This window comes from Amaranthus tricolor, chromosome 6, assembly GCF_026212465.1.
Source record: "Amaranthus tricolor cultivar Red isolate AtriRed21 chromosome 6, ASM2621246v1, whole genome shotgun sequence".
In the NCBI taxonomy this organism is placed as follows: domain Eukaryota; kingdom Viridiplantae; phylum Streptophyta; class Magnoliopsida; order Caryophyllales; family Amaranthaceae; genus Amaranthus; species Amaranthus tricolor.
This window is the reverse complement of record NC_080052.1, coordinates 22,005,376-22,074,549: the sequence shown is the minus strand read 5'-3', so window position 1 is coordinate 22,074,549 and position 69,174 is coordinate 22,005,376. Positions and strand designations below refer to the sequence as shown.

At 32.7% G+C, this 69,174-nt stretch overlaps 7 protein-coding genes across 7 annotated transcripts; 3 read left to right on the top strand and 4 right to left on the bottom strand.

Moving 5' to 3' along the window:
- Positions 1-8,715: 8,715 nt before the first annotated feature.
- On the bottom strand, positions 8,716-12,512 carry LOC130815348 (pollen receptor-like kinase 3). Its single transcript, XM_057681790.1, has 2 exons — positions 10,014-12,512; positions 8,716-9,494 (listed from the first exon to the last, which is right to left on the bottom strand). Exons 1-2 carry the CDS (start codon positions 11,344-11,346, stop codon positions 8,926-8,928), a joined length of 1,902 nt encoding a protein of 633 aa, XP_057537773.1. The 5' UTR covers positions 11,347-12,512; the 3' UTR covers positions 8,716-8,925.
- Positions 12,513-12,661: 149 nt separating this feature from the next.
- On the bottom strand, positions 12,662-15,271 carry LOC130815349 (photosystem I chlorophyll a/b-binding protein 6, chloroplastic). The gene is made up of 5 exons (XM_057681791.1): positions 15,068-15,271; positions 14,805-14,978; positions 14,462-14,499; positions 13,236-13,750; positions 12,662-12,940 (listed from the first exon to the last, which is right to left on the bottom strand). The coding sequence occupies exons 1-5, from the start codon at positions 15,115-15,117 to the stop codon at positions 12,923-12,925; spliced, it is 795 nt and encodes a 264-aa protein (XP_057537774.1). The 5' UTR covers positions 15,118-15,271; the 3' UTR covers positions 12,662-12,922.
- A 2,292-nt stretch (positions 15,272-17,563) lies between these two features.
- Positions 17,564-26,317, top strand: LOC130815208 (probable polygalacturonase). The gene is made up of 5 exons (XM_057681593.1): positions 17,564-18,391; positions 19,679-19,799; positions 23,487-23,735; positions 24,006-24,159; positions 25,299-26,317. Exons 1-5 carry the CDS (start codon positions 17,990-17,992, stop codon positions 25,822-25,824), a joined length of 1,452 nt encoding a protein of 483 aa, XP_057537576.1. The 5' UTR covers positions 17,564-17,989; the 3' UTR covers positions 25,825-26,317.
- A 9,316-nt stretch (positions 26,318-35,633) lies between these two features.
- LOC130815443 (protein TIFY 10b-like) lies at positions 35,634-38,401 on the top strand. The gene is made up of 5 exons (XM_057681921.1): positions 35,634-35,951; positions 36,027-36,141; positions 37,458-37,786; positions 37,895-37,952; positions 38,062-38,401. Exons 1-5 carry the CDS (start codon positions 35,813-35,815, stop codon positions 38,183-38,185), a joined length of 765 nt encoding a protein of 254 aa, XP_057537904.1. The 5' UTR covers positions 35,634-35,812; the 3' UTR covers positions 38,186-38,401.
- A 4,534-nt stretch (positions 38,402-42,935) lies between these two features.
- Positions 42,936-43,577, bottom strand: LOC130815263 (putative invertase inhibitor). Its single transcript, XM_057681673.1, has one exon. The coding sequence runs from the start codon at positions 43,569-43,571 to the stop codon at positions 43,005-43,007; it is 567 nt and encodes a 188-aa protein (XP_057537656.1). The 5' UTR covers positions 43,572-43,577; the 3' UTR covers positions 42,936-43,004.
- A 3,130-nt stretch (positions 43,578-46,707) lies between these two features.
- LOC130815680 (putative invertase inhibitor) lies at positions 46,708-47,244 on the bottom strand. Its single transcript, XM_057682168.1, has one exon. The coding sequence runs from the start codon at positions 47,242-47,244 to the stop codon at positions 46,708-46,710; it is 537 nt and encodes a 178-aa protein (XP_057538151.1).
- Positions 47,245-51,958: 4,714 nt separating this feature from the next.
- LOC130815361 (oligouridylate-binding protein 1-like) lies at positions 51,959-62,111 on the top strand. Its single transcript, XM_057681807.1, is given in 14 exon segments — positions 51,959-52,267; positions 53,072-53,129; positions 53,480-53,582; positions 53,692-53,768; positions 53,850-53,931; positions 53,933-54,027; positions 54,128-54,203; positions 54,306-54,336; positions 54,455-54,514; positions 54,517-54,573; positions 55,634-55,710; positions 55,712-55,723; positions 56,518-56,691; positions 61,073-62,111. Coding segments are annotated over 14 exon segments (1,278 nt in total). The 5' UTR covers positions 51,959-52,161; the 3' UTR covers positions 61,343-62,111.
- The last annotated feature ends 7,063 nt before the right edge of the window (positions 62,112-69,174 follow it).

Below are 69,174 nucleotides of genomic sequence, written 5' to 3'. Positions count from 1 at the left end.
TTTCATTAATTACTCTAGCTAGTATTTGAGTCTTCACACCTATCTCGAATGTAAATTAAGTATTGTTTTTGAAAAATTGTATGAATAATATTAACTATTGATTATTTCTAAATAATTCAACTTTAATATGTTTTTTTTGTTGACAGTATCTAATGTTATATTTTAATCGGCTATTATATGTACCTATAACCAAAGAAAAGTAAGGTTAGACCAACGAAGAAACATAAATGAGGAAGAAAAAGTGAGTGCAACGGCTAATAGGTGCCTACAGTAACCTTTTAAAATCTGTAAAAGGTGTTGTCAGCAAAAAATATACAATAAGATTGGATTATTTAGAAATAACAATAGTATGGACTATTTACAAGAATTTTTGCTATTGTTAATCCTCATTTTCATCTTCTTCCTTTTGTTATAATTAAATATAAATATTAAATATTTGATTTAAGTTGATTTAATTTAAATTAGTTTTTTCTTAATATGGTATTAAACTTTTTAAGTTTTTTATTGAATATAAATTATTGTTTTAAGATGAGGATAGCAAAATCCACATCATCTCCCTAATTTTTTTAATACTTTGATATGATTACTAAATTTTTTTGTTACTCAAATTTTTTAAAAGTACAAAGGAATTAAACGAATATTCATCCGTTTAATTCTTATAACAATTTAATTGTTATAATACTATTTACAAGTATTGATTTGGCATTTTATAGTAAATTTTCTTTGATGAAAAAGATGTGTGAGATTTTATTAAATTTGTTTTAATATATAATTTCGATTAATTAACTTATTCTAATTATTTTTACTTATATATATAAATAGATATATATTAATAATAATAACTCGTAACTCCCCCGAATCTATATCATTATACTTTTCTTCAAATTTATGTTGCGATTTAAATTTCAATATTGGGTTCACATTTCAATAATTTTAATACAACATAGTCATTTCTTTTAATTTAAAAATTGACTAGAAAATCTCAATATACAAAGAAGAGAAAAAATTAATTATTTTATATATCAACCACTAGATTAACCCAAAATTTTTTTTAAAACAATTGTCTCAATTCTAGAACATGTAGCATATCTGCTTAGAATCCAACAAAACATTGTTGATTATGTTTTTGTAGTGTAGTAAATTGACCAAATTTAATATAAATTGATCAAACTTATACAAAAATTGCGCCGATTATTCCAATCAGCTTGATAATTGGTGGAAGATGAAATGAATCTGATCTCGACATTTTAATTAAACATGTTCCTTAATTATTCTTGAATTTATATAATTATGATTGTAATTATGATTAGGAACACAGAAAAACTTGATTATCAAATCAAATTTAATATAAAAAGATATATATACACTTTTTTTTTTTTTGAAGTGAAATATATATAAAACTTAGGATAAATATGATTCCATTAAATCTTTTGTGGCACATGCCAGTCATTTTCAGTATCAATATTTAAATGCAATAAAAACAAATAAGTAAACAAAAGGGTTGGCGGGTGGGGGAGAGGATTAAGGCATGCTGCATGCACTAAAATCCCAAGGATTCGAGTAATCACCATATTTTTCTTTATAAATTCTGGATTTTTGTTTCTCATAAATTTTTACATACTTTGTTATCGTTACTCCTGAGAAAAAATAAGAAAGTGTTTATAAGTATTTCAAATTATTATTCAACTTCAAATTAGTATGATTGAGATTTTTGTGAAAGGTGTCAAAAATAAATTTATGTAGCTCGGCTGAAAATAGACAATGTACACCTCTTGTTTTCTCAATTATTTGCTTACATTAATAATAAGTCCAGTCTAATGTAATATGGTATTAGAGCCAATGATTTGATAAAAATTAAAAATAGTGGCTTTGAAATAAAAAGATGGCATTCGAACCTACCCTAATTGATTGCTTCCACATGCGAACTTGACGTGGGTTCGCATGTCACTTTAACAAATCTAACTTTTCACGATATTAGATTTAGTGGCATCAAAAAAATGCCACTGATTTATATTTTTAGTGTAATGATTGTTAGTTTTTATTTTATTAAGTTCCACTATGAAGCGATTTAGTAACTCTTTATTTGGTCTTTAGTGGCATATGTAATTGTTACTATAGTCTATAGTGACATTTATGAGAAAAGTCGCTAAATGCTATGTCGCGAAAAACTTTAGTATGATTTTTTATTATGTCGCTTAAGAGTCTAATAATTATCACTAAATCCACTATATATGCTATTAGAAATTTGAAGTAATGACATTTAAATTAAATGTCGCTAAATATATCCCACTAAAAGCAAATTATGTTGTAGTGTGTGGGGAGTTGGAATGGTTTAATTTATCGCACATCGACAAATTAAAAATAGCGTACATACTTTATCAGTTATTGGAGATCTTCTTCACATTGTCATATGGTTTTGGGATAGTATATATATTTATGGCTTATGTAGTATGTGCACATCATGTTTTTCCGATTATTAGTTGGCATGGACACAATAAGTCAGTCAAATTTAACAAATATCATACTAATAGAAATCATTGGGTCAAATAGTAAAAATAGCTGCAATTGCTAAGAAAATGAGGCTGATATTAAAATTCTTAAGATTAGAATTAAGAGAAAATAACTAAAAGAAAGGGATTAAAATATAAATTTAAAATTGATAACTGAACTTGGTAGAAAGAAATAAAAAATGGTAGCTGGGGGAGAATACAAAAAAGTATGTCTATGATTATTATATTGGGGTTTTTAGAAGAAATAAATAGCTCGTGATTTATTTTTTATTTAAAAAAATTCAGGCTGCATTTTTTCATCTTATATTGTAGACACGTATAAGAAACAAATGTAATATAATTATCTAGGCATTATTTCAAAATTGTGAAGAACATAACTTCATTTTTTGAAAACTTAGATGAAACATTTTCATTTAATTATTTAAATAGAAAAAGAGGAACCTTGTGACGAGTTTCTTTAGTTAAACACCTCTATGATAATGATGTTTATGTAATGTTCTTAAAGTGGTAAAGATGTCTATAAAGGAAATAATATACAATTGCTGAGATCATTAACAGGGGTTGATGGATCAAAAGGTACAATTGCTAGAGAGATAAATAATGGTAGAGGATTGAATAAAATGAGCTATTAGTAGACTAGACAATTTTAATTTAAAACAATAACTCAAATAATTATAAAAAAATAAAATATATAATATTAAAATAATAAATAAGAAAAAGATAAAATAAAATCTCAAAAGTCCTCCTATAAAATAGGATTCATAAGGATGATTTACTTTTTTTTCTTAAATAATCGTTATTTACCTATATATCCTCTTATTAGACCTCTTAAAACGGTCATATCGAGTGTGTTTTATTTCCAGTCACTTTTAATCTGGTTAATTTAAAATTGGGCCAACTTCAAATCGAGTCTTATCGAGTGTGAGGTATGTCGCGTCAGGATAAATTTATTTGTCATTAGTTTTTTCCAAAAACATATACTTCTATATAATAAGTTTTTATTTTAAAAGATAATATATAATCTTATTAAAATATTAAGTCAAAAGGCAAAAGATGAGTTGATATAGTGGCTCACAACTAATTATGGTGATGTGGAATTAAAAAAATTAACAAAATTAAATAAATGGGTCAAAATAATTGGATTTGATCCAATTTTCATACCGAGTCATTTTCAGATTAACAGGTAAAAATTTTTAAATTAGATCTAATTTAGATAGGTTTAAGTATTACTAGCTCAATTAAAACCAAATTAATTACATATATCATTTGAAAGAAATATCGCGTAGTCATATTGTGGTAAGTTTTTATGTGTCATTTAACAAGAAGTAGGTGAGCTCATATGAAAGTTACAATTAATGATAGTAATATTCATTATTCAACATCAACTATTAAACATTGTTTACACTATTACACTTCCTTTCTTCGGACCACACAAAAAAACCAGAAAATTTTTTTTTTTAAAAAAAGAAGGAATTATCATGGTGAAAACACATACTAGCTAAACGATAAGATGTTAGGACAAACATACCTTATACCACCACATGGGCATCCCAAAAACAAATTTATGATATTAATTCACAACATATAAAACAACAATCAATTCCCAATGGCGGCTCCAACATTTCAAAATGAATATGAATAATATAACAAAATTATTAATTATTAGAATACTAATATACAAACTAGTGTAATGCATAAAGTTTGTTAGTATAGAAATACATATAATTAGATCATGCATCGCTATGTAAAGTTGTAAACTCACCTTTCAAAATAAGTGCATTGAATCATACATCGTTATGTAAAGTTTTCAAAAAAAATAATTAATTAGTTATACATATTTTATCTAATAATTTTTTTTTTTGAAAACTACCTTTAAAACTTAAAATCGTAATTAATGTAATAAAATCTTTTTGATGGTCAAACAATCACATTTTAACTTGTGAAAATGCTCCATTTGACAAAGCTCTATCAAATCGACATTTGAAACTTTTCTATTCTTTTATAATATTATATGATAAATATGATATGATATGATGATTCAACTTATATTATCACAATAAAAAGAGTGAAAGGGAAAATAATAGAAAGGGGATAAAACGAAAAGAAATTTTCTATAAGTCTACACATCTATAAATAAATAGATATAACTAAAATAAAAAACGTTGATATTAAATTTTTTTTTCCTTATATATTATCTTCTTATTAAATATCAGATATTGATTCAAACGAGTTTTTTATTATTTATGTTAGATTATTCTTTAAATTTTTTAAAAGTTAAAGATAATTGCTAATAATATTTTTTTATTTTTATTTTTGTAAGTATTAAGAAAGAATTTAGCTTCACTATATGTCAAATGGGTACTAATTGACGTAGTAAAAAAAAAAGGCAATTGAAAGATAAACACTATATAGTCCTATAATACATAGCACGTTTTAAGGGCACTCTCAAGTAAAATGCTCCATACCTTCCCATGTGGGACTTTTAATGCAAGGAGTTTTCAAGCTGATCTCTCATGTTTGGATTTATTGCAACCGAGTAGTTGTTACTTCCATTGCTAGATGCAATGTAAGTTTATTAATTATTTGACCAAACATTCAACTTATAGCATTGCTAGAAATAGGATTTGTGTCTGTTGAAGATTAAATATCACTTTTTAAATAAAGGTATGTTAGAATAATATTTATATTTATGCAAATTAATTAAAAAACCCAGATGCAAGTATTGAATATAGAAGAAGATCAAAGTTGTTCTGAGCATGTGATGCATGTAAGGTGTTCGACTGTATAAGGCCGGCCTTATAAATTTAAATGCCTTAAATTTTCGTTACATTAATTCATGTTGTTTTTGTTTTGGTTTAATTATTTGTTTTTAGGCCCAAAAAAAATATAATAAATAAGGCATTAAATTTTATGGTGTATTTATGCTCCGTCTTATAAAAAGACATTCCGTATGTATCACATTAGCAACATTACAACATAATATACTTTTAGTAGGGATATATTTACTGATTTTTAATTTAAATATCGCTATTTTATCCATATACCTATTTATTTTAGTTTTTTTACGAGCATTTCTTAAACCAATTATCATGTACAAATACAACTATTTTTTGTCTCAAAAATTTCATAAATTTTTCTTTACAAATTCTTATCTGGATAAGAAAAATATAGCAATTTCTTTTAAAAAGAGTACATGTCATGTGGTGCGTTTAAAAAAATTTTTTAGAAGATATTTCTTAAACATGGGCATTAAACTTGCTGGAGATATTCCTATTAAAAATATATTCACTCCAATTCATAACTGATATTCCATTTGCTTTTTGGACACTATTCATCTCTTATTTTTAATTTGTATTTTATTATTAATCTATAAGTTAAAACATAATTAGGTGAGATCTTATTTGATTCGTCTTAATGTAAGAATTATTTATATCAACTTTTCATAATTTTTAATTATACACAATTAGAAATATAAAGAATTAAATAAATATATTGGATAAAATATTAATTTTTTATTATTATTTCCACCATTTAATATGAATGGCCTTTGCTTTGGTGTGTGATAGAATAGCCCGTGTGCGTGATCCTTAACATTCTCGTAGGTTAGTACAGTGAAAAGTAAGAAGTGGGCGCAGTAAAATTAGTAATGCACTGTACTAATTCTTAATAGGTCTGATACGTCTCTGTTGAATATAGTTTTACAGATGCAGTAGCATAGCACAGAAGGTTTGATAAGATTGCTAGCCACATAACATACAACCACTCCGAAAGTACTCCTTACCGAAACATTACAGATTTCTAACTTCGAAAGCCCATGTGCGGATGTGCCATCACTGAACAAGTGACAACTACTTTCTTTGTTTCATTTAATTTGCATTATTTGTTATTTTATTTCGTTTTAATTAATTTGTATTATTTTTATTTTTAGACAATGACCTATCATTTTCTTTTAATCTCATCTATACATTTTAACTCTTTTAAATTTATCCATACAATTTAATCTCTCTCTTTATTTATTACCATTATCCACCTTTTTCTTAAAAAACACTAGCTTTCTCTTTGCATCAGAGAATATCTCACAACATTGCCAGTTTTCTTCAAATAGCCAAACCAATCATACACCAAATCTCCCTAACAACAGCAGCCTTGTGACAAAATCACTGTATCCCTGTACCTGACCTGCTCACACTAGATACATCCACACAAGCAACCTGCAGCACCAGTCCTACGCAAGCCAATTGCATCCCCACCCAATCAAAGGCCGTAAAGCAGATTGAAAATTCTTGAAATCAGTTGAAAGTTAAAAAAATAAGAAAAAATTAGTAGAATAATTCAATCTTTTTAAGATATTTCACCTATTGATTAATATTATAAATAATCTCAATTATAAGGTAATTTACTAAAAAAATAAATTGAAAATTAGTTTAAAACTAGAGAAAAATTTTGAAAATTTACATAAAAAGTTCTGAATAATAAAACAAAATCATAAATTTTTTTAACAATTTTTTCAATTTTGTCGCTATTTTGTTTTAGTTTATCTTTTTTTTTAAATAACACTTACTATAGCAAGTCATTGGGTTACTAGGTTTGTTCTAGCAAAATATTTTCTAAAGTTAGGATTATTCATGGTTAATCAATAGGTAGAATTATTATATGAAAATCATAAAAAATTTGTATTATTCTAAGTAATTTTTCAAAAAATAATTATGTTATCACTTATCAAGATCTATGCAAACATATACCCTATTGATAGTTTTTATTGTTAACAATGGACAAATCTTTTCAAGACCGAAGGAGCATTTTCTAACACAATTTAGACCCCTGTCGTTGACTGATTTCATAAATTATGCCATTAGTTCATGAATACAAACATATTGGGGATCATCTTTTAGTTAGTTTGATAAATGACAAATACACAAACAGAAACCCTAAAACAAGAACTTTTCTAAATTGGTTCTACTACTGTTCTTGTGTAGCTTCTGACCGGTGTACATGTGATACAATCAATAATATGTCTAAAGAAATATAAAAACGATCATAAAGGACAAAACAATAAACAAGGCATAAGTGACATAGGTGTAGGCGTAGGTGACTATCCAAGGTCTAGGACATAATACGACATCTCCAACTAATTTCATCCGTCATCAACCAATTAGAGAGGTACAACTTGCTCATCTCATTCCTAATTTTCTCCTCCCATATTTTCCTTAGGCTTACCGTGACTTCTTTTTCCATCAAACCTAATGCTTTCAACCCTTCTCATAGGTGCATTGGTGGCTTCCTTTGCACATGCCCGAACCATCTCAATCTACTTTCACACATCTTTGCAAAAATTGATGGCCACAAGACAAACTAGATTGAGGGTAGGAAATAATGCTACGAGGAAACTACCAAAATCCATTCGTATCGAAGGCCATGAGGGAAAGAATATTGAACAAAAATTGCTATGTACGGGTCCCTAAAATTTTATGTGAGTGTATGAAATTAGGAAATAGTGGAAAAAAGAAGAAATTTATGGTTCTAAGTGGCCTTATGAACAAAGAAGATTTTTGTTTGTAAACAGCTCACCAGTATAACCCTGCCTACCCCGGTTGCATACAACTCTTCCATTGAAGTCCAATATGACACTCCTATCGCAAAAAGATATCTTTCCAACTCTTGGCAACGTTCATTGGAGGGCATGGTTGAATTGTTAACAACGAGCCTTTTACAATCAAATGACAAAGAGGGATAGAAATCGAATGAGCATAGCTCATTAGAGCTTGACATAAAGGGGTGGCCCACCTGTGACCTGTCCTTAAAAAGCTAGTTTGGTCATTGCTAAGCTGGTATTGGGTGTGGTTTTGGTCTTTTGCTTGTTGCTGCCGGCTTTCATTTTGGTGCTTCTGGTATGTTCTGTTAAGGCAGCCCATGTCTCCTATACTTGGGGCTTTGTGAGGCTGCCTCATGGATTAGTTGTGGTTGGTGGCTTGGCATTTTCTCTGTAGATACTGTGTCCAAGGCGTCCTCTGTTAGACTATGCGCATGTGTTATGTGCAGCAGGCTTTTTCTTCTAGTTCCTGTGTTCGTGGTTTTGCGCGTGTTGATGTGTAACCTAAGCTGGTTGTCTGTCCCTTCTTATTTGGCCTCCAATTCATCTGGCTTCTATGCCCTCAATAATCAATTCATATAGTCAAGATAACCATGAAATATTTGACAATTAAAATTTGTTTCCTACAAAAATACAATTATACGAACAAACTTACATTGTTCTATATTGCCACAATTTTCTTTCCTAACTTAAAAAGTACCCAAAAACCTAGTAAAGAAGTATGAGGAACTGATCATGAAATGTTGTAGCTGTCAGTTGCAAACAAATTCTATAGACCCAAAACCAAAAAACAAAAACTCGTTAAGCAAGTCATGGGATTGTCCTCTACGCCTGCATTTCCTCTATCTTGTTGGTCACGTCCTCCATGGTAGGCCGTTTGCTGGGGTCAGTCTCGGTACAACTAGACCCTAAACGCAGGAGTTCTACCATTGCCTTGACTGAATTTGTTGAGGATGCTATGTCCGGGTCTAAGAACTCTGACTCTTTCTTGTCCTCAATGGCTGATCGAACCCATTGAATCACATTGGTGCCTCCCTTTCCTGCATTCAGATACTGAGAAGGGAACTTCCCGGTAAGTAATTCTAGGATGACAATTCCTAGGCAATATATGTCTCCTTTCGAAGACACTTGCAGGGTATGAACTGATTCAGGTGCTCTATAAGCAAACATTCCATGTGCTGCTTGTGTAGGTGCAACCATTTTGAAGAATCCGTAATCAGCTAAGAGAGGTTCATAGTTGCTGCTCAGAAAAATGTTGCTCGCTTTTAGGTTCCCGTGTGGAAGGTCATAGTCAGAGAGCTCTGCATATAGGTATTTCATCCCACTCGCAATGCCTTTTATAATTTTAAGTCGAGTAGGCCAGTTGAGCTCTGCGTGACTTAGCCCTCGATCCCCTAATAAGAAAAGAAAATTTTCAGGATCGGTTATTGTATTCTTGTTTGCATTGGTCACAAACACTTATATCATAGAGCATATAACATATTTTGAGCCTCTAACCATTAGCTTAAGCATTTGGTTATACGTTATCAATACTTGCATAGTTATATATATTCATCTGTAGGTAACTAAAGTATACAACCAGATCATTCATCGTCATCATCATACCCATCATCATCATACCCAGTATATTCCACTCACAGAGGGTTATAAGACGGAAAACCATACCCTCAACATCTCATTCATAATTTACTACTATATATATGACAAGAAATTCTTTGTGCCATAATGATCACTGCCTTCCTGCTGTTTTTGTGCAAGAAAACTAAATTACTTATCTGTTTCATTGATATTACTACATTACGCATTTCTATGTGCGAGGGTTTAGAGAGAAATGTAGCAATGCCAATGGGACCGAACGAGTACATATCATGACAATGGTTTCGAGAAATTTTGAACGGATTAAGGGATCATACCATGTAAGATATACAACAAGCTGCCCTTGGGAACATACTCGGAAACCACAAGCTTCTCCTCTTTTCGATAATGATAAGCTAAAGGTGTCAAGATATTCTTATGTCGAAATTTACCAATCTTCCTAATCTCAGCATCAAACTCATCCTTCCCTAACTGATTCATATCCCTAATTCTCTTAACTACAACAGACACCCCATTAGACATGACAGCCTTATAGGCCGATCCAAGCGCACCGTTCCCTAGCACTTCAGCTGAAGCCTTCATCAAATCTGCCAAACCAAACACACCCTTTTCATTATTGATCACAGTAAGATCACCCATCCCTGCATTTTTCCCTTGCTGAGACCCTTTTCGACTCCCTTGTTCCCCACCCTTTTTGTGCGATGCATCAGTCGATTTCCTCGAGCTACCACCAGCAGTACTACCTCCACCAGCACCACCACCACTACTGCTACGATTGCTCCTAGAGCTCCCTTGCACACGTACCTCCACAACATCTTCTGTCGGCTCCTTATTGATCGCATTAAACTCTTCATTCTCATCATCCTTCGACTTCATTACAGCCGATAGAACAACAAACGATGCCATTACAACTACAATTCCAACCATTATCCCAATCGTTACCTTCACATTACCACCTTTTTTTCTTGTATCAGCACATTTTGTTCCAACAAATTTGCCACAAACACCCGAATTGTCTTTAAACGAACCCACCCCAAACCTCTCCATACTCACAGGGATTTCGCCTTCCAATTCATTTCCCGAAACATCAAACTCAGTTAAAGATGGTTGCGAAATTTCAGGTATTCGACCAGTAAATTTGTTCCTTTCCAAATGAACTGCACTTAACCCTACCAATTTCCCTAAAGATTCAGGAACATTACCAGAAAATTCATTATCAGACAACCAAATTCTCCTTAAAGTAGTACCCATAAAATAATCCCCAGGAATTTCCCCTGAAAATTTGTTAGAACTAAGATAAAGTGCCTTCAAATCTTTCAACAAATTAAAAGGGGGTAAAGGACCTTCAAATGAATTGTTGGATAGACTAAGACTTATCAAATGTTTAATCTCAATCAAGGATTTCACATCTATTTTTCCTGAAAGATTCATTTTCGTTAAATGTAATCGACGAATTTCAGATTTTCCTTTATCACAAAATACACCTTCCCATTTACAGTGATCTGTTTCAGGTTTCCATGTATCCAATGATTCCGAATTCGACAATGAATTCTTGAATGCCATTAAAGCTTCTGCCTCGGTTATGGATTGCAAACCCGGAGGTGATAATGAAAGACAAAGAAGGAGAAGAAGAAATCTCACAGCAGACATTTATACTTTGATCAAAAAAATAAATCAAATGGAAAATTCTATGTTTTTTATTTAATTTTATTTTTTTTGGGTAGAGGGAGAAATTTGAATTTTGGTTGATTTTGATTAAGGTTATTGAATAATGTAATTAGTGTCATAATTTTTTGTTTGTTGACGCATTTCTGAGAATATTCAGCTTGTAGTTTACAGACATTATAGGGTGATTTGCTAATAATAGGATTACTAAAAATGAAAAGTGTTTGATTTGGTGGGAACCAAATTGATTTTCTCCTTAAAATTTTGAACAATTTAGAGAGAATTTAGGGATTATTTTTGTTATTATTGTCTATCTTAATTAAAATATATTTATGGAGATTGGTGAGTAACTTTTAGCGGGAAATTTATGTAAATAGTTTAAAACGGGAAATTTTGAACAACCAATGAGAGATGGTCATAATAAAGTTTACAAGTCATTTTCAGATATAATTGAGGGTAAAGAAGAAAGATTTCGTGAGATTTTACTTGGTAAACGGGTCGATTATTCCAGTCGTTCCGTCATTGTCATAGGCCCTTCACTTTCATTACATCGATGTGGATTGCCTCATGAAATTGCAATAGAGCTATTGTAGACATTTGTAATTCGTGGTCTAATTAGGAAACATCTTGCTTCGAACATAGGAGTTGCTAAGCGTAAAATTCGGAAAAAAGAGCCGATTGTATATAATAATATGAATTGATTTTAGAAACATGCTCATGTTAATTTTAACATAAAACACTTTAATAGGATAATAATAAATCTATTTAATATTATGATTTTTAAAATGTAATTTTTAAAAAAATTTTTAGAAAATAAAAGGGATATTTGATCATTGTTATAAAATGGTGGTAATTAAAATTTATTTTTGTTTGAAGTCCTTTTGGATTCAAGTATTTTAATTCTAGAGAGGTTGATTAAGTAGGTTGAATCTATTTGTAGGTCATTCTTATGGTTGTATACTTGTATTAGGTTTTTCTTATGGTCAAATTTATAACCAATTCTATGACATGTATTGTTGATGAATAAAATGGGATGAAAAGGGAATCGAATATGCATTGTGATGAAGTATTGAAAAAAGCCAAATAGTAACCTTCTTATGCATTTTTTTCATTTTCTAATAAGGTATTGGAAATATGTAATCTCCTTTTATCAAATTCTCTTTACTTATTTTATGGGCTATGGGCTATGGTCTATGGGCTATATAAAGGGCCTAAAAAATATGAAGGTTTTGTAGTAATCTCAATCTCATTTTTTTGTTAATTTTGTTTGCCATGAAAAGAGATTATTCATCATAGATTGTATCTAAAAAAAATCAAGTAAATTATACATTATATGTAATATTTCACAATTTAAGTATCAGTAATATACTTCAATTTTTAACATGAATTGATCAAATATTTAAAACTTGCAACTAGAAATACTAATATCAATAGATGATATAAATTCATCAATATAATGAACAATTAGTAACCTTTGAACAACAGTCATTTTCTTGTTAATGTGCATATTTCTCTTTCATACTCATATTACTGGGCATGTTCCGTTGGTCAATTGCATATATCAATGTGATGAGAATGCCTACACCCAAAAACATCAAACATACATTAATATATGAAGTAGTAAATATATACACGCTTATATCACCTACCAATACGAGACCTAAAAATGAAGGTAAAGTCTCCATCATTAAATAAACTAAGTTCTAAAGTTTTGTTCGTCTTATTCCGATACTTTTAACAAGATTTTAAAAATGTTATTTGTTAAAATTTATGCACCGTCTCAATTTGTTTGTCACAATTTGAACAAAAAGAGCTCACAATTTTAGTCAAAATATATAAAACAAACTGAAATGAAGGGAGTATAATGTACGTACCGTAAAAATGTTGTAATGACCAGGATCAGCAATATGTTTGCTAAGATTCTCAAGAGGGCCTTCTCCTGTATAAACTGCTTGAAAACATAACCCAACAAATGCCAACATAGCAAGCCTCCCATTCTTGATTTCTTTAGTCCTTAAAACCATAACGGGCTCAGGAGACCCTCTGCCCCACATCATTGGATCAAACCATAGCCCACCGGGGTAGCCCACATCCGGTTTCGGTCTCTTCTTATTGGGAACCTTAGGCTCAATATCGACACTTCCAGGGTTCACATAGTCTGCCCATCTTCTACCCTCGACCCAACCCATTAAAGCTAGTTGCACTACAAATAGTGTAATTGGGTCTGCAAAATACTCCTGTGATCCAGCATTGAACCAATCAAAGTTTTCCATTAGGCCGATGGATTCCAGCCATTCTGGGATCAGGATGCCTGCTACTGCTAGCATTGCCCATCTGCTGTGCATTAGCTCGGCTTGTGCGAACCATTTTAGTGTCTCTGGGTCTGACCCTGCATTTTGTTTGTGCATCTTTGGTTTCAATTACAGATTTTAACAAAACTTGGTACATATGTAACTACTTGCAGGGCCGGCCCTACAAGCGGGCAAGAGGGGCATGTTCCCTAGGCCCTAAAAAGTGTATATATTAGTTCATGGCTCATACCCAGCCCCTAAAATCTCAGGGTTGAAACTGACTGCTTGTATTAAAAGTTTCAATTTTAACCTTAAAGCAACACATTTTTTGACAATTACTGTTTATCTTCTCTAATCTCGAGTATTAATTTGGGGTTTCAGTTCAAATACTCATCAATGTTAAATGTTACTATTGTCAATAAATCAATTCAACCAAAAGCTCTAACAGTTTAGACTCAATATATGTCATCTACAATATATTCTATCACACTACTTTGAACGAAAATCCTTTGGGTTAGAAGTGTAAAAGAACACAAGTATCCTTCGTACTTGGCGCTAATAAGAGGGGTGTATGAGATTCAAAATCATGTCATGGGCTTCTGATATCATGTGAACGTACAACTCAAGCAAAAGCTCATGCTATAGTTGAGGCATAAATACATTTGTTAACTATGAAACAAATGGTGTCACTTTTTCATTATGATTAAAGTCACATTGAGCAAGGAAATCATAAATCAAACAGGCAAATCTATAAGCTATTCCATATGATTTGTGATCATCCAAAGAACATATAATATCACAATACATACCTAATCCTAGTGGGTCAAAGCCAAAATCACCAGGAAGACTGCAAGCAAAAGAAAAACAAATTAGACTTAGTAAACACTTAAATTTTCAACAATAGTGTTAGAATATATAAGATATGCTGGGACCTTAATCATCAATTTAACCTTTTGATTAAGTTGGTTTCTTAACAGAATTAACAAACGAAGTTAGACCAATTTCACGTGATTCACTGATCTTCTTGCAAACCGGGATTTGAAAAAAAAAAAAGCAAAATGTAGTCGGTTATACTATTTTGGGTATTTTAAGCGGATTGTGAATTCAGAATATGAATTAGCCAGTAAATTATATTACACAAGGAAAACGAACCTGCCATCTAACCATGGAGGAGGAGAAGTACCAGGGAACCACAAAGGCCTATCAGGAGGAAGTGGTTCACATACACTGGAAACTCCACCTTTTGCTGCCCTCAACTTTGTACTATTAGGATAAGGATTACATTTCTTGACTTGACACCCAAATAGAAGTTTTCCTGGAACTTCTCTGTTATTCCAGAAACCCAATAAGCATAAGTTACACAACTACTGAATATGTATAGAAGCTATGTAGGAAGATTCGGAATCATTAATTACCTTATTATTGGAAGGTTTGACAATGCAGTAGAAGCAACAACTAGTGCCATTTTTGTTATCAACCCACACAATTGAATCAGAACACTTTCTTGTTTATGGGCCACATTTTGTTACTAAGATGTTATCTGCATAGTTGGCGGTTGAGATGAAAAGTAGCAACTAGCCATTTATGTTTTGACATGTGGAATTGATCCTCTGGTTGGGCTATTGGAATTTTTTTTTAGTTTGTTGAATTTCTAAAAAAAGATATAGTGATTTTAATTATTTAATAATTTTAATGAAAAATTCATATACATTTTATTGCTCTATTTATTTATTCCTATTGTCATATGCTCCAACAAATCTTTCTAATTTATTTATTGGATTCGATCTACCATATATATTGGGTTTTAAATCTCTTATGGTGAAAATTTAGAGTCTTATTATCAATTCAATAGTAAAAAGATATATGACGTCATCATGGATGCCAGTTCTGCTAATAAACTCTATAGTATCAAACTTATCTTTATTTCAAAGTCACGATCTAAAGACCCCTCAGGGGAGCATGTATCAAACATCGATGTAATAGAGGGAAGACTTCAGTGTATTCAATATAGAAATTTGTTTGATTAAAATTGTTATATATTTGTTCGATTGTTACTTTGTTGTAGATACCGAATGACAGATAAATTATGAGGTTCTTTTCAAAAAAAAGTTCTAACAAATCTTTTTTTTAATTTCATTTTTCACTACTATTGTCTTGGTTGCTCTTCAATGTTTCTTAAGTTTCAAATATTTCATCTTTTTAACTAGTGCATGTTTTAATTTGTATATGATCAGGTTGTCTTAAAAGATTATTTTTCTCATTTTCACTTTTATATATTCATGACTCCAACATTTAATATATGTCTTCTTTTTTGAAATATATCTTTTACGGCGTATTCATATATATTAATATGTGCATTCAGCTACGTATCTCAATCATTAAAAAACGATCACTTTGAAATGTTCATAGCTCTAGTCTAATAGTAATATAGTAAAATTTTCTTCAAAATCTTGATGGCACATTTTGGTTATATAATATTATTATTGCAGCTTTCCATTTGAATTGTGTTTTTAACAACTTGATTATTATTTCCTCTAGTGAAAAATTAAGTCATAATATCAGCTTTACTCACTTAAACATATATTCTAAATATCCTACTATACAACGCATGTATAATGCTTGTCCGTGCTAAAACTGACATGTTGTATACTATATCTTAATTTGATTATGATTAAAAGGAGAACAACATTGATCAAGATCATCAATCATGATTGGAAAATCTCCGATATGTCCTTATTGAATTATACTTCCTCACACATATTTCACAGATAAATAATATACGTGAAAACTCATCAATCTTTGTAATACAGATTTATATGTCGTATATTAATAATTTTCATGGATGATCGTGATCATGACATAAAACTTAATTAGTTTCAAAAGTGCTTGTGCATCGTCTTATTTGATGTTCAATTATCTTCTATTATTTCATGGTGCAACTCGTAAGCATAATTTTGGATTAGATAAGAGTAGTCTTTCACAACTTCTTTGTGTTTGCATATTGCTAATAAAATGGTTAATCTTCGGTCTATTTGCATCGTGTTTGCTCTCCATGACTTGTACGCTTGATTATCTTTAAACCACCATCCACTTGTACTTGTTTATTTCATTATTATTTTGTATCATAATTTATCTTTTCTCTTTCACTAGTGTAAATGAAAATATTTTATTTATCCCTATTAAAGATGTAAGTCGACTGAGTTATAATAAGTTGTCCCCCAATACTACTATAGATTTATAGTTTAAAATGCTATATTTTTGTTATGCATCTATGAAAATGATTTTTCAATAAATTTAATTGGAATTTGATCAACTCCACTAAAATGCTCTTAAACATGTTATTGATTTAGAAAAATCTATTTAAATGAAAAAAAAAAAATCAAAATTAGGATAATATTTTTTTTAAAAAAATATTAACTATTGGGCCAGCTCATATTAAGCCGTCTCACGATAAGACGATCTTAATAAAAAAAAATTTCTTATTAATTTAATGACTAAAAATGTAAGTGATCTGTACATAGGCCAAGCCAATGGAGTTATCTCACTATAAGACCTTCTTATTTAAGGATTTGTGTAACAGCTAGTCTCTTGAGAGACCGTCTTTTTGAGAGATGTATTTCAAACCCAGCCCATTAAAGCTTAATGTCGACTTACCGTATTCTTAATGCCTACTTACATTATTCTTAATGCTAATTTACCGTATCCTTAATGCTACTTTCAATATCTTAAAAGTCTACTCACATCATTTTTAATGCCTACTTACAATATTTTAAAAAATATAAAATAAGCCAACCCAACTAGAAATAATCTCTCAAAAAACCGACTTTCAAAATAATTTATGTTTGTGTAATTAGAATAGAGGAGGTGCACTACTTAAAATAAAACTACATTTAAAATACTTCCGTTAAGAATTAAGATAGATCAAAGTAAATCGAATCTACACATAGTGATCTACCACCACTTTCCAATTTCTCTCTTCAATTCAGTTTTGCCAAACCTAAAATAATGGAGTACCAATTTACCAACTCTATAAACCAAACCCTTAATCTGATCTTGTATTGAAAGAAACAAACCTCCTAATTCATAGTATTCTATACTTTCCACACCATACTTACTCAAGATTCTATTCCATCAACATACATACCTTCCTGATTACTCCAAATTTCCCACCTGTTTTTGATTTATGACCTTTCTCCTTAAACTCCCAACCCAATCTAAATCTTCATCAATTCATCAATGGCAGATCATTTTCCATCCTCAAACTCACTATAAACCACTTTAAATACCTAAAAATCACAAAAAGCTGCAATCTTTTTTGTGGGTTTGTAAATTCTACCATGTTTCAACAACATAGGGCTGAATTAAAGAGATGGGTAGCTACAATTCTGACAAATCACAAAACCCTTTTCACAGTTTTATGGATCGTGGGGTTTACATCGGTTTTTTTATGGCAACGCAATATTATTGATGGTTTGTTAACGTTTAGGCGACTTCCGGGGAGGCCAATACCGATGCTTAGACCTGTTGCTTTCAATATTTCCGATTTTGGGGCGGTTGGTGATGGTGTAACGGATAATACTGCTGCCTTTGAGAGGGCTATTTCCACCATTGCTAAGTTGGGTAAGAGAGGTGGAGCTCAGTTGAATGTGTTTCCTGGAGTTTGGCTTACTTGCCCTTTTAATTTGACTAGTCACATGACTTTGTACCTTGCTGAAGATGCTGTTATTCTTGGAGTGGATGTGAGTTTTATTTAGTTTATTTCTCTATTTTAGCTTTATACAATGGTTTTTGATTCTACTTTTATGATTCTGTGTCTTGAGTTTGTTGTGCTTGAGTCATTTAGTGAAGGAAAGAATGTGGACTATTTCACAAAAATTTAGCTAAGATCAGTGTAATATAGGAGTAAGAATTTGGTTTTAATTTTATGATAGTTGTTTTCTGGCTAATTACACCTGTAAATTGAGCTTTTGATCAATTTTGGGAATGGGTGAATTAAAATTTTTTGAGGCACTATGATCCTAGAAAGTGAATGCTAGTCACTCATTGCAGGTCAAGGCCCGGTGAAGAAGGAGGGTGAGGCGTAGTTTGTGGCTAACAAATTAGTAGAACACAATCACATCTCATGTTGATTAGCCGATTCCAATCTTTTGGGAATTTAGGTTTTGGCGTTATTGTTGTATGATTATAGAAAGTGAATCTGTTGCATTTTGATTTAGAAGAGTAATACAAAGGAACCAAAATTTTACCTTTTATTTGTTTTAGGAGTGTTTTAATATGAATAGAAGTTGAATCTAAGGTGATGGTGTTGGGCATATATTCTGGAACTAAGGAGTGTGTGCTATGGGTTGGGTGTAATTGAGTGGACAATGGACCAATGAGGGGAAAAAGGGGAAGCATTGTGAAAGAGTTATGAAATAGGCACTGAAGATTTGGGGGATTAAATTGATGGTCTGTTTCAGACTGTTATAGAATTAGCAAGGTCTAGAGTGTTATTGGTTGAGAAGTAAAGAGGAAAGGTCCGCATTGAATCTTGAATGATTATGGAGTTTATAGATCTAAAAGTTTAGGTCACATCTTTTTAGCATGTTTTATGCCAAAACTATTTGTAGTGCAACTGTGCAAGTCATGCTTCATAAGCTATAACTATAGTGAGTAGAAAACCAAATAGGATCATACTATCGGAGCATATAAAATTTATAGAAATTACTTCGTGCTCCACGGTTTATGAAAAACTTAAGCTAATAGATATGTTTTCTTGAGTTGCTTTGTCCAGTCATAGACTTTTTGGAATGTTCTTAAAACTCACCATATTATCATGGTGCTTATTAGCCTGAAGTATTTTTCTGTTCAATAGCGCATTGAAAGTTTATTTAGAGTGTCGTCCAGATGAACTATGGACAATGTCCTTGATCTCTTTCTATCGTTCTGTTATTGAGCTGTATTAAATGTCTCTAGATTTTGTTATCTTTAATGTTACTTGTATGCAAAATTGTTTCTTACTATTAAACTCCCTTTTGGGTGTATAGGATGAGAAGAAATGGACACTGATGCCGCCATTGCCGTCCTATGGATATGGAAGAGAACATCCTGGGGCTCGATATGGAAGTTTGATTCATGGACAAAATCTCAGAGATGTTGTCATAACTGGTAAGATTTTTAGAATTTTAGCAATCTCTTTGCTAAGTTGATTGAACTTGAAAGGAAGTGTTGGCTTTCCTTCTGATGTTCATACGTTGAATTTTGCTGCTCTTTGTTCCATTAGTGCCTAACTGCCTATAATGAGTTGGAGTTCATTTGTGGTAAAGCTAAAACAAATTTAGCAAGTTCTGTAGTAGACTTGTAATTGCATCCCATGGATTATGGACATACTTCAATCTAAGCTAAATTTTTATTACGCACAAGTCTTGTTATATGCAAAATGAAGTGAGAGGAAAGAACAAGATTCTCTATACGAACTACCATGTATAATAAACGATCATCTTTATAAAAATGGAGACAACAACTGGACATGTACATTATATTTTTTCTTTTCCAATTTCAATGTGACTCTAATTTTGTTAGTTTTTTCATGGGATTTTAGGAAATTTTCATTTTTGAATTGTCGGTTGATCAAGAAACAAGCTTGAATAGAAAATAAAGAAGTTATGACGTACAGAAAAAGTAATGTCACTACTTGACTACTAGTAGCACAGTTGGACAGGATAAATTTGTGAGAGATAAGAGCTTTAGGCTCTTAGTTTGTTCAGTTATATACTTCTTTTTGCATAACTTATAATTGTAATGTGTTATTTTTTAATGTAATACCCAGAATGTGCATGGTGTAGAGCCTTGTGTACGTGTGTTGGTGGATTATATGGTCTTTGCTCTTTAAAAGAGTACAAAATGTGTGTAAATCATTTCAATGATAAAGATCAATTAGTTTTAAAACGCACAAAATGCGTTGGTGGGCGAACGATCTGGGCGCTTTGATTAGGGTAAGTGTCACGATGTTTGGTCTTAGCCTCATAAAAGCCTGTTTGACATAAGCACTTAGCACTCTTCACGTATGTGGTCTTCTCTTCTTCATCCTTTCTATTTCTCTTCTTCTGCCGTTTTCCCTTTTTTTCTGAGAATTTTTTTTTGTTTTTTTCTGGGTTTTGGGGCTTCTCACATCGAAGGATAGTGTCGCACAAGACTTTTTGGACCCTTTGCACCTTAAAACACCCCACACCTTTTAAAACTAAGAAGCCAGTTTTGTTTGAAGAAAGTGTAAATTTGCGCTTGCTTTATGAGGGTTTTAATTTACTAAGGAGTTGTACTCTTACGAAGATATGGTTTCTCACTTCAAAAAATAAAAAATAAAGATATGTCTTCAATCTTTCGATTTCTTAAAATTGACGTCATTAATGTAATCTTGTAGCTATCATCTTTATTGATTTCTTTCTAAAGCTAACGTTTCCTATCTTTTAATAATATCTATCATCTTTTCATGCTTTTTGGACTACTCATAAGTCATAATTTATTTATTATAGCTTACTCTCTTTACAAACACCCTTTGCTATAAAATTACTTCTTTATTTGATCTTGACACAATTTGACTGTGATTTTGTCGAATCTCCATGTGGTCTTTTGGCTTACTTTTCTAACAAGTCAAGAAACATTGGACATGATATTCTTTGGGCACATAACAAGAATAGCGAATGTGGAAACCAATATTTTAAGGTGCAAATAACAAGACAAAATAAATGCATGTGCAAAACAATCATTTATGGGGAAAACTCATTTTGTCCTTTGTCTTACTAAATTTGAGCAAGAGCTTTTTATATTTTCCTCCGCATGCTCATCTCTCTGATTGTATTGTACATAGTTTTTTCAAGAACGTGCAACACGCTTCTCAAGATCACTTGACATCTTAGAAACTCTTCACAGTTCTTTTTAAATTGCAGCATGTGCCGTAGGACCATTGTGATCTCAATTGCTCCATTGGCCCTTGTTATCCTCATGAGATATAACCATTTAGATAACTTTTTAAAAGTCTCCAAAGACTTTCCATACACCACAAGTCACTCTTTGGCGTGTGGATTATGTACATATCACAAAACGCTCATTATTGCAGCTAGAAACTGGTTCAACTTTTTTGAGTATTATAAATTCCCTCTCAGAACGACTATAAACTCCTAAGAGTTTCGACAAACTATCATCCCAATTTTATACTCCTTAAGTTCCTAAATGTTTCCCCCATTTTCCCAGCTATATTATCAAGGGTGTAGGATTGTAGAGGTAAAGTGGGGCAAGTGGGGTAATGGCGGAGAAAGGAGGAGGAGCAACTAGGGATACCTGCTCTTTTTAGTTTTCAGAAAATTGATATTTATTATTTAATGTAGTGAAAGATCAAAATTCAATCTGCCATTGTTGTTTGTTGTTGTGTAGTGAAACATCAATAAGTTTTCTTGGTTCAGTTGGTTGTACCTCCTTTAGAATATGAACACTTTCCCTTAAGGTTAGTTGTTTAATCCTTGTTATGGAAGTTTTTGTAAGTTTTTAGCTGCTTAATTTGACTTTAACTATATTATTTAGCCCCTCCAAAACAAAATTCTGGCGTCACCATCGGTTATAGAAAAAGTGTGAGCAAGTCGGCGCTTTAAGGCCAAGAAAGGTAATGAAGAAAACACTATGGTCAACGGAAAATGGGAATGGAAGAAAAAATGTTGGAACAAAGGGAGTATATCAATATTGATGACTTATAATCACTTTTGTAGGACTTAAAAATTTACCCCTTAAGGCTTATGCATGCCATTAATTGTCAAGCCACCTACATTTTGAGAATATAACAATGATTAGGAAACTAAATTTTTGTCCAATTGCTATTAGTTAGCATCCTAATTTTTGTAAAAAAAGAATTGGGTTCTTAGCATAGTTGACATAACTGGGCAGCAATCTAATAATTATATATTGGCTATTGGGGGTGAAAAGTGTCATTGAGATAAAGTACTAATGACGATTCAACATTTCCTTTATAGTGCAGGTCTTTTGAATTTGAGGATGGTTTGGGCTTTGCAAAATATTTTGGCCTTTGAAATGGCCTAAAATAGCCCAATACCAACCATAATTTGCTTTTTTTGATTCGCAATGCTCGAGAAGATTAGTGAATCATGTGACACTGTCACTCTAGCCTGACCATTCTACTTCATTATCATAGTACTGCTATTTTTTCCTTCAGTGTATTTTGCTTCTTATGGAAACTGTATCTCGTAATAGTAATGTATACTTCACCCCTTCTTTGTGATACATGCAACATCACCTTTTTTATATTTTGGATTTTGCATCTCGCTCTTCATCACACAGGCTCGTTCTCGTGCCAGCCCCCTCTAAACAATTATTAGAAGCTGGATCTGTGGAGCTAGTGTTTTATTGCTGTTAAATGTGGATTACTTCACAAAAGATTCTTCTTCACCATCTGGAGATCTAGAGAGGCTTCTTTATTCATAGGATTCTTTGAATTTCTTTCCTGTTAAGGTTGGTTCTACAGCAAGCATGTGTTGACTTGGCACAGGACATTGTACAAACCTATACTTTTTAATCACTTACAGTGTCTTAAACCTCAGTTTATGGAATCCTTTTCCGTTTTAGGGGTTATAAGTGGTTTAAGCACTATGCGACTGCTCTTATTTTTGTATCCCATGCTTCAATATCGTTCTTGAAAGAATTTTTGCATGCCGTGTCTTAACAATTTGGTTGTGAATCATACCTGATTATATGTTCTTTCTTATAACTTTGGATGGAGACTTTTCAGCAGCTGTAGTAAGTTTGCGACTACCAACCACTAATCATGATTCGATTATAATGATTTCTCAGGCAACAATGGAACAATTGATGGTCAAGGACAAACATGGTGGAAGAAGTATAAGCGCAAACTCCTAAATCATACTAGAGGTCCCCTTGTGCAGATCATGTGGTCAAGTGACATAGTCATTGCTAACATTACTTTACGTAATTCTCCTTTTTGGACATTGCATCCTTATGACTGCAAGAATGTGACAATTCGCAATGTGACAATTCTGGCTCCTGTATTTGAAGCTCCAAATACTGATGGTATAGATCCTGGTAAGTTCGTCTAACAATTTCTTCTATGCTTGCTAGTTCATAACACCATTATCTATTCGCCTTATACCCCTTAGGACTGAATTAGCTTCATAGAGAATCAGGTAACGGTATATATATAACAGTCACCCACTTGGATTTAGAATCACCTCTCGATTCCTATTTAGTCAAACTTTCTGCTGTTTGGATAGTACTTATCAAGCAGGGAATGTAAAAGGCAAACTGATCTTACTGTTATTAACCCTTTATATTGTACTTGCTCTTCTGTCGCAGATTCTTGTGAAGATATGGTTATTGAGGACTGCTACATCAGTGTGGGGGATGACGGAATTGCAATAAAGAGTGGGTGGGATCAGTATGGTATCGCTTATGGGCGGCCCTCTACAAACATTCTTATCAGGAACCTTGTTGTTCGCTCTATGGTCAGGTGTGTGAACCCATATTAGAAAACTACTCCCCAAGTTTGTTGTACTTCCTTTCTTATGCTAGTAACACTAAATGAAAAACATTCCTGACGAGATTATCCTAGAAACTTGAGATATCAAATGAGCTTCTAGTATGTCAACAAAGATTTAAAATGTTACTCCGGAGTTGGCCTAATTTCCTTGTTTGGGGACACCAGGATTTGAATTTTGATTTCTCTTAAAAATTCAACCCTATTTACAATAAACATCAACAACAACGTCAGAGCCTTAATCCCAAAAGATTGGATATAATTACATGATCTAATATATCAGTTTTAATGGTCGTCCACTTGGATTCTTTTTCTCCATTTATTCCAATTTTCTACCATCTGAATTTGTAAGTTTAGATTCTTCATATTCCTTTTTACTCATGTCCTCCAAATCATCTTTGGTCTTCCTCGCCCTTTTCTAAGTCTCATGAGTTCCAACTTTCTATCTTCTTTGTCGGCTTGCTAATACCTCATCTTGCACATGCCGAAACCATGTTAAACAATTCTCTTTCACCTTTTCCTCAATATTTGCAACTCCCAAACCCTGTCTTATATATCTTCGATTTAATATCTATCCCTCAAGGTATGCCCACTCATCTGGCGAAACATTCACATCTTTGTTATTCTCATCTTTCTATAATGATAGTTTCTAAAAGTCAAACATTCTGATCCACTGGTCTAATGGTCGTTCAATAAAGGCGCTCTCCATTCCTGACACCCACACTTAATTTTATGGGTCACATCTTGTCTGATATCTAAATTCTAAAATAAACATAGTGGATTCAATTCCAAATGCTAGCTCAAAGCATGTCATTTTGAAATCCCCTGTCCCCTGTCTTCCCTCTTCTCCATTTCTAGTTTTTGATATGACCCTACCACTTACTTTTTTGAATTCTCTGTTATTTCTAAATACTTGACTACTAAGCCCACTATATCCAATAACTTGGAACTTATTCTTCATAATTTGGGACTTATTCTTCTTAACTCATGCTTGCACTGCTAAAATTCCGTATGTGGTTAATAACGTGGGACATATTCTTCTTAACTCCTGGGTATGTTATACTTCCTAATTTAGTAGCAATAACCTGTCTACCCTTTTAATATTTGTGCAGTGCTGGTGTATCGATAGGGAGTGAAATGTCTGGTGGTGTATCGAATGTCACCGTCGAGAATGTCCTTGTATGGAGTTCTAGACGAGCTGTACGGATCAAAACGGCTCCTGGTAGGGGTGGATTTGTACGACAGATTACCTACAAAAATCTAACGTTTGATGAAGTGCGAGTTGGGATAGTAATCAAGACGGATTACAATGAACACCCAGATGAGGGGTATGACCCCAAAGCTCTCCCAACAATTAAAGATATAAGCTTTACCTCGGTCCATGGCCAAGGAGTTCGTGTTCCCGTAAGAATCCATGGGAGTGAGGACATCCCTATCAGAAACATCACTTTCCGAGACATGTCTGTTGGAATTTCGTACAAGAAGAAGCACATATTTCAGTGTGCTTACGTACAAGGCCGTGTGATTGGGACCGTATTCCCAGCTGCGTGCGAAAATCTTGATTTATACGACGAAATGGGAAAACTAGTAAGGCCATCTTCTTCGCAAAACATGACAGATATAGATTATAATTTTTGAGGAACTCTTCAGTTTCAGGGTCGTTCTTTCTCCCTCGGTTTCATTCAATACCCGCATTTACCTTCGTACCAAAGTTTTTTTTTCGAAATGGGGAGGGATCATAGCTTACTTTCGTTGATTAGGTATATGTTTTCTACGGTTTTAGGCTTTTTATATTATGTCTATTGATTCATTGTTGCTAGGTTTTGGTTTTACTGGTATGTAAATAGAGAAAACACACAAAGAATGTACACAAAATGCATGGGAAATGGATTAGCAAATTTCTTTGAGTTTTGGAAACAAAATTAGCCAATGAGAAGCATTTCTTTTCATGAAATGGGTTGGATTGGTATTTTTTGATACAACAAGTTCATTCTATTCGAAATAATAAGTACCTTGTGTCAGAAATGAGAAATTATGATGGTTTGAATCTTAGTATTTTCTTTTTTATTATATGTGTCTACTATTTAGGTAGGATGTCTTCACCCATCATCATTATTATACCCAGTTTATACTGCTTATAGGAAATGTTTTCATCTATTTTTATTTCTAAAAAAACTAGAGAAATTTCATAAGGTGACTTTGAGTTTTTGGCTTTTTCATGTAATAACTGAATTTTTTTTAATCTGTATGGTGATGTTGAGCTTTCAACTTTTTCACGCGGTAGACAAAATGTTAAGTTCTTCGTTATTTCAGATACTCATTTCGAACATAGTTTTAAAAAAAGTGCCACTTAAGGATAATCGGGACTTTGTTTTTTTTATGTAAAAAGGTCGTAATAATGGATAATAATAATAATGTAAATGTAACAAAAATCTTAGCATGCGGTCGTGGAAAAGTTAAAAGTTTAGGGTCACCACGCGAGTTAAAAAAATATCTATCTATTATATAAAAAAGCCAAAAACTAAAAAATCACAACATAAAATTTCTAATAAAAGTCAAAAAAATACATTGTATCAAAGCGTGTTTATGTTATATCCTCAAGCTTGATGTTTAGTGGCAACTTTAGAATACAACTACCAAGTGTTTATTTGAAAATGGCTGTTAGCATTAAGTGTTGGCTGTTTTGATCAACTTAAAGTATTAGTTTATAAGTAATCTATTTTAGTCAGTTATTATAGAGATGTTGTATAAAAACTATTTGTTTGGATACAATCAAGGGATTGGCTTTGGTGATTTGATCACTTCGTTTTACATATGATTTCCCCTACTTATTACTTAGCTTTATTGGTATATTTTCATGCTATTAATTTACGCTTTTCATTGCATTTTGCGTTTGGATTGATGTTTTTATATCACCATTTACTTTATAGTTAGATGTCCATTACGTGTTTTAAGTTCTATTTCTTTCCAATTTTTTTAAGTTCTCGTTTAATTTTCTGTGTCTTCATAAATTCATGCTTAAACATAAAAAAAACGATCCTTAAAACTTACAAAGCAAGTAAAGATTTTCTAGGGAGATGGTATTCTTTCTTTAGGGCGTATGATGGCAGGAAGATTTTCTCCTAATTCCCACATTGGTATTTTTATGATTAGAGAAATATGCTCTGCCTGCGCATACTAGGAGATGTTTGCTTTGCTTGCAAAATAGAAATTTGGAAAGCTTTGGAAAACAAAAAAAGTTTAAAGCCATTTTTCTAGCACTAAATTGTTCCTCTGTTAATGTAAAGCGTGAGAATATTTAACTTTTTTTGAAAAAAATTCAATTTAAAGACAAAACTGATTTTTGAGTAAAGAAGGCTAGCTACGAAATTAGCTATAAAAATGCCTTGTCACTAGCTAGCCACAAAGCATTTTGTAGTTAATTTTATAGTCAAAGTTGACTACAGACAGTTTTTATAGCTAATTTTTTCGTCAATTTTATGGGCAGGATTAAAACTATAAAAACCCTTTCATTCCTATAAAAAACCAATCCTATTCCTAAATCCCTTTCATTTCTATAAAAACCCTTTGCCATTTCTCTCTTACCTCTTTTTTTTTTTGTCAAATTTTACATTTTTTTATTTTTCATACTTCATTTATACTCCCTCTCACTATCTATTACATTTTTATTATACTCTCTCTCTCAATTTATCTAGAAAAAATATAAAAATCTTCAGTGATAAAGGGATAGAATTTAATGGGAGTCAAAGTCTAAATTTAGCAGTTAGCACACTATACTATATTTGACGATAACCCCTTAATTACAAGAGAAGACTTAATTAGATACTTGCAACTTTGCAAGACTTGCTGACTATTCTAACTTGCTACCAGCTAGTAACACTTGAATTTCCTTTCCTCATTTTTGAATAGCTACACTTACATTGAACTAATCTAACTCATCGTTTCATTTTATTAAACTAAGTGGAATATTCATGAACTTAATTATCAACTTAAATTTTTATTGAATTAGTTTTTTGACATGATATCAAAAATTAGTATAATAAGAGATCAGGGGTTTAAATTATTTTCAATCACCTTTCATTTAGGATGGAATATTTAACATCAGGTATGAAGAGGATTTGTGGTACATTTACATTTCTAGTCCAAATGGCTTTTGTGTTAGAGGGCAATGGACATATTAGAGTATATAGCATATAATAGATCTCAACCATTAATATTTAAGATTTTTGTTGAGTTAATCCTTTGACATTGGAAAAATATGTCATCCATTCACTATCAATAACCCACATTCTAACCCTAATTGGCTTGTTTTTTAGTAGGAGAAGCTACAAAGTCGTAGATTGTACACCCTACGTCTTACATCAAAATTAAAAAAGAGCTTATAAGCATATAATAAATTATCTAACTCTAGATTAGTATGAGCTGGAAAAGTGCCCAAATAAATTCATATTGGTTTGATCTAAAAAATATAACATCATATTTATGCGGATCATTCATAACTAGTGTGTCTGACAATTGATATCAAGAGTTTAAGGTTAATTGTACATATATTGCATACCGGGGATTGCTAGATTGCCTAACGTTCATAAACGGACATGTAAGATTAATGATGATGAATCGACTAAATAAACATCCAAATGAAATTAGTAAACGGAAAAACAAAAATTCCTAATTAGTTATCGTGATTTGTAAATAGAAAATGACTAAAATAATAAGGAAAAAATGTCAGAAAGTACCTAATAAATTATTTTTCCTAAAAAGTACCTAATAAAAAAAATTTTGTCAAAAAATAACTAATAAATTTTTTTCTTTTCCAAAAAGTACCAATTATCCTTGAGTGAGCGTCAAATATAACGGTTAACTGGTCAAAATCAAAAAAACTTTTTCCTCATCTTCAATTTCTTTTCTAATTCAATTTCCTCACTATACTCTTCCTCTACTTTTTACTCAAAATCGAAATTAAATTGGAAAAAAATTGAAGGTTAGGAAGAAGATTTTTTAATTTTGACCATTCAATCGTTATATTTGACGGTCAACTGAAGGAAAACGTTACTCGGTACTTTTTGGAAAAAAAAAATTTATTGGGTACTTTTTGACAATTTTCCCAAATAATAATAATAAAATAAACAAAACAAAAAAAGATAAATTAATACAACAAAACTCTCACCCTGTCAAATTCTACCACATAAGGATGATTTATTAACCTCACAAATAATCGTTATTTACTAAGACTTTCTCATGGAAAAATTCAGAAATGTGTAGGTTGTCAAACGTTCATAAATGGACATCATCATCATCGTATTCGATATATCCTGATTATAGATGTACATAGTATAATTCACATGTGCGATTCAAAACACTTTGGAATTACGGTACTAGTGTGGTCACTTGTCAACATATATCAATGATCAGCATTTCACTTTCTTATTAAATTGGAATTACTCAATACTTTTTAAAAATGTAAAATTATTAATAATTAATACCAATTGGATAAAGTAATCAGGGAATAAGGTAATTAAAATAGTAAGTTGTAGTTAGGTCAAGTTTTCACTATCAAGTAGTGGATATAATTAAGGTGCCATCTTTTTCATTTTATTGCCACCTTATATATAATGAATTTTCGAGATTGTTCTTGTATAATTTTCGAACTCAAAAACTGTAACATCTCTCTAGAATTATCTAAAAACACTATGTTAACTTAAACAAGTTAAAGTGTACATCGAATAACAATGGCGAACCAAAACGAGCATGATAACGATTCGGTAAATAATTAATCGATTCGAAATTTTTCAAAAAAAAAAAAAATTTTCCAGAACCCTCAGTTGCACAAACTTTTTGTGCAACTCATCCTAGGTCCAGTCGCACTTTTTGTGCGACCCCTTCTAGGTCAAGTCACACTTTTTGTGCGACTGGGGGGTTTTGGAATTTTTTTAAAAAAATTTTTGTTAAAAAATTAATTCTTTTTATTTATTATAAATATTTTTTAAGTTATTGTTATTTATTAAATATTATGGTAAATTATTTTATTTACTCATATATTTATATATATTTTTGTGTTTACTTAAATTATTTATTTAAGTTATTTTAATTTATTTTATTCTATATATGTGTTTTATTTAGTAAAATTTTTTATTTCATATTTTTGTATTGATATTGTTAATATATTGAAATTTGAATTATTAAACTAATTGATATTGTTAATATATTAAATAATTTAATCTTTTAATTATTATGAATAAATTTATATTTGCAGGACTTTGAAAACTTAGGGATAATGTAGATTACTCTGATAGATTTGTTACCGATAGGGAATTTGATTCTGTAGATGATTTACATGCTTGGGCTGATGAGATAGCACTAAGAATTGGTTTTCAATTTACACGTGCTTCATATAAACAAAAGGAAGGACGTTCTAGAATGAGTTTGTACTTAAGATATCACCGCTATGGTAATATAAGGGGTGATTTGCATAACTTAGACAATGTTGCCCGACCTGGTTCCAAAAGTAGGGCTTGTGGGTGTAAATTTATAATTTTAGGAAGTAGTCGTAAACCAGGGGAAAGACCTTGGACGGTAAGAGTGTTTCCTGGTGAAAAAGGAAGACATAACCACTCGTTCTTGGTGTACAGAGATGGTCAAATAAGAGTAAATAGGATGACTGTCGATATTAGGCAACACATACGAGATCTCAGTGCAACTGGCATGCAACCAGCATTTATAATGACTTCAATGAGAAGGAATTTTCCTGGTTTTTTTGCTAGTATGAATCAAATTTATAATGTAAGACAGTCAATAAGGAGAGAAGAGATGGATGGTAGGACTCCTCTTCAACACTGTCTTTATATGGCCACAGAGCATAATTATGTAGTTTGGACAAACTTGGATAGTGAGGGGTAGTTGAGTAGATTATTGATTGCAAATCCTACATCTATGCAGATGATACGTTTATGGCCCCATGTTGTGTTGATAGACACAATGTACCAAACTAATAAGCAAAAGTGGCCCCTTTGCGAAATAATTGGAATGACGCCAACCAATCACAACTTCTTGGTTGCGTTCTGTTTGATGCGAAATGAGGCGGCTGTGTCTTATTCTTGGGTGTTGGAGAGGTTGAGGCATATTTACGGCAGAGTTTAGACGCCTAACGTAATCGTAAGGATCGAGAAGAGGGTTTGTCTGCAGCTATTCGTGTTGTCTTTCCAGGTAAACAAGTTTTAATGATTAGTTATTGTCGATCTATATACTATACATATATCTCAATTAATTTTAAATTTCTATTTAATGCAGATGTACGACATTTATTATGGGTATGGCATATTGGCAATGACGTGGAGAACATGGTCGACAAATTGTGCGGCGGCAAGAGAAATCAACACGGGCGGATATTTAGGCAGACAAAATGGAACCCCTTGGTTAACAGTCTGACGATCCCTGAATTTGAAAACAGGTGGGAAGGGATCGTATCTACTTGGTCGACTAGGAACAGGAGGGTCGTGCGACATTTGGCTGGAACATGGATTCCCCACAAAGAGAAATTTGTGCGTGCGTGGACGAATGACTGTTTGCACTTGAGTAACCAGACTACCAGTAGAGTTGAAAGCCAACACTCTTCCTTCAAGTACTACCTAGGTAGCGGTAATAACTCATTTCATACCCTCTTTAAAAGGGCACACGCACAGATAACGAATCAGCAATCGAGGATAAGACAAGCTCCGCAGGAATCTATGAATTCGATTTCAAGGACGTCGCGACTTAATTTTTTGAGATCGTTGTATCGTCATGTTTCCATATTTGTCTTGGAACAATTGATGATGGAGCACAACCGGATGTTAAACTTGGGGATTTATGTTTTTGACAAATGCGGTTGTGTACTTCAAAGAACCCACGGATTACCCTGCGCGTGTTACTGTTACTTGTCAATCAGGTCTCATGGTTCGTTGTACTAGGATGATATACATTCATTTTGGAAAACATTAAAGTACTTAGAAGCAGAAGAAGACGCCAACGAAGAAGTACGGCACGCAAACGCCGATGATAAAGAACACTTTCAATCGTTGGTGGATGAAGTTTAAAAGCCGACCCCGCAGTTGTACGACGCATGTTTCAGGTACTTGAACATAAACTACACCCTGATGATACCAATATACCTGAGCCACAAGCAAGTCCATCGAGGAAGGGAAGACCAACGACAAGCAGAACCCTCAGGAGAAATAAAAGTGCGTTCGAGTACAGTAGATCATCCTCAAGGGGTCACGGATCCAAATCTTCATCACGCGGGAGATCTAGTGGTAGATCTAGCAACCGATCAAACCAATCGTCAGTTGGAATTAACTTCAGTTTCAACTTATCTGTTGCCCGTATTTCCTTTCCTATAATCATGTATGTTTTAGAGCAATTGAGTGATATTAATATACTGTTATTTTTTCATGGTTCAGCAAATCGTGATTTTTCACTTTTTCCGCGACCAAATCACATTCCGTATATTCTTCCACCGTACCTGTTTGATTGGATTGATGTTATAGGTGACAGAAACTGTGAATTTAGAGCTATTGCCGTCACAGAGTTAGGGGGCGAGGAGGCATGACCTCTTTTACGACGTGCAATGAGTATCATCATCACCTGAGCCGATCGTATTACTACGCAGGCTAGTCTGGCGCTCAAAGTGACTACGCACATGGTCTAGGGTATTTGAACGTTGGGCCTGACTATGTCTGGCCGCCTGTTCCTGCCTGGCTCGCCTTGCAGAACTCGTAACCCCCCTCTCATGGGGATCCCCTCTCAGAAAACTCGGCCTAGAACTATTCCCGCTCAATAAGCCTCTAAAAAAGCCTTTTCCTTTATCCCTGATTTCCAGCCATTTACTACAATTTTCATATTTTAATAAACTATTAATAAAAAATTAAAAGCATAAAAAAACATTAAGTTATATTCATTTTAATTACACTTACAATATTAATTTAATAAACATTTAATTAAATTTAATAAACACTTACAATCATATAAATTATTCACAACTAAAATAATTCACACATATAAACAAATAAACAATTATTATATTAATAAATAATTAAACAACTAAAATTTAATTAACAACTAAAATAAAATTTTATTAACAATTATTATATTAAAAAATAATTAACAACTAGGAGGAGTCGCACAAAAAGTGCAACTGTTCCTAGTTCAATCGCACTTTTTGTGCGACTCCACCTAGGTTTAGTCGCACTTTTTGTGCGACTTTTAAAATTTTTTTTTAAATTTAAATTACATTAAAATAGAAATTACCTCGAGTTTTGTTAATGACTCCTCCTAGGTTCAATCGCACTTTAGCTCCGATTAATTTTATGTGTAGATTTTGTATTTTTTGAAGTGATAAAAGTGTTATTGAGTGAGTTTGAAGTGTTTTATAGAAATTTTAAAATTTTTAAGTCCAAGAACATTTTCGTCATTTTATTAAATTAATTTTAAATAGGAGTGACGATAAAATGAAAAGGGTGGCAAAAAATAAGAATGGGTATAATTAAGGGCCTACATTTCTACAACGTTGTTTGAAGAGGCAGCAAATTGCTAAATCCACTAGATGTGAAAACAACGACGTTCATGTTTAGGATTAATTAGGATTAAGACTTCCCATTGTCCAATCATAGAGCTAAATCTTGTGTGAAATATGAATGAAACACATGAACAATATATTGAATATTGATGTTTATCCACTAACTATTGTTTATTTGATTGGATTGTTGTTATTTTCTTAGTCTTCTTTACATTATTTATTTATTGATTTTAATCGTACAATCTAATAAAAAAGATTGTAAAATTCCACATGACATTCTCAAAATCCTTTTTCGTATGAAATAATTCTTATCAACTTATTTCTTTAATATATAAGTAGTATATTATAATTAAATATATTCAAATAAATTTTCATAGAATATTATATTTTTGAATTTAAAAGCTATATAAAATTTTCAATTAAAGTTTCTTATAATTTATATTTGCTTTTTTATATTGAAATATTTGCTAATTAATAATATTTTTTTCATTAAAGTTTTAATTTCAAAAAAATGTAATCAAGAAACAAAAGATACATGATAAATATTATGATAACGTTATTAGAAGATTATCTATAGTTTCCTTAACTTTAATTAATAGAATATCAACAAACAAATTTTTTTCATTCAAAACATTATATATTCTAAAATTTCTCTATCTGTTTTGTAAGAAATATTATAACTTCTATACAGATGATTTGTAATTGTATCTCTATCTTAAATTTATAATTATATATACTTTTATACTAATAACTTCGTACATTGTACGAGTTTCTATACTAGTTAGATAATAATATTGTTGTTTATTCCAAAACAATAATATCAATTTTAATGAATGATGTAATTTTTAAAACTGTGTTTAGATAACTCTTTCAGCAGGAAAAGAAAGAGAGGATATGGGTGGGGATGAAAGAGAAAGGAATGAGACGAAAAATTTGTGCATTTTTCTTTAAAATCTTTTGTGTGTTAAAAAAATTTGTTTTATCGAAATTATGAAGGAAACCTTGTCTTTGTTGGATATTTAGAGTTGTATAAATAATTATATATATACTAAGTATACTAAAGTATAATAAGTTAAAGCTCATAGCAAGCACTATGGAAATAATGGGTCAAAAGTAATAAGGAATTAGTAAGAATAAAAGAATAAAATCCTATGTTCAAAAGGAAAGAAAAAAATTAAGCACGAAAACCGAGAAAATGAATTTCATGCCGTGCAAAGTGTCATACTGATGGGTTAAAATACCGACTTCAATAGGTTAAAATATCAATTCTTCTAGGTTATAATATGAACTTTAATATGTTAAAATACCAAGTTTAATAGATCAACGACTTAACAGGTTAAACATTAACCAACTTCAATATGTAAAAATACAAAACTCTAATACAACCTCAAAAGGTTAAAATACCAACTTATATATGTTAAAATACCAACTACAATAGGGGTAAACACATTAAGAAGCACATTTATTTTTAAGTTTTTCTTTTTATTAAAATTGTAAAATATTAACGGGCTGAATTTAAAAATTTCTTTTATAAAGACGGTCTTTCAAAATACCAGCCCGTAAATAATCTCTAGTAGTGGGCCCAAACACTAAACTCGAAACCTCACAAAGTTGGTTCTCTCAAATTAGACGGGAATAAATGACTCTTTGTGAAATAACAAAACGTTAAAATTAACGGAGTTAAGACAACGTTTGAAATAAGGCAGCACGCCTATTTCCTATCCTCTTTTCTCGAACTACACAAAATCCCTACTTCTATTTATTTTTTAATAATTAACTCTTCTTTTTCTTTTTATCTGTTTGTTTTTAAATTCCACCCCCATAAATTAAAATCAACACGTGTTTATATTACTAAACTAACCCAACAAATTTATTTTAAAACAAAATTAATTAAAAATTCAATTCCAAATTATTTTAATTACATTGATTTTATATAAATTCGCCAGCCTCCCTTCATTTCCTCCCCACTTCCTTATTCTTTCTCCCCCATTTTTATTCCTCGTGTCTTAAATCTAAGCTACGCAAGAATCTGTTCTTCTTAAGTTCTCTTGTTCTTCGCTTTAATTGATTCGAAATATGTCGAATACCTCTACGATTGATGATTCTGGAAGAATTTCCGGCCAAAAGATGAGTTTCTCACAAGCTTGTAATCTTTTAAGTAATTATGTTAAGGAAAAACGTGCTCTAGGAATTTCTGGGAATATGGATAATCGAGGTATGGATTATTACTTGGATCTAACTAGTTTCACTGCTAATTTTGAGTTTAATTTTTGAGTTGGGTGTTTTTTAGGACGTGCAACTATGAATTTGTTTCCAGTGGGGGAGAAGCAAGTTTCTGAAGATTCAAATGCATGTGTTGGGAAAACTATTAATCTGTTTCCTCAACTTTCCGGGCTCAATTCTGGGTAATGAATCTTCTTTTTTAATTGTTATGCTTTTATTGGTTATAATCTTGGATTATTTACTTGTTTGCATGTTTAATTTTGATTTCAAGTTTTTTTTTTTTTTGGGATTTTTATTGAGCTAATTAGGTTGGATTTTTACTAATTAATTTGGAGGTTATATTAAAGTTAGAGTTGATATTGTTGCCTTGTTGGGTTTCAAGGAATATTTTTGGGTTGTATAATTTATTTGGTGGATGTAGTAGGAACTCTAGCAAATTTAAAATTGAAGGCTTATAACTGGATTTTTTCCTGTGATTTTGTTGGTTAGAAACAGAAGAGTGTAGGCGTGGACCCTACAATTTATGTACATAATTTTAGCTTAGGATGTACTTGTAGAGTTTGAATCATGTACAAGTAAGATGGGTCACTTATCTTAGTGATCCTCTTCTCTTATTGGACATATTTCATTTTCTGATAAACAATGCTGTTTTGAATGTGGATTATCCTTATCTTTGGTTGTTTTCTGTATTTGGTTTCAATGTTTGGACAGTGATATAGAGAGATAATTAATTTTAGGTTTCTGTTCATTTGGCAAATGGTTGTAACCAAAGTTGTTGGTTGATTTGATGGGCTGAAGTATTGACTTTTAAGCTAGAATTTAAAGTCACTTATTTAGTTATTTAAGCCACCTGTTTAAGCACATGGTACAAATAAGTAGCTCTTTACTAGAGAAAAGTTGGTAAAAAAAGGCAAAGGCCAATAATAAAAGCTACTCATAATTGCTCTCTGGATTTGGTATAAAAGTTAGCTTTTCAATTGCCTAAAAGTCATTTACGAATTTTCTTTTGTTTATTTGACTAGCCAAAAGTCAAAATCCAACTAAAAAGTCATTTATCAAACACGTTTTTAAATACCCTTTCCTTTTATGACTTTACCAATTGAACCGGTTAGTTCCATTATTTTGAGATTTTTATCACACGTTTAAAGTCGCTCTCTTCAAAATAACTTTTTTTACTATTCGAAATTGAATCTAGGTTGGAACCTTTGTTGAGTTTATACCTGTTCACATTTTTTGATCGAATGTGGAATTTTCATAGCCCTTATGCACACTATTTGAATATTGTTAACTAATTGTCTTCCTAAGTATGTGTAGTGTGTGTGTGTGGTGGGGGGTGTAGCGCTAAGGCCCACATCGAGCAAAACAATGCTTAATCAAACTATAATATTATGGGTCAAAGTGAGTTGAATCATGATGTTTTAGTAAAAGAATTTAACCAATTATGCTATTCCTAAATGGGAGTTTCTATCCATCTGATTCGTTTATGATGCTATTACAGTGTGAACAAGCATGCTAGCCCTGAGCCTCCGATTCCCCAAATGACCATCTTCTATGGAGGGCAAGTATTAGTCTTTAATGACTTGCCTACCGACAAGGCAAAGGAAGTCATGGATCTCGCTACCAGCTTTGATGCTAGCCACAAGAAGAGGAAAATCGAAACTACCAATTCGACTTCCCCTAGCCCCGTTGATGTCCCTGTCTCGGGCCAAAACACCAAACCAACCCTGAATCCAGTCCTAATTCCAACCCACAACACAAAGCAGAACTTGAGTGTTGCACCTAAATTTGCAAACAACATCGCTCCACCTGCTGTCCCTAGTGTGTCTGGTAATTTTCCATGCACAAATTGAAACTAAAGTTAAGCAGAAAACGATAATACAGAACCTGTCTGAAATATTTTCATGTTTCCTAATCTTGCTCGTTTGATACCCGCAGATCTGCCTATTGCTAGGAAGGCTTCACTTCACCGTTTCCTCGAGAAGAGAAAAGATAGGTATGGATTTGTTAGCGATTAGTAAATCCAAATCGGTTACAGTTTTATTGCTCGAATTAAGTCGATTCTTAGCAAGTGTCTTACGATTTTCCCATTTCACAATCAACAGGCTTATAGCTAAACTCCCCTCCGATGCTACCAAAGAAGGCGTACAGAAGCCGGTTGAGGCCAAGGCAGCATGGCTTGGACTGAATTCTATTCAAGACTTCCTGATTCAGAGGCAACAACCGTAGTCCTAGCCTCTTGTTATTTATGAATACTCCTATTATATAACCGATGACATTATTAGCTGTAGTGTGTATGTTTGGCGGCTTCTGGCTTCATGAAGCCTCTGTTTTAAGTTAGAGTTGGCATTTTTGTGAATCTTGCTAGCTTTTGTAATTATTTTAAGCTAGTTTGAGTTTATTTCTAAGTTGAAATATATGATAAATATTAGTACTTGTATGTTATCTTTTGTTATTAATTAAAATCTTTTTTGTTTTTTGAAATTGATTGGCTATGTAACTGGTTGAAATACAGCTTAAGCAGTTTCTGGGTAGATATGAAGCTACTTCTGGTGTCTATTAATTGTCTACTTTTATGTACCAGTGATACTTCAGTTCTTTAGTAGTTGCAACCTCTATTCCAAAATATTCTGCTATGTGCTATTTTGACTAGTTTAGAGTAAATTTTGATCCAAATATTTATATTTAGAGTTGTTCTAATGTGAACCGGAAACGAAGTTACCCAACCCAAAAAATGTGTTTTAAGATTTGGTGAACCGAAAACTGGAAAACTAAATCCGATTTAGCGACCGTTATATAACTATAAACTAAGGTTACCCGAAACTAAAATGGGTAGAACCAAGTCATATCTGACCTGAATTTTACACCAAGTCGAACACAAGCTGGCTAAAATTGATTTAATCCGAATCGATTTTTAGTCAAAACTTTTGTAATTCTAATCCAAATTTTAACTGAATTGATGTCAATCACCGTAAGTGCTAGCGTCTAACTTCTTACAAAATTAAACCTAGTAAAAGAATCTATCAAGCTATACTAATTGTAAATTGCCCAACTTTAAGGAAAGGTTTAATGAAAACATAGTGTTGTGAATGGGCTATGAAAATGGTGAAGAACAATAAAAAATTAATGTAAAGAAACCAACCCAAAATTAGAGCACAACAATGGAAACCAACCCAAAATTAGAGCACAACAATGGAGAAAGAGAAACACAAGATATATGAGGTATCTAAGGAAACCTCCCCCAAACAAGGATTATTTTCATTAATATACTCACAATACATTAATGACAAACCACACAAGCTTTAAGAACACCCTCTCAAAGCAATGACCTCACCTTTAATGGTGGTCTCTCACAAACTCACTAATACAATGAAAAATTCTCTTGGAATGAACCCTAGTTGCTTCTAGTGTATTACCTTCTCATAACCCTAATGATGTTCTAAGGCTTCTTATATAGCCATAAAACATATTGGAGAAGGACAAATGGCTAAAAGCCCAAAAAATTTCCCGCAACAAAACAGAAACTTCCCGTATACGCGAACTGGGGCTCGCTCGACCAGTCGAGCGGCACATCAAGGGCTTCTGGATTGTAGCTACAGCTTGGCTCAACCGAGCCATTTATGCTCGAACTGTCGAGCGGCCTTCAACAGTGCCCTCTAACCTTCATGAGTGCTGCTGCCATGCTTGAGCAATCTTTCCCTCTACTCATGCCTTGATCAAACCTCTTCAAGTCATCCTCATTCAACACTTGATCAATAGACTCAAACCTTAGTACCTCATTTTCCATGACACATCCTACACCATTCTCAAGTGTGTAAGACATAGCATGAGCAATAAGATGCTCTAAGTCATCATCAATAATGTGAGAATTGACTCTTGTTTCAACACATAGTAAACCTTACCATAACCATGTTTAATTAATAATTGTATCAACTGAATTATTCATAAGGCTTTGAATTCTTTTCATAATTCCTCTTGTAAGTTGCAACTTCCATGATTAAAGCTTGCATATATATGAGAAAAATGACCTTGGTTGTCGCCCATAGTTCAAAAGGCGATGCCCATACAATAGGCAACCAAAAAAAAGAAAATAGTGCAACTAGTATCGCCCAATAGATCGCCCATCGAGCGTCACATCTTAATTTTGTCGCCCTAAACAACACCTTTGGGTGTCAACTTTTGTGTTCAACTTGTCAGTTTGGCCTATGCACATGAAGAGTGGATTTGGAGAAGTTCATCCTAATAGATGTGCTTCTTTCTCATGCTGATACAAATTAGGGTTGTAGGATCTCATTTTTTTAGTACTTTTTGTATTGTTTTGTTCTGGATTAATGAAAATTTTCATTTTCCAAAAAAAACTTTTCAGTTTGGACATTACTTATTTGTGTGATTTAAACTATATCTAATCTTTCTAAATTATGAATTAAGAACATTAAAATTTTCTAAATTACTTTGTTTGTGATCGCAGTTTTAGTATGAATTTAGTAGGTACAGCTGAACCCATACTAAAACTCAAGAAAATTAAATGGTTTTAAAAATAATAAAATAGTTATTTATAATTTTTATTTTCTTTTTCTTACATATGAAAACTTGGCAGCCTACTGGTAGAGAATTTTATTTGCTATATTCAGGAATAGGGGATCAAATCCTCCTTTTATTTATTTATTTTTTTGGCCTTTCATATTTTGATTTTTTTTTTTTTTTATCAAGATTCGACTTTACATACTGCAGTCGCCCTTTATGAACCTACCGTCCCCATTATCCTGCTCTACCTAGCAATCTTTCAACGTTTTTTTTTATTTTCTAATTTTTTGTTTTTTAAATTTTAATTATCAAAATGTGTAGATTGATTAATTTTAAATGATTGAATTAAATTGATGATAAATCAATTGTTTGCCATATAATTAGTACTTAATTAGATTATGATTATTGTTTGTAAGATCATGGCTAATTTAAGAACTAGGGTTTGAAATATTATTATTAATTGGATTCTATAAGTATAAATAGATTGCTTTTATAATATGAATATTGTCCTGATCAATTTCAATTCTTTTTTCTTATTGGAATTGCTCTATAGCTTACTCGAATGGTTATCTTTTCATATGAATTATGAAACTTTAGACTAGTCATGTGCATTTATATTTGTGGATGATAACGTGTTGGTAGTAGAAACTAAGGAGGAGATCAATAAAAAAATGGAAGAGTGGAGGGCAGTTTTAGAAGATAAAAGGCTGCACATAAGTCGTAAGAAAACTAGTAGCAGAATATTTGCGATACAACTTTAGTGGGACAGAGCTGATAGGTGAGCCAGAGGAACTATAGGTGGAGAAGTAGTTGTTAGGATCGATTATTCAGAACAATGGGGAGATTGACGAAGATGTTACTAATCGTATACAAGCGGGTTGGCTCAAGTGGTGAGAAGCCACTTGGGTGCTATGTGATAGGAAGTTTCCTAGTAGATTAAAGGTAAATTTTACCGAGTTGCTATTAGGCCTGCTATGTTGAACATATGATGAAAGTTATAGAAATGCGTATGTTGAGGTGAATGTGCGGTCGCACAATGGTGGATAGAATAAGGAACCAGGAATTTAGCAAAAAAGTTAGGGATTGCCAGTCTTTCTACAAAGATGCATGAAAATAGGTTGAGGTGGTTTGGGCATGTGAAGAGAAAGACAAATGACGCCCCGTGAGAAGGATTGAAAGCATCATAATATAGGGTAAGAGAAGTCGATGAGGACCAAGGTGAACATGAGAGGAACAAATAAGAAGAGACTTGCATGAGTTAAACCTCTCTGAGGACCTGACCAGGGATAGACGTAGTTGGAGGCGCCTTATTCATATCATAGATTATTAAGGCTTTCCCCTTACCTGTTAATGTTCTTCTTCCTTTCCTTTCATATATTGTTCTTTGACTTGTTTTTACTTCGTTTTTACTTTTCCTTTATTTATATGCTTAGTTTTTTATGTATATTTATTTGTTAATTATTGTTATAGGTCAAACTTATGGTGCAAGCCAACAAATAAATGTATGCAGGATGAACTTCTTCGGTGGATTAAATAACTTCTTCGGTGGATTAAATTTGAGACTTTCCCCTTACCTGTTAATGAACCTTTTTTCTTTTTCATGGACTTCAAATATATGGCTCACAACTTTAGGACTAGTTTGCATCTTTTCATGCTCACTATTGTTCGTTTGATTTGTAAGGTGTTGATTTCACATCATTTTCCCATTCTACAAAAAAACTTTGTCCTCAATCTTTAGTTTGTATGTGATCAAGAGGAAAAGTTAAATCATCTTTATCACTTGAGGAATATAAATCATTCTCACACATCATTTTATTATTTTATAATCTAAATCCATACACTTAATGGATAATTTAAAAAAAACCGATACTCACAATATCCATAAATACAATGATGTATATATATTGTCTAAACATGAATGATACAATAACTTGTATTATAATTCACTCATCTTTTCTACACCGTGAAAGATCAGGTGACAATAATAACATCCTAACTCCACAAATTAAGCAATATTTAATTTCTTATAATTTTGGACACGTTTGATAATTGTTACTAAATATAAAAATGAAAATATATGAAAAGTTACTATATGTAATTTTAATAGGAATATATTTTTACAAATTTAATGATTATGTTCTCCTTCAACAATCTGATTTTCTTCACAAAATTTATTTCAATGCATTACTATTTGAAAATAACAAATTTGTAAATGACACATTCTCATCGTCAGACCATCTATATTAAGTTGACCCATGTATATTTAGCGTGTTAAAACTACCACTTAGAATTTTAAAGTGATCGATTATAGAAATAAGCTAATTATAAAGACCCATGTCATAGTGAAACAGTCTTGAACATGATAATTTTGTTTTAAAATGAGGTATTAAATGGTAATAGAAAATTATGAACAATAAAACACATTTTTATGATCAAGTTATCATTACTATGGGAATGCATAAAAATTAACAATACAAATTATTTTTGTCGCGACCAATTAGTACAAAAACCAAACATGCCTGCATTATGTTATATTGATCATACTAATAACATGAGGAGAATCAAACATATTAATAATAGAAAGGGCAATAGCAGACAACTGAAAAACACGATTATTCCGTTCTTTCAAAGGAGAAACAACCCCAATATCATCAAATCCATCTTCACACGTACTCGAAGCATCCATTACCGAACTCACCTTAACATTCGCATCGACAAATCGACTCGATCTATAATCGATTATAGCCTCTCTTAACGTAGAGAGTGAATCCGAATAAAGATCTATACAATCCTGTAACGCCGATTTCGTATCGTTACCAATCTTCTTGTATTGCAATAGTTGTTTTATGTAACATCTCGTGTCGGTTACGTTATGTTTGATTAATGTGATGGCGTTTTGGCCTAGACGAGTGATATCGGCACAATGGCTAGCAGGGAAGGATTGTAAGGCGTAAACACAGAATTTGTAGTTGATGTTTGGTTTGGTTTTTGAGGAGTTTTTGCATGTTTGGTTGATTAGAATACTGGCGTTAATGGTAGTCATGAATAAGAAGAAAGAGGAGAATAAGAAAATGTTATTCTGATAATTCATGTTTTTTGGGTTGATTGTTATGGTTAAGTGGACGACTGAGAGTGAGTGTTATAATGGTGAGACAAGAACAAACCTTTCGGTTACGTTTTGGTGTGGTTGTGCCTCTACATTTTAAAGGTGTTCATTCGAGTTATTGGATTAATTTTTAGTTAGATATTTTGTGTCGGTTTAAAATTGGGTTTTGTATCTATATTGATTTTAATATTAGTTTAAATTTAAACTGAAGACGGTTCAAGTTGAATTCGATTTTAAAGTTAGACAAAATATCAAATCGGGTTTGTTTTGAATATATCTTGTGTTTTGTTGAAGTGTGTTTAGTGATTAGTGTTGCTTTTGTTGCTTTAACTCATGGCGTGAGGAATGCGCCTAGATTTGATGTTAGGAAGCCCACGGTATATATTGTTGGTGTAATAGTGAGAAAACAGTATTGAAGATGGGCAATTATGAGTGTATTAAATTTAAGTAGATTCAAAACCTAACTCGAACCCTTATAGTCTCAAAATTTTGTGATGGGTCAAAGGTTTTAAATGTGCCTTAATTTAATTATTTAGTATTAAAATGGTTTTATATCTTGTACATAAGTCTAAATAAATACAATACTCTCCTACGAGACGGCCTTAATCGTGCAATTGGCCCAGGTCCAATTATTTTTAAAATATTCTGACATAATAATTTTAAGACTTTAATGGATAATTCCAAGACTTAAAAATTTAATTTTAAGACTTAAAAGGTCAATTTTAAGTTATTTATATCTTCTTTAATGCTTGAGTCATCTTATTTTAAAGTTGAAATGAGAATTTAATGTCCTGTAATTGGTTTTTAAAGTCTTAAAATTGGGTTTTTAAGTACTAAAATTGACCTTTAAGTCTTAAAACTGTCAAATTTCATGACTTAGAATGTCAATTTCAAATCGTCTTTTAAGTCTTTAAATTGGTCTTTTAACTCTTAAAATTGACATTTTAATTTGTGAAATTGGTAAAAAAAATATATACAATTTTGTCGGCCCAATAAAACACGTCTTATTTGGATTGTGTAATGTGTTAGGTCGAGAACAAGCCCAGAGTGTGGTTTTGGGTTGGAAATGGTTCTGAAGATTGTGGACCCATACTCAATTTTTGAAACTCGAACACAAACTGTTATGTTAAAAAAATTAAACCTAATGTTATGTCATGAAAGAGTATACCCCAACCCTAAAATTAGAGTTAGATCTCAGTAAGTCCAATAGTATCTTAGACCTAAAGGGGTGTGACTTAAATATTGTTTTTTTTAGTCATGGTGTATTAATTAGTTTGTAATAAAAGATTTTTAGACCCAAAAGTTGGTGTAACAAGTTTTGGTGATATATTAACTTGGTAAAGAGATTTTTGATTAAGGAATGGGATCAAACCTTAATGATCAAGGCAATTGTATAGAATAGGGACACGTGTTATAAGAAATCTTAAAGCAAGGGGGCAAGGCATACATAGAAGAATTTTGAAATGTTCTAAAATATGTTGCCCTTGTTAGTGCTCTAACGATCACAATATTGAGTAGCATGCCTTATTTTAACCTATTTATACAAAGCATTCCCTTGTATATTGTTAGATGAGCCAATTTAGTGCTTGAGCCTACATATCCTCTCTACCAAAATTGTTTAATTCTCTACTTATATACTAGTTTATTATAGGCAAATGCTTTATTAATGTAATTCCCAAAAGTTTGCATTGAATTTTAAGCTTTTATATTTTTTTAAAACATAATGAAACACACTACCATAGGATAATAAATGTAGTCTAGCTAATTAATGATGAATTACTTTCAATATTTATGTTATTGTTTACATTAATTTTCATGCTTAAATTATCTTAATACTTACAAACAATCAATATTCATTATTGTATCCTAATCTTTTTTGGCACTTATTTAGGGTATCGCATCCTCATTGTTTGGCCTCCCTATCTAATAGGATCATAACCATCCAGAATCATGAGAGTTTATTGGAGGGCCTTTGGTGAATGTTTTAAAAGCTCAAGTGGGATGGATATGTGTCAAGTTCAACTGGACTCGGACCCAAAACTTTTAATTTTTGGTACATCTACATCCAGACCTGAATCCTTAAAGTTTGAAAATTTTGGACCCAAATTTAAATTGGGGTCTGATGGTCAGGTCTGGGGCCCTAAATGGATCCGAAATGGGTCTTAAATATATAATTCATCCTTAAACTTTTTACGTCTTAAAGGTTTTATTGGTACTAAAATGGATCTATGGGTTTTATATAAGTCTAAAATGAGTCCAAATAAATATAAAAATAGATATAGTACAAATTAAAAAATATTTTTGGATTATATTAGAGGTAGGATAACTAGAACGGGTTTGGTAGGTCTAGGACAGGTCGTCTAGTGCATTTGGATCTTAAATGGGTCCAAAGAGAGGGTCTTTGACCCGAATTCAAACCATTTATTTTATTTGGACTCGAAATCCAATTCAAATTCGTTGGGTCTATAAAAATTAGACTAATAATCTAATAATAGAGGCGAATCCAATAAAATTTTGAACCCATGATCATCCCAATCTCATGAATATTTGAACTTCTCAATTTTACCATTAATAAACCCCAAATTTTCAGCACTTTGAAATTAGAGGTTGGATTTCGTTGTGTGTCCTACTGTCCTCCTAAGTCCTAACTTCAATACTTGTTTCACTACCAAGAAAAGTACAAAAATAAGAAAACAACTTCCCTATAAAACGAAATCCGTAAGTGCATTATACATGCTAAAAGTGACCAAAAATGATGATTTTTGCCTAAAATTAGATCCAGCAAAAACTGTCGTAACCTCTTAATTACTCTAAGCTCCACCCATTTTGTAGATGATGAGTATTAAATCCTTATCATCACATATGTATAAGGTGAAGTTTTAACTATCAGAGCAACCTATAATTTTCAAACGTAAATCTGAAATAACCCTAAATCTTAAAAATGACATAAATTGTTCACCAATAACTTAAATAAAAATAAACCATAACAATCGTATTTTTATAATTAATTTATTAATGATAAATCAATTTCTAAAACCTCACTTAATTTTATACAACTACATTGTAAAACAAAATAATAATTAATAATCAATAATTAATAATTAATATTTAATAATTAAAACTAATACATTAACATATCAATAATACTAAGTGCTATAGCACACAATTGAAAAGTGTCACTATTTTGCTTCGTCAAAGGAGAAACTACCCCAAAATCACCAAACCCATCTTCACAAGTAGAAGAAGCATCAATAACCGAGCTAACTTTAATATTAGCGTCACTAAATCTTGCACCTCTATAATCTCTTGCAGATTGACAAAGTGTCAAAAATGAATCCTCGTAAAGCTCTTCACAATCTTCCAATCCTTCCCTCGTAAAATTATCACCCCTGAAATTCTCCAACAATGTTTTAGCCAAAATGATGGTATCATTCACATTGTGTTTAACCAGAATGATAGAAATTAAGCCTAAACGAGTAAGATTAGCGTCGAAACTTGAAGGCGCTTTGTGAAAAGCGTCAATACAGAAATCGAAATTGATGTTTGGGTCAGACATTGATGAGATTTTGCATGTTTGATTGATGAGATTAGTGGAATCGACTGTGATGGTAAGGAGGAGAAGGGTGAGAATGGATGAAGGAATGATGATGATAATCATGTTTGATTGATGAGATTAGCGTCGAAAATTGTAGGTGGAAAAGCGTCAATATGTGGTATTCTATATGATTGTGAAATTAACCTTTTTGTTTGTTTAAAATAAATGGATGAGAAAAGTTAGTAAGCAATTGATTGTGCAATTGTCTAAGAGACGTTATTAGCTATTTAGTCGTTAGGAAACTTTTTATTTACTTTTAATTTTAGTTTTAATTTTAATTTTAATTTTATGAGCAACTCGGCTTCTATGAGACTGTCTCAGAGACGAGGTCTTATAATTAGTCTATTTTTATGATTGATCAGTTTAAAATTGTAATTAAGTAATAACTTTAACTCAAACTAATAGAGAAGGTAAAATTGTCTCATTTAAGAATTTGTGTATAAGCTAATCTTTAGTTTGAATTTTTAAGAAAAAAAATAATTGTGTGGATTGTAAGTAAAAAGTGAAAAAAATGTGAATGAATATAAAAAAAAGTGGTATGTAGTAAATACTGAAATTTTTGAATAAGAAAATGTAACATATTAAAAGAATAAGTTTTTCTTTATAAATAAATATCATTAGTTGGGTTCGGAAACCCTTTCATGAAGGTGGGCCGTTCTTCCATACTGCTGTAAATAAATTGGGTTGAGATTAGGCTTTTGTTGATTGTATTTTGGTTTTTTGGTAAATGAAAAAGAAGTTTTTATTTGCCAAAAAAAATTATTTTATCATTAGTTTATAATTTTTTATTTAATGACCGTACAACACGCAATCAAAGATTAATATATTGTCGGATTACTCTCATTCACTTGATGTTTATTTTAGTTTCGTCTTTCTCTCCTCTTGATTTGTATGAGGTACTTTTCTTGATGATAAAATATTTTTTTATCAAAAAAATTGAGATGCTAATTATAAATAAAGAACTTTTGTAAGAAACCCCCTAAAATAGTAACAAACTCTATGAATGTGAGTAGGCGTGATCAAGGTCGTTAAAATCGAGATTTTACTTTAAATCGAAAGCAACTTTTAGAATCGGATCGTAAAATCGATCGATTGTACAAATTTTGCACGTTTTAGACTTAATAGTTGTTTGTGTTTATTATTGAGATATTTTCAATGAAAAATACACTTAAATTCATTTTTATCAATTACTTTGGCAATAATTAATAAAATATCTAATTCTTACTTATAACTCTATATCATTTAACAAAAAAACAGACAAATTGACTTAGAGTCTACACAAACCCAGACAAATAGAGTGCACAAATTAATTTTCACCACTAAGAAACTTTTTTTTGTGCAGTACGTTAGGTTTTAAGTGCATTACAAAAAATTACTTACACGTAGGATTGGAATGAATGACTCACAAGCTTGAGTAGATATAAAGAAGATGTGTAATGTTTTTTCTAATTTAAAAATATCATGTAAGTCAATAATCGTCACATGACCTATAATATTTAAGAATTGTAGCTTGAAATGTCCATTTTGTGAAATTGATACGATTTTATGATTTTACGATTTTATCGATTTCAACCGATTCTAACGATTTTATAGGGATTCGATTTTAACTGCGATTCATCAACTCAGTAGGTGTATCAAGTACGATCCGGATGGCGATTTTAATTAACATTGGGCGTGATTGAGTATAAAAAAGGCCTATAAAACAATAATCTAGATATTAATTTTTTCATTTTGTACTAATTGTTAAGTTACCCCTAAAAAAATACCTTGTGCAATAATTAAACTCTCCTTTGGCAAAACTCTTTCAGTTTTATCATCATTTTGTGGTTTGAAAAAAAAAAAAGAAAAAGAATGCGCTTTACTTGATGGGTATATCGTTTTGTTTGTGGCCTTGTGGGATATGGCAGAGAGAGTACTTTTTTTTGAAATTGAGGAGCTCATGCATGTAGTATGGCTTTTGAAATTCTCATCTGTAAAGACACCATGGAGGGACCAACATATTATGTACTACAAAGTATGCACTAAGTAGCCTAATTTAAGAATTAATTACATTATCTACATTCTTATCATATTTTGTTTTGAGAGCGATTAGGGCTTAAGTTGAGATCATTTATAAGAGAAGAAAAAAGTCTAAGATAGAAATCGTCTTTTGTTTAGGTAGTAATAAGAATATTCGGAGTTTCATTATAAGAGATAATCTTTGATTTTGATCTCGAATCGACATTAGTGTTTATAGTTAGACTAAAAATTTAAGGTTTTTCCTTCATCATTTTTATTACATTGTTAATCAAGGGTCTGAATACCCTTATTTTACTGTTCTGTTGTGTGCTCAAAATAAGTATGAAAAACAAATTATGGACTTCATATATAGGACCATGTTTGTTGTTGTTGTATTACTCATGTTTAAGCCTTTGTACTTTCTTGTTTTATGAAATTTAAAGACATGGTTTAAGGATGAAGAGGAAGAAGAAGAACAATGGAGGAGGAAGAAGACATGGGTAAAATGATAATTTGTCAATTTACGGAAAATAAACGTTTTTCCCCTCATAATGTTTTATAGTTAATTGTTTAACAGTTAAGTGCTATTTTGTGGAAAAAGTTTTGAATATTGCTATCACCCATATTTTACAATAGTTGATGTCTAACATATAGAATATCCCATTGCTAAAAGATCAGCAAGGTTTAAGCATTAGGGATTTGATTAGTGATGTTTTTCTATACTTTTATTTGGGTCCTTAATTTTAATTTAGTATATGGGAGTGAGGATGAAAGTAAAGCATGTAAATTTTATTTGCTTGATGTGTGAATGAAGTCTCATCAAGAAGATACAATATGAAAATGTTTGAATTCTTAAAGCCTAGAAGTTTACACCTAGACTTGGGAAAAAAGTCAACCGATCGGTTTTTGGATCAAATCAGTTCCGGATGGATTAATTTTTGAGTTGGGTTAGTTTTGAATCGAGTCAAGTTCAGGTTGAATCACTCCAGAGTTCAGGTTGATTTCGATTGACCCAATTGTTCACCATTTTATTTTTTCTCGAGTTAACTAAAAAAAATTTATAAGATATCTTATTTTATAAAATAATTTACAATAACACTTATCTAAATCAAGATAAAATAGCAACACAATTTTTAATATTAGACTTATAATTGCACGAGGATTGCGATCATCTTCATGTTTGCTCAATGTACAATTTTTAATACTAAAATTTTTATAACACATACAATGGAAGTTTAAATATCACATTCAATATTTAGGGCACAAAAGTTAAAAAGTAGAAAAGAGGGGGTGAAACATCATATACCTTTGTAAATTAGAAAATGCAACGTCTACAAATTTAATTGAATATGCATTAAAACGACGCTTCTTTATCAATGAAGGGAGACTTAAACCATTTGAGAGGTTTTAAAGAAAAAAATGTTATGTTCGGATGAAATTTTGACAATGTTAGTGGTTTTAACTTCAAAAGCAAAAAACAATGAATAACCAAGTATCTTTCTAAAATAAATTGTAAAATGAAAATATAAACTATAATGAGCCTAGAGTGTAATTTTGACTTATTTGAATAAAATTTCATTTGTAATGATCAATATAAAAATGTGAAAACTATTTAAAATCAAGGTTAAATAATTAAATCTTATCTTAATCAAACAAAAATGTAATTTTATTTCTCATCCAATATTTACTATGTCTAGACTTACCCTCCATTAAAAAGAAACATAGAAAAATTAGAGGTGTTCATTCGGGTGATCGGGTCGGTTTTGAATGGGTATCATTCGGTTCAGTTGTATTTTGGATCGGTTATTTTTCGGATGCATGTTACGGCGGATCACACTCGGGTCAGGTCAGATAGTCACGGTTCGGTTGAAGATCAGTTATTTAAGCTATCGGGTTAGCATCGGTTCGGTGTCGGTTGATGTTCGTGTCGAGTAGTCAATCGGTCTTGGACTGTCATCGGTTAATAATTGGTTCGGTTTTACCAGGTACAGATCGGGTTCGGGTATTATTTTCCAGTAGACTTCGACTACGAATTACTAATTACTATAGATCGAGTCAATATCAGATTAAGTTGTTAGACATTTTTTAATTGATGATAAGATTCCCCTTAGTTAAGGCAAAATAGTTAAAATGCAAATCAGTTAGTGATTATTACTTTGTTACTTTTACTTGTTTGACTGTAAATTAAAACTAAAGTTTTATCACTTTTCATCTAAATTGATAAAAGATAGTTAAATAAACATTGACCATTGATTATTAACTCTAAATATATGAAACCATGTACGTATAAAATTTAATTTACTAAAATTTCTATTACTTTATTAGATTAACTAATAAGATGATTGAATATGAGCGATCACACTCTATGTTAAAAATTAGTTTAGGTTTACAACATTTCAATTAAAAGTTCGTTCAGGTTAAGTCGGTTTTAGCCGGATTAAGTTCGGTTTTGGGCATGATTCGGGTCGGTTATGACTCGGGTTGGTCACTGTTAGGTTCGGGTAATCTCGGTTAACGGTTATATGTCGGTTATAAAAACCGGTCGCAGTTTGGGTTCGATTTTACGATTTTCTGTTGTAAATCAGTTCGGGCGCAACTTCGATTCGGACAATATCAATTCGATAGAGCTCATAAAAAAAACATATTTTCAGGTCGATTAATTTTAATTTTAATTCGAATTTTCGAATCGGGTCACGTTTGAAAATATCTAACAAAAATCCACCATCTTCCTCATATAGGATAATTTTCCTCAAGAATACAAATTTCTCTCTTACCCTTCCTCTCATTTTCCATTTCCTACTCTTTTTCCCCAAGTTTTCAACCTTTTGATTTTGTTTCCTTCATTTCCTCTCTATTTTTGTCCCTTTCCAAAACTTACAACTTCTTCAACTAAACTTTGAATTCCTCTTTGTTAATTTGAGAAAATTTCCCATCTAACTCTCTCTTGATTGCCTTAAAGAACAAATTTGGAAGGTAAAAATAATGCACCAAAACAGAATGAAGCAGCAACAAGCTAAGATGCAACAATCAATTCTTCAACAACAAGCTTCTCTTTATCATCCTGGAGTTTTGGAACCCCCCACTCCAGGTACATTGTTTTGATTTTTCAACTTATAGTCACAATCTTTGACATCAATTTGAATACTTCCATTTTTATTCATGTTAATTTTGGTATTATCCATGAATTTATTTTTTTATTATTATGTTATGGGTATGTTTTAATTATCAAGATTTTGGATTCTGTTAGTGGGTTCTATATCATGAGTACTTGAAAAGAAGAAAGATATGGACAATTCACAATTTGACTTTGAGTGATGTTCATTATTTTGGCATGTTTGATGTCTATGGCCGCTTCATTATTATTAGTAGAAGCTTATCTAGGGCTGTGTTTGAGGGGGTGAATTTATTTTTGGCCATCCGGGGAAATCTGTAATTGCCAAGATGTTATTGTTAGTGTTGAGAAAGGTTTGATTATAAGAGAATAAGTAATTTTCCATTGAAAAAGAGAGATTTTTGGGTGTCCCTTTGAGTCTAGTAGCTATTTTTTAAGTGTTTTGGGTTTTGTTTATTATAAAAATAGATGGTAGACAATGTCTTGACTCTTGTGTAGATAGGTATTAGGATGATGGCTTGTATGGAATTGCTAAATGTTCTTGGAAAAAAAGAAATTTTTAACTAATATTTTATTTCACTTTTTTTTTTTTTTTGGAGAGGTCCATATTCATATATGGTTGGCCATCTACTAGAATCATAGCATATCTTTTGCCAAGCACCAGCTGATGAGGAAGATTTACATTTGGAGTTCAATTGGGATAGAATTTTGTTTTTCTTCATAAAATTGTAGGATCCCCCCCTTTTTTTTGTTTGTTTTACATTTTTATTTTGCAGATAGAGCCTATCTTGAGTGGAAATCTGCCACCAGGCTTTAATTCAAGTGCGTGCCGCAGTGTGTGAGTGTCTATAAGAAATTGTTCTTTCTCTATTTTCCATTTTTTTTTTCTTTTTCACTCTATGCCTTTGAGCGGTAAGGGTGTTCCTTTTGCTTTTTAATGGTTTTGGGACTTTGGGTTATGAACTGTCTTACAAACCATATTTCATATCTTGGAGGAATAAAACACATTATGTCTTGGTTTCTTGATTGTGCTTATGCTGTTTGTGGGAGTAAATTTGTTGGATGCAAACATGTAGCTTCTTGTCGTTGCAGATTGTGCATGTTGTGAAGGATTTTGTCGTATATGTTGTTGTGTTGCTATTGTGAACGTTTAGCAAATAGCATGCTTACCAGTAAGGTATATTGTAGGTATGTCGGGAACATTCACCCCCAAGTCACAGATCCACTTCTTCGGGAGGTTTTCACTAGCACCGGTTTGATTGAAGGATGCAAGCTTATTAAGAAGGAGAAGGTGGGTTACTTTCTGTTTAGCTATAATTTCTCGTGACATCTCTTTGACTAAGTTGAACTTCTCTTTCTTTATCTTTTGTCTGATTGATTATGCTGTCTTGTGTTGTCAGACGTCTTATGGTTTTGTGGACTACTATGACCGTAGATCAGCCTCTCTTGCTATTGTCACCCTAAACGGTCGTCATCTGTATGTATATAGTGCACTTGTTTACTTGGCTAAGTATGATTATCTAGTGTTTTGTTGAGACATTATGTAATATGATTTCAGATTTGGACAACCAATTAAAGTTAATTGGGCATATGCAAGCAGTCAAAGGGAGAACACAACAAGTATGCAGATTTTGCTTCTGGAATTTATTTATTTGGTTTTTGCTTTTATCTTGATTTCTAATAAGCTACACAGATGCTACTTTGTATGCATGCTTCTCTGTCTATCAAAGCTGCTCGTAAGATTTGTTTCCTTCCTTGATCTTAATGCCGTGACACCTTTGTTCTAACTTGGCCGTTGGGTGCCTGACGAAGTTGATTTACTCTTGTTCCTTGCAGAGATGCTAGAGTAATGTGGGATCAAAAGATAGGGCGTTCCTGGGGTTTTGGGTTTGTTTCTTTCAGGAACCAGCTGGTATTATATTTGTGAAATTTTAAGATCGTATTATTTTGCTCTGCTTCTGATATTACAAATGATGTGGTTTCATGCAACATTTCATTGTGGGTTATTTTGTAGGATGCTCAGAGTGCAATCAATGATCTAAATGGTACGAGTCATGCTATTTTCAAGTTTCTTGTAGTGGAATTGGGCCTCTTTCTTGAATATTTATGTAGATTATGTATCGGCTTATTATCTTAAATTTTTTAATTTGTCTTTGTTGATAGGGAAATGGCTTGGAAGTCGTCAGATTCGGTGTAATTGGGCCACAAAAGGTGCTGCAGGCAATGTAACATGCCAAACTCAGATGCTAAGAGTGTTGTGGAACTCACCAATGGATCATCAGGTTAGTCTCCATGATGCTTGTTGCTTATACAAAGTGTGTGTTGGGAGCTAAGGTTACAATCTCGTGATATCTCATTATTATAATGGTGAAGTTGTTGGGAGTTAGGACCTCCTCTTCTTCCCCTCTCAAATCAATATCTTTATGGATCTGACATTTAGCTCAAGGCTCAATCCTTTTCAAGCTCTTTTTGGCTGCATATTCATAGAAGTGACTATCCGTTCCTGTTTTTTCCCCTTATTTTAGCAGAAATGGTATGTTTTTCTCCAAGAAACTACTTACTGGAGGTTATGGGGGTAGCACAAATGATTTTGGTGCGAATTAGGGTTTCTAGGTTTGAGTTCAAAGATTTAAGTTTTCTTGGGTACATCTAGGATGACAAAGTGGAGCTTCAAAACTCTTTTTGAATTTGAAAACATGTGAAAAGCGAGTGAGGAGCATGATGTAGGTGAAGTAATGAATAAAAAATTGAGTTGATTAGTTGAGTAATATCTTAGTTGAGTTTAGCCGAGTTTCATTGTTGAATGTTTGTTAGAAAAGTAGTTAGAGTTAGAATTTAGGAAATTGGGGATGCGGAAAATAGTGATATGTATTAATGAAGTCTACAGCTCCACATTTGTACAATATAAATGTCCTACATGTAAATCGAATAAAAAATTATAAATTTCTTCTCTTCGCTGTTCTGCTTTTCTAATTCCACTCTAGTTTTGCTTTTGTTCTTCATTTACCTCTGAAGTTCTTTCCTCTTAAAGATTCCTTTTAGCTACACTTGTTGATATTACTGCGGAGATGAGTGCAAAGCATCTTGCTTCTCAATCTAGTATGCAAAACCGTCCAAAATTCTTAATTAAAGTCATAAATTCTAACATTACGATTTTTTCATGATAATGATCAATCCAATCATTCTTTAGTAGATATCAATTGAATCATTTTCAAGTTAAGACTTTAGATAAGAGCAAACTATCATTTTGACGTGCGCCTGGCAAAACGCTGACCTATCAATTTTTATCTGTATTATCTGTATCAAGTGTTTGACTTGTCAAATTTTAAATTTGGGTTGCAGACGAAGGTCAAGAAATTAGAAATGACGCTGCAGCACCCGAGAACAACCCTCAGTTTACCACTGTATATGTTGGAAACACTTGCTTCTGAGGCGAGTATACTTTTTTTGATCTCATGTAATATATTACATTCTTTGATGCCATGCATGTTTACTATCTGCATGTTCACTCTCAAGCTTAAATTTGATCCAGTTTATAGACGCGGGTCCTATTGTGTCGATTAGTTTGGCTTGACATGCATGCCCAATAAACATTCTAATCTCTGAGTAATTAATACATTAACTGTGTTTGTATAATTTGTTCTGATTGTAATCACAGAATATGGGATTCAATTTACTGTCAAACTAAAACTTACATTGGCTAAATAGCTTGTAATTGATGCATTGTGCCTGTCTATGCCTTGTTATTCTTCCCAAATGTGATATTCAAAGTTTGTGATTTTCATCCGTCGACTATACCATATTGGCTTAAAGATCAGTAGCAAACTATTGCTAGCACTTTTCTTTGCCTTTTGGGATTCGCAGGGTGACTATATGAACACGCTAACCCATATGAGTATATTACATAGAGTCTGTTGAGGTTCAAAGTCATGTTCTAGAGCCAGCCTTGACACAAAGTAAAACTGTGAGTTGCATGCATCGTTCATGTGAGGATTTAGCATATGTTACATGCAGAAGGACTTCATCCCTCCGTTTTCCTTCCCTCCTTATTTGTTATTTAATGAAGAAAATCGACCACTTTATTTCCCTTTTAACCCTTTTTCTCGAGTTTCTTTTTATCTAGCGAAGCATTAGTGTCGTTGTGTCAGTCTCATTTGATTAAAGAATTATGTCATTGCCATTATGCTTCATCTCTGTAAATCTAAATCATTTTGTGTATTTTTCAGGTTACGTCGGTCGATCTTCATCGTCTTTTTCATGCTTTATGTGCTGGTATTATTGAAGATGTCTGAGTACAACGTGACAAGGGATTTGGTTTTGTGAGATACAGCACCCATTCTGAAGCTGCCCAAGCTATTCGATTTGGGAATGCACGTGTCCTTTGTGGAAAGCCTCTAAAGGTTGTATGATATGTGTGTTTATGTTGTTTGGGACTCGACCCAAAATAGCACGCTCTTTAAAATCAAACCAAATTGTCAAGATATTTACATATACACAAGAATTGAAATAACCCAACCCAGGATATCATACCTGGAATCTGCTCGAACATCCACATGTACACCTTTAGTTGCACCTTATTGTATGCGGTAAAGATTTGGTGTTTCAGAAATTCAGAATTTAAGTGAATTAGGTGTAATATGTTCATGATGGCACTCTGTGTTTTGGTGATGTACATGTTTAACACTGAAACAGCTGCCGATGTTTTAAAGAAACATTGAAATTTGCTGTTTTTAGATCTCGTCCTATTACTTTCAATGGATGTCTGATTTCCTTTTGTATACCTGACGGAGTTCAAGAAAAGCAGTTATCTTTAGTGGTTGATATTCTTAAATGTGGAGCAATGTTAAAGTGTGTGAAAAATGAATTGTGGGACGGAGAAATACTAAAAACGAAAATATTTGATTACCGCAATGCCATTAAGTGGCTCCCACCTAGGGTGGTGTTTCGGGGGGTCGGATGTATGCAATCTAAATTGGATGTGAATAAATTTGAGATAGGAGTTAGTATGTTGTTGGTTATACATAGTTTATTACGTGCAAGTAATAGTTTAGTTTTTTAGTCAGATATTTTAGCTATTAGTTTATTTCCCTTATATATAAGTTGTACTCTCAAAACTTGTATCAGTGAGATATCATAAGAATAATAATAATTCTATTTTTCTTTCTTTCTCATGTTCTCTCTAAGTTCATTCTCTCAATATTAGCTTATACTCAAGCTTGTTCATTTCATCAATGGATTCTTTCATGGTATCAGAGCCAACAAAATGAATCAGATTCAATTCCAAAACTCTGTGAAGATATGAACTGTCAAGTTGTTTTCAATTCTAACACCTGTCACATTCAGGGCCATTCAGTGAAAGAGAGGCCAACAGTACTTGGTAAACTACAAGCAGGTTTATACAGTTTTACACCAAGCTCAGTCACAGAAGTTCAAGCAGGAAACTTTGAAGTTTTAGGAATCAATCAATCCAATAAAGATTGTCTTTCAGGTTCTAGCAATGTAATAAATAAAGAAAAACTTTAGCATCTCAGATTAGGTCATGTTCCTTTTCTTCAATTACAGTCAATGTTGCCATATTGTAATATCAAATCTGTTGTTCATGACAGCATCTGTAAGATTTGTCCTAAGGCGAAACAAACTAAATTGTCTTTTCCTCAGAGTAGCATCAGAACTAAGTTTCCATTTGCATTGTTGCACATAGATTTGTGGGGACCATATATCAATAAAACATATACTGGTTGTAATCAGTTTTTGACTATTGTGGATGATTATAGCAGGTTTACTTGGGTACATTTGGTAAAATCCTAATCTGAAGTCCCTAAGATTTTTGCAAATTTCTGTAGTTATGTCAACACTCAATTTGGTGTAAAAGTTTTGAGTATCAGGACCGATAATGCTCAAGAATTTGTTGAAGGAGATTTGAAGTCTTATTGTCAATTACATGGCATCATTCAGCAAAGTAGCTGTCCTTACACGCCACAGCAAAATGGTGTGGTAGAAAGGAAGCATAGACATCTTCTGGAGGTGGGGAGAGCTTTGTATTTTCAAGCTAATTTGCCTATCAGATTCTGGGGTGACTGTATTCTATGTGCTACTTATTTAATCAACAGAACACCATTGAAGAGCATTAATCTTGACACACCCTACTACAGGCTATACAAGCATAAGCCAGGTATTTCACATCTCAAGGTTTTTGGTTGCTTATGTTTGCAACCAAAATAGCTCCAGGTAAGAAGAAATTTCATTCAAGAGCAGCATCATGTGTATTCATTGGTTATTCCAGTTCACAGAAGGGTTATAAATTACTGGATATGGAGACAAATCAAGTTTTCATTTCAAGACATGTTGTGTTCCATGAGAACCATCTTCCTTTTCATTATTCAAACACAGAAAAACAAAATCACAATCCTATTTTTCTACCCATGGTTACGCCTCTTACAAATACCTTTACTGAAACATCCATTCCCTTTTCTTCTGAACTTACATCAAATTCTCAAATTTCAAATAATACCAATTCCTCATCATTTATAGAACAGCTTTCTACTAATACATCTATGACAGATATTTCCTCAGATACACCACCAATTCCAGCTAGGAAATCTACAAGAGTTTCAAAACCACCCTCATATCTAAATGATTATAAGTGCAATAGTATACAGAGTTCTACAGCTCTTTCATCGCATTGGTGCAACCTCGTTTCTTTGAATGATGGTTCAATTTTTTCATTGCTGAGTTCCAGTGATAGCATATCAAATGAACCAAGTACATATGCAGAGGCAGCAGGGATTCATCTTGGGTTGCAGCAATGAGATCAAGGCACTCCTTGATGACAAAACTTGGGTTCTGACTAACCTACCTGCAGGCAAAAGAACAATTGGATGCAAATGGGTGTTTAAAAATAAACTGAAAGCTGATGGGACATTAGAGAGAAGGAAGGCAAGATTAGTAGCACAAGGATTTACTCAAAGATATGGGGTAGACTACTCAGAGACTTTCAGTCCAGTGGTCAAAATGACCACTATTAGGTGTTTGTTATCTTTGGCAGTTCACAAGCATTGGGACATATACCAATTAGATGTGAACAATGCTTTCTTACATGGGATTCTCCATGAAGAAGTATACATGAGAGTTCCTCCAGGCATGAACAATCCAGAACACAAGGTTTGCAAACTTCAGAAGTCCTTTTATGGATTGAAGCAGGCAAGCAGAAAGTGGTTTGAAAAGCTTCATGATGAGTTGCTCAGTCAAGTTTTTAAGCAGTCCATGAATGATCATTCATTATTTATCAAAAGGCAAGGAGACAAGGAGGTAATAATGGTAGTTTATGTTGATGATATAGTTGTTACAGGAAATGATTTGGAGAGTATTACAGCCTTAAAAGCCCATTTGCACAAGCAATTCAGTATCAAAGACTTGGGTCTGGTACACTATTTTTTGGGTTTAGAAATTACTTATGTTTCTGATGGAATCATGATTTCTCAAAAAAGCTTTGTAAAAGAATTGTTAGCAAGCGTGGAGCAGCATGAAGATTTTACAAAGAAAGCTGTTACACCTCTCCCACTAGCTTGCAAGTTAACAAGCACAGAGGGAGAGCTTTTAAAGGAACCAGAACTATACAGATCATTGGTAGGAAAACTTAATTTTCTTACCAATACAAGGCCAGATTTGAGCTTCACAAGCCAATATCTCAGTCAATTCATGCAGACACCAAGAATTCCACATTGGAATGCATTACTACATACCTTAAGATATGTGTTTCATACAGCGAATCAAGGCATTCTATTGCAAAGTTCAAATCAGCTTGTTTTACAAGCTTTTTCTGATTCAGGTTGGGCTGCTTGTCCAGATTCAAGGGGGTCAGTTACAGGTTTCATTCTCTTGTTAGGAAAGTCACCTATATCATGGAGGTCTAAGAAGCAATCAACGGTCTCCAGATCTTCTTCTGAAGCTGAATACAGAGCAATGGCAGCAACAACTTCAGAAGTAACTTGGGTGGTCAGACTATTGGAAGAGTTGGGGTTCCATGACCTCAAGCCTGTCACCTTGCATTGTGACAATCAATCTGCTTTACACATTGCCAAAAATCCTGTTTTTTCATGATAGGACCAAACATATTGAATTAGATTGTCACTTCACAAGGGAGAAGGTTTTGGAAGGACTTCTACAGCTTAGTTATCTTCCTACAAGACATCAGTTAGCTGATGTTATGACCAAAATTTTGCCTTCACCACAATTTAATGAGTTGTTGCACAAATTGGGAGTTTTAGTTTATTCCCCTCCCAATTTGAGGGGGGTGTTGGTTATACATAGTTTATTATGTGCAAGTAATAGTTTAGTTTTTTAGTCAGATATTTTAGCTATTAGTTTATTTCCCTTATATATAAGTTGTACTCTCAAAACTTGTATCAGTGAGATATCATAAGAATAATAATAATTCTGTTTTTCTTTCTTTCTCATGTTCTCTCTAAGTTCATTCTCTCAATATTAGTTTATACTCAAGCTTGTTCATTTCATCAATGGATTCTTTCATATGTTGTCTAAGATAGAAATTTGATAATCCTAAACGGATTTCATATTCACTCGTTTGTTTGAAATTTAGACGTGGTGAACTTTATTTTCTTCATGTTCACTAAAGATACCAAATTGCTACTCCCTTCAATGAATTCAGAGAAAATGTTCTGTTTCCTTTTTTGGGTAAGCTCATGTAGTATATCTCCAAGAGTTTTGGCACATTTTTGAGATAGTGCTAATTGTGGTAACATGAGTTTCACTTTATTGCAGAGTTCTTGGGGTAGTAAGCCTATTCCACCAGGAGCAAGTTCTACACCACTTCCTCCACCTTTTCACATATCGGGTTTCACTGCTGCTGATCTCGCTGCCTATGAACGACAGATTGCTATCGCTAAAATGGGCGGTGTTCAAGCGATTATGGGTCAGCATCCACTGAAAGCTGGTGCCTTAGGAATGGGTGTTGCCGGTGCCAGTCAGCCAATCTACGACCCCATGTTCCAGAATATTGCGTCCTCACAGCAACTTATGTACTATCATTGAATCAAAGCATACTTCGACCAGTGTCCTCATCAGTGTTAGAGCCCGTCTTTCCTTTCACATTTTATAGTTGTATGATTTATATCTTTTTATTTTTAACAATTGTAAAAATGGTTCCGATTGTTGTATTGTTCGTTGCAACTTATGTATTTATAGAGCTTGTATTTTCAATTTCATAGCCGATTCTGAATAATCGGTAAGCTTGTTGTTGAACCACAAGCGTATACAAGAGACAGACAAAGGCCGAAAACATTCTGTTATGAATGGTGTGACTTGAGTGCACATTTGGTGTGTGCATTCATGTGTAAGTCTTGGGTTTGGAATCCAATGAGTATGTTAATGTAGGTGTATTAAGTTGAGTCTTGATAATTGTGGTTTATGATGGTGATTAAGAGTATGGATTAATGAGGTAATAAAGTATGAGTTATTCATGGGAGTTATGGGATTTAATGAAGAAGTGCAAGGTTTAATTCAAGATGCTCTACTATGCAAGTCGAGCAATACTGTCAGAAGCCTTGTGAAGTGCAGCTCGACCAGCTCGCTTGACCGAGCAAGCCCCTGTTTTGGTCGAGCGAAGTCTCTGATACTCCTAGGATGCTATTTTTGACTCTTCAAGTTTTCGGGGATGTTTCATTATCATTTATTCATAGTTTTAATGTACTTAATGTTACTTAGTGAGATCTCTCCTATAAATAGAGAGCTATTATTCACACATTGTAATCATCCACAAAATACACCCCAAGCCAAACACTAGCCTATATCTCTTCTCTATTGTAATTCTCCATATTTGAGAGTTCTATGAACTCCTTTGATAATATAAGAGATACTACACACCGGAGGACGTAGCCTAAGTTGGGTGAACCTCGTTAAAGTTTTGTGTCGTTTTATTGCATTACTTTCTCCTACAAACATCGATATCATTGATAGCTTAATTTGTTTGTCACAAAACCTCATACATTCGATCTTAGTAATATTGGAGTTTGAAACACATTGTTCGATCTCTAATATAGCATCGTTTTCATATTCATTCATCATTAGAAGAAGGAAGATCTTGTTTGTGAGAAAGCGGTACGAGCAAGTAACGTCTCGGTTAAGTGTTTCAACATTGATGTTGTGGTCAAAGAATTGATTACTTCAAAGATGATAAGATCATTTGAAGGAATTGGATGTTCTTCGATTAAGTATGAACACTAAATATAAATACGACAGATTATGGATATAAAATATGTTTCCATCATTTTTTAGTCAGAATAATGAGGAAGGGATCAAACTTGATGATGATGTAGGCTAAGTTATGCTTGAAGGAGGTTTAGGTTTAGAGATCTGGTCGAACTAGAGTTTTCTCTACAACCTCGTCTATTGGCATATGCTCGGGCTAAAAAACTCTTCCTTCCAAATCTCAAGGTGTTTTTATACTTGGAACGACAAGCAGTCTGGTCTAACTAAGGTTTTCTATAAATTTTACGAAGTGAAGGGAGACGAGAAATGGAGAGATACATAACCTACAACCTTAACTCATTCATGCTTGAGTATGAGTCAGATCATATCCCTTCTATGATTAGTTATTAAACATAAGGTGCATAAGATGCATAAAATTTAAAAAAAATTAAAATTTTGAACGGGTAATACCTGCCCACTAAGATAAATGGCTGGGTAGTGACACTAAGAAAATACCTGCAGATTTACCCCCGCCCACTTAGTTTAATATATTATTTAATAAATAATTGAGTCTATTAATTATTAAGCTAGTAGTACTACATGATCCATACCCAACTTTAGTAAATAGTACCCATACCAAACTTTAGTTTATTACTACTGTACTAGCCTTAAGGTTTGCTTTTTTTAGATTTTAAAGTTTTTAATTTTACTGTCTACATTTAATATTTTTAACCTTCAAAGTACTCAAGCAGCCGACTATCAAAGTCCAAACAAGCAACCGACTCCACCATCTACATTCAATATTCTTGTAATTTGAGTATTTTGAGACTTTATATGTATTTAGAGTATTTTAGACTATGTATTGTATTTTAATTGTTATTCAAACTTAACTTTATAATTTGTATTATATTTTTAATTTTTATATAAGAAATACCCGCCTACCCGCGGGTCCCGCCCACTTTAAAAATGGGCAGATAGCAACAAAAAAAAAATGCCCACAAATGCGAGCGGGCTTCGAAATATTTGAACCTGTGAGTAAATTTTTTAAACACTACTCAATTCGCTATTGGCCCAAACCCGCCCATAAGCAGCTCTAGTCTAAATTGGCTCAACCCTCATTTCTAAAACTCCAATAGCAACCATTAATATTGGAAGTAGTAAAGTATGCAATAAATTTATTTAGTTGAATATTCTAAAGATACAATCCTACCAACAAATTCCACAATCGTTTTTCTCGTTTTCTTCACAATTCGGCCTTCTTAATCGATTGATGGGTGGACCCATCATGGTAATTACTCCACTAATAACATTACCAAGTAGATTGAACTTCACACTTTTACATTTCACAATCCATAATTTGATATTTATTTGACTTTATAACTGAATCTTTATTTTAATCTAATTTTAAACGAATTTAAAATGATGTAAAAATCAAAGTGGACGAAAACCTTAATTTTGAATCGACAAAATGCCTAACCCAAAATCAATACGATAACCTAAATAAAATTTTAGCTTTAATGACCTATCACTATGAAGTAGTTAGTAGGTACACCCACTAATTTCTTGTAGATAGCCATGTCATAAATTAGACCCGACCTAGTCATTAAGTAGGGCCAAGAAAATTGATCAACACAATTATTGCATGGTGTATATAAATTACATGCACATCAATGTATAGTCTGAAAAAACCAAACAATTCACCATGAAATTCTCTCTTCTCCTCTTACTCTTTTCCCTCACCATACCCTCCTTATGTGCATCCTCCCCCCTCAACTTGACCGAGACGGTGTTCGATATCCTAGACCGATACAACCTCCCAAGGGGACTCCTACCCGACGCCATCCAAAGCTACACATTCAACCCCTCGAATGGCAGATTAGTGGTGAGGTTAAATCCCCCAGTGTGCACCTTCAACCGTGGTGCAACATCATGGCGTTACGTGACACCCCTCGAAATTGACCTGTCTAGGGACCGTATGCTTATAAGGAGGGGATCAAGCAGAGGTACCGTGGCTGCAGCGCTTGACCCGCCATACACCAACCTAAGAACAATCTACGAGTTTTGGCGTCGCGACCTTGTTAACGCCCAAGGAGGCACCACTGACACACTCTGGATTTTTCCTCCAACAAATTATAGGATCGTTCACACGAGTCCATTCCGCAATGTCCTGCGATGCAACACCAACACTAATGCTCAGATCATGTAATTGGGGGGACTACTCCTAATTAATAAAAAAAATAACTACTATTTGCTTTATGCTTCAAGCGTGAATAAAATTCTCCATGTTTTATATTTGTTATCTGTTTATATTGTTGGTTATGTTTAGAGTATTTCATAAAATACAATGAGCAGAAATTTTTTATGGATATGAAGAAGTTAAAATAATAAGCAGTCAGTCTTCAAAGAGTTTGTCTCTTTGAGAGGTGTTTCTCAGGCCCAACCCATTAAATCTTAATGTCCACATACTGTATCCATAATGACTATTTGCATTATTCTTAATGCCTACTTATAATATACTTACTGTCCACCGAAAAAGTACATAAAATGTCTACTTATAATATTCTTAATGCTCACCGAGAAACTTAGCCTACTAACCTAATAATCATATTCTTAATGCCTACATACAATATCGTCGATACCTACTTACAATATACTTAATTCCACCGTGTAAGTACTTAAATACTTACAATGTTCTAAATGCCTACTTATAATATTCTAATTGCCTATTGAGAAACTTACTTTATATTTTACTTTTTAGATCAGCCCAATTAGAGATGGTCTCTCAAAGATAATGTCTCTCACAAGAATTTGTAAATAATATATACATAATTAGTTAGATTCGTCTTGATAAAAAAATTTTAATATATTTTATTAATATTTGTAAAGTGAATTTTTTATTTCCTCCAATAGTTCTACTTCGAAACTAACGTAATTTTATTCGAGTGTTTAGTTGTAGATAGGCTAAATGTCTAATGGCTTTTTCTCATTAATACACTTGATTAGTGGATAACGAATAGCAGAAAAAGTTATAAATGAGGATATTGTTATAGTGGTTGGTTTTAAAATCAACACTATAATCAATAATTTTAATCGTTTAATTTATTATTCAATAATAAAATATAAGTCATTTGATTTTTATATTTAATTAAGTATGATTATAATAAATTAAATAAATAAGATAATTTTTTCAGTAAGTGTTGTATAAAACCGTCTCACCATGAAACTAACTGATATAATTAGTCATTTTTTTTTAATTAATATCGTAAATATTCATTTAAAGTTATAAATGAACATTGTAAGATTATAAGAAGTAATCACTTTAAAACTATAAGTAATTACTTAAAGGTAATAAGTGATCACTTTAAACAGGTCCAATCGCACAAAATATTTGGCTTCTTGTCCTAGGTCAAATTGCACTATTAGTGTGACTTCACTTGCCTGGTTTCCCTTTTTGAATAAACAATACAAAAAATATAAATTATGACTGAAAATAAGAAAATTTATCTAGAATAATCTAAATTTTTAGTGATTTTCCTACAATAATCTCAACTTTTGATTAACCATAAATAATTTCAACTATATAGAATTCTTATTAAGAATGGAACTTCTTACCTATACAACAATTCATTATACATAAAAAAAGTAAATACAAAAATTAAATTATAAATAAATTAAAAATTTTAAAATTAAAAAAGAAATCAAGTAAGTTTATTATTTAACTTTTAATTTTTAATATTTTAATTTTGATATTTTTTATTTAGCAATTAATCTGCAAAAATCAGTCATTATTTGGACTACAATGTTTTTGAATAAGTGACTCTAAATTGAGATTACTAATCAATAAAAAAAATTGGATTATATATTCCGGTAACTTTTCCTAGAAAATATCTATAGGTGTATTCACATAGTTAAATTTTTGAATCTCGACACTGCAATTGCATGCAAGAAATTGGAATTTTGAATGAAAAATGTGGTGAGTTTAGATGGAGAAGTGAGTTGAGTGAAATTTTCAGAGGGGTTAAAATTCCAAATCTTATGAAAAAATATAACGACATAATAATAAAGGTCGTCAATTATAAAATGGGTAAAGACAGTTTTAAACTATAGATGAATTTTAACCTAGGTGAAAAGTTTGCTTTAATTATTATTTTTTATTTACTTATGGCATATTGAATTACATTTCTAAATAAAAAGCCAACAAATAACATGAATGAGAATGACTCGAACCCAATAATGGTAAAACTAATCAGTAGAAGTTGAGTGAAAAACAGAGGATAAACAAGAGAACAATTAAACAACAACAATGTATTTATGAGGTATCTAATGATACCTCCCCCTCAAATAAAGTATTTTATCATTAATATAATCACAATTACACTAATGACTCAACTTACAGTAGTCAAGAGCTCACTCTTAACACATATAGGTTTCACCTTTAATGGTGAAACTCCACAAATTACACTAATACAAAGAAAACAATCTAATGGCCAATGCCCTAGCTTCTCTAATATATTTGTCTCTCCTCTAACTTCTAGTGATGTTCTAAGGCTCCCTTAGATAGCCTAGAACATATTAGAAACTCTAGGACGAATGGGTTAAAGCCCAAACAAATCCCGCAACTAAAACAGAAAGTCACAAAAAACCGCATACTGGAGCCCGCTCGACCGAGCCCCTTATGCTCGATCAGTCGAGCGAACTTCCAGAATCTCCTGACCATTCTATGATGAACCGCTCGATCAAGCCAATCATGCTCGACCGGTCGAGCGGCATTGTCGGAACCCAACTGCCTTTGTATGAGCTGCTGCCATGCTTGTGCAAGGTCCTCCTCGAGCCTTGCCTCGATCAATGCATCCCTTATGCGCCACACACTTGTTCTTCGCCCCCTCATCACGGCACACCGAAGACCCTCCACATGAGGATGATTTGGCGCTTGCTCTTAACATAACTTATAAGTGATTTTTTTTAATTTGAATAGCTAAATATATTGAACATCTTTATCATAAATTTATATTATATACTTAATTTCACATAAATAAAAATTGTTATTCACTAGACTTGTTAGGCGGGTTGTGCGTGGGCCAATCCACTTTTGGTCGAGTCAGTTTTATGTAGAATTTTGTGAATTTTAGAAAAATTTAAGCGAAAAAATAAAAAAAATGAAGCAAATAAGCGAAAATGTAAACGTTTCCCAAAAGTAAGCGTCCGAACCCCAAAGCTGTGCTTTGGAGCTGTTCGCAGTTAGTAACTACGAACAGCTATAAAAGACAAAAGAGCTGTTCGCAGTTACTAACTGCGAACAGCTATAAAAGACAAAAGAGCTGTTCGCAGTTAGTAACTGCGAACAGTCTGTTTTGTCTTTTATATCTGTTCGCAGTTACTAACTGCGGACAGATAATTAATTTTTTTTTTCCTTTATTTTTGAGTTGTTGTTTGTTGTAATTGCACTAGAGACATTAGAATAGGTAATTACAAGTCGATGTATTTTTAAGGCGGCATGATTCATCGCCAAAACTCCGATCATTCATAAGTCAAAGTTTGGGGCTTATGATAAAGTAATTAAACATGTATATACAACAAAATATACACAAATTTTTGAAATATACAAGTCAATTAAAATATATATATATATGTACATAGTCGAACCAAATACACAAAAGGTAATCGTTAACGCTCACGAACCATCATCTACCCTATCCAACTGAGTTGGTCTCCTTCGCCTCCTACGATAGAAAGAGGCGTTCGCGTGACGCTCTGGCAATGGAGGGGACTAGTACTGTGATGGCCCAGCCTGCGAGGTCCCCGCAGCGTCAACGGGATATGAATGATCAATCTCCTCCAAATGGTAGTCATAAGAAGGAGAGCATGCCATGTGCGTATGGGAGATAGTCGGTGAGTGTTGTGCAGCGACTTCCAGTATGAAGTGCTGGAACTGCGAGCCGACGAGCATGCCATGCGCAATCTCCCTCACCGGCTCCTCCTGGCTGTACCGAATCACGTTTGCCGCACCTTGTGCCTGCAATTAATATTTAGATAATGTAACATTTTATTTTTTAATTGGCAACTTAATCAAATAAATGCAAATGAAGACTTACAAATTGGGTCATCGTAGGCGCAGCAGGTGCGTAATGTGCTGCTTCCAAGATGGCACGTGGTGTCATCCATCGGCGCGTGATGGAGAGGAACCATGGCATATAGTCAGGTGTAGTAGGTGCGCCGACAACATCGATCGGCGCACCTTGTGCCAGCAGCTCAAGTCTATGATCCCAACGAGCGATGTGGCGCCCGTTGATCTCCATCCAGTTAGCCCCAGCTTGATTTCTTCGCGAAATTTGGTGCAGCCGGGGTTCAGTGTCACAAGGCGGTGGAATGCCCTGTGCCAACCCATATTGGCGCATTACGCGCTCTGGTAGATGTACTTCGACAATGTCGAAGCATATGAGTGGCACAGAAGCTCTCCACGCCCCGGAATGAATCCCCGAGTGTTCGGGTACAGCTGCGTAGGCTTCCGCTGGGTATGGGTCCCACAAAAACTAAAATACATGTTATGAAAAAGGTAAGTGATATGTTGATTAAATTGTACTAATGTTAATGAGTACTGAAATGTTTACCTGGTTGGGTCGTAGTAGGTCTAATTGATCTCGGTAGAATCCAAGACCGCTGCCGGTGTGCTTGCGCGT

What these genes read in the sequence shown, in the direction of transcription:
- LOC130815348 (XM_057681790.1), bottom strand. Translation starts at nt 11,346, where the DNA reads ATGTCTGCTGTGAGATTTCTTCTTCTCCTTCTTTGTCTTTCATTATCA. An exon ending in CTTGTTGTATATCTTACATG is followed by an intron (nt 9,495 to 10,013) that starts GTATGATCCCTT and finishes TTTTCTTATTAG; the next exon opens with GGGATCGAGGGCTAAGTCAC.
- LOC130815349 (XM_057681791.1), bottom strand. Translation starts at nt 15,117, where the DNA reads ATGGCACTAGTTGTTGCTTCTACTGCATTGTCAAACCTTCCAATAATA. An exon ending in TCAAACCTTCCAATAATAAG is followed by an intron (nt 14,979 to 15,067) that starts GTAATTAATGAT and finishes CTGGAATAACAG; the next exon opens with AGAAGTTCCAGGAAAACTTC. An exon ending in CCTCCATGGTTAGATGGCAG is followed by an intron (nt 14,500 to 14,804) that starts GTTCGTTTTCCT and finishes TTTTGCTTGCAG; the next exon opens with TCTTCCTGGTGATTTTGGCT.
- LOC130815208 (XM_057681593.1), top strand. Translation starts at nt 17,990, where the DNA reads ATGTTTCAACAACATAGGGCTGAATTAAAGAGATGGGTAGCTACAATT. An exon ending in CTGTTATTCTTGGAGTGGAT is followed by an intron (nt 18,392 to 19,678) that starts GTGAGTTTTATT and finishes TTGGGTGTATAG; the next exon opens with GATGAGAAGAAATGGACACT. An exon ending in CAGAGATGTTGTCATAACTG is followed by an intron (nt 19,800 to 23,486) that starts GTAAGATTTTTA and finishes ATGATTTCTCAG; the next exon opens with GCAACAATGGAACAATTGAT.
- LOC130815443 (XM_057681921.1), top strand. Translation starts at nt 35,813, where the DNA reads ATGTCGAATACCTCTACGATTGATGATTCTGGAAGAATTTCCGGCCAA. An exon ending in CTTTCCGGGCTCAATTCTGG is followed by an intron (nt 36,142 to 37,457) that starts GTAATGAATCTT and finishes ATGCTATTACAG; the next exon opens with TGTGAACAAGCATGCTAGCC. An exon ending in TGCTGTCCCTAGTGTGTCTG is followed by an intron (nt 37,787 to 37,894) that starts GTAATTTTCCAT and finishes TGATACCCGCAG; the next exon opens with ATCTGCCTATTGCTAGGAAG.
- LOC130815263 (XM_057681673.1), bottom strand. Translation starts at nt 43,571, where the DNA reads ATGAATTATCAGAATAACATTTTCTTATTCTCCTCTTTCTTCTTATTC.
- LOC130815680 (XM_057682168.1), bottom strand. Translation starts at nt 47,244, where the DNA reads ATGATTATCATCATCATTCCTTCATCCATTCTCACCCTTCTCCTCCTT.